The 72089-nt window shown below is 43.2% G+C and overlaps 2 protein-coding genes across 2 annotated transcripts; one reads left to right on the top strand and one right to left on the bottom strand.

Moving 5' to 3' along the window:
- Positions 1-26508: 26508 nt before the first annotated feature.
- On the top strand, positions 26509-49039 carry LOC139299270 (solute carrier family 66 member 2). The gene is made up of 5 exons (XM_070922177.1): positions 26509-26711; positions 27126-27259; positions 29464-29514; positions 38203-38419; positions 48829-49039. Exons 1-5 carry the CDS (start codon positions 26509-26511, stop codon positions 49037-49039), a joined length of 816 nt encoding a protein of 271 aa, XP_070778278.1.
- Positions 49040-55262: 6223 nt separating this feature from the next.
- On the bottom strand, positions 55263-71439 carry kcng2 (potassium voltage-gated channel, subfamily G, member 2). The gene is made up of 2 exons (XM_070922050.1): positions 70651-71439; positions 55263-56090 (listed from the first exon to the last, which is right to left on the bottom strand). Exons 1-2 carry the CDS (start codon positions 71437-71439, stop codon positions 55263-55265), a joined length of 1617 nt encoding a protein of 538 aa, XP_070778151.1.
- Positions 71440-72089: the final 650 nt, after the last annotated feature.

Genomic DNA, 72089 nt, shown 5'->3' with positions numbered 1-72089 from the left:
CCACCAGGGACAACCAGGACATATTAGTAACATCACACACAGGAATTCGTGCCCATATAGACATACACTCATACACTGACATGAAAAATATAATGATGAAGGAAAGGATGCGGCAAGAGAAGAAGCTGTGTGTGTGTGTGTGTGTGGTGTGTGTGAAAAAATAAAATACAAGAGGGAGGATGACTCAATCTGGATTCACACCTCTGAGGGAGAAGACAAACAGGCAGACAGGGAGAGAGACAGGGAGTGAAAAGGCGGTGAAGATGGAAGGACGGAGAGAGATGGGAGGCTGCCGGCCGATAAGCAGAGCTTGCAGAAAATTTGTCCCAACAGGCGTACAGAAGAGAAAGACACGTATCTTATTGAGTCTGAAGGGGCCTTAACGCATGTTCATTCCAGCTGTCAGACTGATAGTAAACACACATTCTAAATGCGTGGAAGACTGTGTGTGTGTGTGTGTGTGTGTTTGCCCGCCCGGCTTGACGGCAGTCTAAGTGATTGGATAAACTAGTTAAACATGTTTGCGTGCCAGAGTCAGTAGTAATAAAGCTTACACTGTGATGGCAGTTTTCATCGCAGCTCTAGAAGGAGGATGAAAGGAGGAATAGTTTGATTACACTCTCATTTTGCTCCCTTGAAATTAGCAGGACGTGTATTATGTAAGATGACAGCGCAGTTATAGCAGGTAGATATGTTAGTTAAACTGCAAGAGAGACCAACAAATTACACATAAACATTGCAGCAAGACAATTCAGTCACACACAGTCACACAAGCAGGCATTCTACTTAAAACAATCACAAACATTATTAGAATATCAGCAGGGGTGACTAACACCCCCTGGAAATCTTATTTTTGCTGAGCTCCAGTGGTTTACCTTCGCACCTGGCTGCGGTGACACACAAGTGTACTCCAGGACCCCGTGACATCACTGTCAGGTCTGGTTGTCAGGTGTCTTCCCCCTAAAACTAACCTATACTGTGATCTGGTGTCATGGTGAAGGTTTGTGCCCTTGAGATGTGAGACACACGAGGAAATTTGGAATGAAATCAGGACACCAGTGTGTCTAATGTGCATCTATGTGGGAGTCATTGATATGAAAACACTTGAGACTCCCTGTTCTACTGCATCACGGATGCCTGGATGGTACGTTACTGTTCACATTACTTATCGCTTCCCAATGCTTTGGAAAGTAACTAGAAAGTTAAAAACAGTAGCAATTGGCCAGAATTTGTATTGACACCTACAACACGAAAATCAACACGAACAAAAGAAAGAATTAAAAAAAGAAAAGAATTCTCTAGCTGTTTTTCTATATAGTAGTTTGTATGATAATTGTGTCCTTTGGATGATTTATGGGATTCGTGCTTTATATTTGATGCATTAGATTTAATATGTCCTTGTGTAATATTTTTCTCATTTTTCTCAGTTTTTATTCAGTGTCCATGTATTGCTTGCTCTGCTCTGCGACGGTCACTTGGCGATGCCTGACGAAGACCCTTGTGAGGTCGAAACGTTGCTCTGTTAAAGTAGATTTGCTGGCAGCTCTCAGAAAAGCGTGTTTTTTGCACTGTTTTTTGAACAAGCGCCTGTATACGTGTATTGAATGTGCGTAGCCCACACGGTTTGTCTTGTGTTTGGCCACATCACAGACATTAAGACACTAGACAGGCAAAGGTATTCTCCTACTTTACTGGTAGCATTAACTCGCTGAGAGCAGTGGATTCAAAGGAAAATACAAATAATGCTGACTTGACCAATGTGATAAAAAAAACTGTAAAACAGTAATCTAGTCTGTCCTTTTTCCACCAAACACAGCAAAAGGCTGCATAAGGAACAACACCTGGCTGAAAAAGCAGTGGGCTTTCACTGTCATTATTATGCGGCTCAGGCACTCTGGCTTTAACTGAACGCAGCCCGGAGGGGAAAATGTGTTGGTGTCCCTGTGACTGAAAGTGATTAGCTGGCAAAAGCTGTAATTGACTTGGAAACAGAGCAAAATGGGAAGCTGGGCCTCCCATACAGTAGTCATTTCCTGTGTGTGTGTGTGTGTGTGTGTGTGTGTGTGTGTGTGTGTGTGTGTGTTGTATGTTCGCAATGGCAATAACCTTTGTGAGAGTGGAAAAAGTACAATGCACTGGAGCAGTAGCAGGGGAGCAATCAATAGGATATCAGTCCAATACCAGCCCTGACCATGAACTACACTGTGAAGTATGTGTGTGTGTGTGTGTGTGTGTGTGTGTGTGTGTGTGTGTGAGAGAAAGAGAGGGGGGGGAGAAAAGGAAATAATAGAGTATAGAAACATGATGAGAGGTGGACGGCCAGCGTATTGATATGTGAATGATAAACCCTGAATGGTCTTCATGGCAGCTCACCAAACCATCAGAAGTCAAATAAAACAATATGTTGTCTTGACAACAGTTGCCTGGCTCACAGCCAAACCATCGTCCGGCAGCCGATGATGCTTTCGGCCAATCAAAGCAGTCCCTCTGCCAACTGGACGGGACCAGTGACTGACTGATATATGGGCTTGATGTGCAGTGTTTTTTTTATTGAAAATCTAAACACTGGCCACATCCCACATGACGTCCTGTGTTTGATTGTATTTCAGTATTTCACTTGTCAGAAGCAACATGATTACATTATCATGCTGTCTCCTTATGCATACATACTGCTCTACAAATTTGAATAGTTTTGTATTACGACAATGACAAAAACATTTAACTGTACATCAATTTAATTATTTTACAATCGCTATGACAATACACAACTGGAGACAATGGAAATGTTTCAAACGTCAGATTCTTCATCACCTTTTGTAGTTGCCACTTTTTAGCAATTAGCGGGAAAATGGCTACTTCAGTTACCTTTCTCTTTATTTCAAGAGATTCTCTTTGAAGACGTTTCAGGCATTAGGCGAGCAGATTGACAGCAAGTGCAAAGACGCCACGAGCAGGAAACAAGAAACTGTCAAGCTATGTGCTGAGTTTGTGCCTTGTTGTTTGTGATTAAAGCATTCAAAGGTTTATTTGTGAACTGCTGAAACATACAGTGGGACATAAAGTCAGCGCACTGACTCAGTGATATCAGTAATATGTCTACAGAGGCTGCACAGCAAAAGCAGCACATTAGCAGAGCAGCAGCAGCAGCTTCAGTCCATCTGTGTCAACAGGGGATGCATTCAGGCACAGTGCCGAGTGTAGGTCACCCGCATTTTGGCAGAAAAAGGAAGGATCAGAATCATCAGAATCAGAAATGCTTTATTGATCCCCGGGGGGGGAAATTTGACACATTACCGGTGCTCCCATTCAAGAATAGAAGAAGTAGCATAGAGCTAGAAAAAATGAGTGCTTCTCAAAAGTTATATGCTCTTGCTTTAATCTCTTGACTTGAGACTTGAAAGTAAAATGTTCAAATCACAAGTTTCTGATTTAGTCAAATCCTAGAACAATAAAAATAAATAAAACAGTGTCACACAGGTTTGGCACAGCCACACAGCTTGAGTCTAGGATTTGGTTTCACTTAGGTAAAAAGGTGAGAGGACAATTTTGAAATGTTTAGCTACTGTACCTGAAAGACTCGCAGTTTACTTGGAGAGTTGACTTGGCCTTACCCCAAAAGGCAAAACAGCTTTGTCTAGTTGTATTAAATCTTTATCATCAGTGGGCAGCACTGCAGCACAGAAATGTTTGGATTTACAGGACTTTTTGTAGTATTTCAGTCACTGGATTAATCGAAAATGATCAATCTCAGCTTCAGTTTCTTTATTGAATTTCCAGGATATTTACTAAATCACAATATATATTAATATCACAATACAAAGTTACATACACATAATAGATGATTTAATCCATATCGCCCACCCCCACTGCTATTTTGTATAAGTATAATAAGAAAATATTCTTAACAACACTATGATATTATTATTAAGTAGTAGTGATAGCAGCAGTTGTAATCTAGTGGTAATAGCGTAGTAGCAGTAGAAGTAGAAGTTATAGTAATTGTGTTGTTTGAAAGTTTGGATTTTTGAATCAGTAATCAGTGCTTAAATCTAAACCATACTGCAGTATATATACGGTATTGTATTGGTCTTCATAAGCAGTGAAAGCCTTGTTAACACAGAGACATGTTGGTGCTGAGGTGTTGCTTCCTGCATATCATTCTAATCTACATATATCTCTCTGGTGACTGGAGAGGGAGGGATGCATCGCTATAGAAACGCAGCTCACCTCTGTGCAGTTCAGACTCTAATTTAAGACCAGGCAGCATGTCGAGCCTGGGGAGAAACACGGGGGACAAAACGGCTGTGTGTGTGAGTCAGGCTCTCAGCTAACCTTTTATCTCCCGTATCTCCAAAACGTCATTTATTCACCTCAGCATTTATTTATTGCCATAATTATTACGCATTTACCGAAGCCCGGGTGACTCATGTCTGAGCGCCGCTCTAATTGTCGGCTATTGTTTCTGTCTGCGCCCTGTCAAACCCGCACAGCCCAGTGAAATGTGGCTAGTCATATTCCAGCGACACCTTTAAACCCGGGCAGACGTGGAAATATGCCAGCCCGCACACACACACACACACACACACACACACACACGCTCAAAAGCATGCAGAAACACACTTACGTTACATAAGCCCTGGTGGAGAGATGTTTGGCTGTAAGGCTCAGGTGTTTCAGCGACACAAACAGGCTCTAGAACAAATATACCCATGTCCCACCAGCACACACGCTCACAGTAGTAGTGTGTTTATTGTGGAGTGTGTTGAAAGAAGTGTAAAAGAACATGGGACAAACGCTGGCAGCACTTGCCCCCGCTCCTGCACTGAAAGCTATCCTCTCGTCGCTGTCCTTTGTTGACATGAACATTTCATGTGTTCGGAAACAAAGACTGGTGGTGGGTGGCAAATCAGTAACATCAGAACATTGTGTTCAAGGCTGCTGTATGTGTCTGTAGTTTAAGTGAATCATTTAAAACACACACATTTCAGACAAGAATTGATTTTTAACATATTATATACATTACGCTGCATATGGAACATGTGTTCAAAGCACTAAAGGATCATAACCTAGTGGAAAGATAGTTTGTTATAGACGCAGTATTGCAGTAGACCTATTTATTGGTCAGATAAACTGAATAAAGTACACTGTGTATGCCAAACATATTTGCCTGAACCGATTGAATGTTAATTGTCGGTAGATTTACAGTTTTTTTCTTTATTTGTTATTTTCATATTTGAAAACTGGTGTATTTATAGTCTTCAACCTTGAGATGAACTCTTGCTCATTTTGGCAGCGTCTCTGCTTGTTTTGGACCGGGTTTTGGCACTGACACGGACTCGACAAACATTGGCCCTGACTTATTTTGACTTCCACTCATCTTCTGATTAGAGTTTAGTAATTCCCAGCAAATGTCTCTACAATAAGACCTGCTGCAGCTGACTACCTCTCATAACTTAGCCAACAGAGAGGCTCATCTTGTGCGTCAGAGGCCAGCCACACAATCATCCGTTGACAAACACAGGTATTCCTGTCAAATGCAATGGGGATAGGCTGGAGGTGCCTTGCCTACAGATGAGCCTGAGCAACAGCATTGAGCTCAAAACATGTCGGCTGGATGTTAAAGTGTCCAGGGAAAGGTTCTTTTTTTGTAGTGTCATCACACTGTCACAATCTGCTGACAAGAAATCGACATAAATTATATGAAAACACCGATTTAGAACAATTCCAAACCTATGTTAAAACCTCAACTAAGTACAGCTATGTCCAATATCAATCGACACTTGTTGCAGCTGTTTCACCAATCGAGTCATCTTTGCTAGAAGGCTTTTACTGTGAAGTAGCTGCAAGAAGTGTTGAGTTTGCATTAAAAACACACAGACATCGCAAACATGCTAGGTGTTGCTTGCTGCCCTCATCATGCTCATATTTATTTACCTTTTATTCCACCACAGTTGTGCCATTCTAAAAACAATTAGACATTGAAATATTGCACATAATCAGCAGAGGCAAGTGTAACAATCCTTGTTCCATTTGTTCCGACTGAGTATCTGTGTAATTGACTATATGAGGGCATTGTATCGTCCATTCTTCTAAACCGCTTATCCGGCCCAAGGGAGACTGGAGTCTATCCCAGCATGCACTGGGCTTGAGGCAGGGTGAACCCTGGCAGATTATCAGTCTATATCACAAGGCTGACACCTACAGTATACACAGACCAACCCGTTCACACTCACATTCATCACCTATGGCTACTCCAGTATCATCAGTTCACCTAACCTGCATGTCTTTGGACTGTGGGTGGAAAACCCACACAGATCTGAACCCATGACCTTCTCCCTGTAAGGCAACACTGCTAACCACTGAGAGGTATTTTACTGTATCAAGAGAAAAGAAAAACTCGGTGCTGCACGATTCAGCTTGATATGTTTCTCCACCCACTCTTTCTTTGAAATGTCACGCCTAGCCAAAATCAGACTTTTTGTCTCAGTTCTGAGGTCAGCTCGTCACCACAGTTTCTGGTGTGTGTTGCCTTTCCATTGTACTACATATTGTATCTGTGGAGCCACTGGAGGACAATCTATCAATGGTGTCCACTGATAACTGTGGGTGTTCATTAGTTATCCACTAGTGATGCCAAACTCCTTCACTCAACATCCCTTTGTTGTTGCTCAGCCACTATCAGCCGGTCCATGGGCTCACAAGAGCTGGTAGTGTGTGTCGTACACACACACACACACACACACACACACACACATACATCTCAAAATTCCAACATCTGTCTCCCCGGGTAATAAAAGCATGTGACAGGTATGGATGAATCAATCAGTCAAGAGACACACACAGGCAGCAACTCATGCGAGCCACCCCCTACAAACACACATATACACACACGTACGCACACCATGAGCCAGTGATGCATGAGACGGATGCATAGTACACCTGGCCACGGGGCTTACAACAAATGGAAGTGATACAAAGAGGGGACGAAAGAGATACAAAAAGTGGGAGGTGGTTGTGGGTGTCACAGCGTCATTCATCTACTGCTGTTGACAGGGAAAAAAAAGAAAGAAGAAGAGGCTGGAAAAAACAAACACACACACACATGCACAGATACAGACAGGAAATTGTAGCGTAGCATGTTGCTCCAAGCCGATATTATTGTACTCCACAGAATATGGATCGATGGGTCTTTCAGAGTAGAGGAAGCAGCTATAATCATGTGTTTTCCCATCCAGTGATCCGTCACTCAGCTGCCATGTGCAACTGTAGCTCCTTTCCACCTGCCGCTGTAAATAACGGGGCGCCACGACTATGTCTAACATCACTGCAAAGACCGAGCAATCAGCTTATTGCATCCATGTGTCGGGGGTGGCTTGCTGTAGAAGCTCTAAAGCTAAACAATATACACCACTGAGTAGCAGTTTTGTAAATCCTGGTGAGATTTATTGAGCATATACAATAGCAGCGTACTGTTTTAAAATGCCATAAAGGAGAAAATAGCTATTTGAGTCTGTGTTTATATAAAGTAAAGGTCAACAAGAAATCATTAAAACATATTCGTGAAAGCTCTGTCTTCTGTATTTGGATTATCACTCAACAGAATGTGCTTAGACTACTGGAGCACTGGAGCCAACAATTAGGCATTGTTTTGCAGAAAATACTTTCTCTATGCTTAGAGGTGCAATCCATGATCCTTTTAGGCCTTTTAGTACATGGACTAAAGAACAAAGTTGTTCATGTAAGAAACACACAGAATGCATACAGCATGTGAGCAATTCTGCAGTCTACATGCAGGAAACAATTATCGACTGGGCGTTTAAAGGTATTAAAATAGAGGATATTAAAAGAGCAGATTATAATGTGATGGTTTTAGGGATATTCTGGTGGTACTGCAAAAGATCGTAATTGTGGCACTGTAATAGCTCCCTCATGGGATGCTCAAGCACCACTTGAGACAGCCTGACTCCTGAGAACTATACACTGTCTGCTGAGAGTGTAAAAGTGGGTTGCAGTGGGAATAAAACAACAGAACCAAGTGTAATTTTTTTGGGCTAAATTGAAAGACTAGAAACAATCATACAGCTACAACGCCTCATTACATCGGTGTCACTAGACTGCGTCACTTAAAGTTAGCGTTGACTTAGTTCCAAAAACAACAGCGCTTAAAATGTGACAGAGTAGCAAATGTGTACCCTTCAGCACTGAGACCCATCATGCACCAAAGACCTGCTCCTGCTCTGTTAAAGGCTGGCAGCCAAAGGGCTGCGGAGCCAAACTGAGCTGTCACCGCCACCAGCTGTCTGTCATGGATGTGCCCATCACGGGTCTGTGTGTGTGTGTGTGTGTGTGTGTGTGTGTGTTTGTGCATTTGTTTGTGCCTTTCCATTTTCATGGAACATTGCTTTGCATTGAGCACAATCAATGAACGCTACATTATGTATAGACCCAGCAAGGCGTACAATTATGTAGACACACTATGATGCAACAACTCAATAACGTGATATGACCCTCTGATGCACAGTCGCATGAATGCCACCGGTAATGTGGACAAGCTCACAAACACAGCAACACACTGGAATCTGGTCCTATTGATTGTGTGGGGACCTGGTGTCACTCACAGAGGACTGGATCATGCAGAGGAAACCAAACCACTTGTTCAGCCTGCTGCATTTCTCTGTCTGTCTTTGCTCACACAGCTCAACTCAAAATGGCTTTGAAGGCGAAACTGTGAGACTTGCAGCTTTAGGCTTCTTTCCCAGGCAGCTACACACACGTGTGGTTACACTGACACGCTTACATCATGCTTATCTATCCTCCACATGTGCAGAACAGAGAGCGACAGCCCCGCTTCAGCGGTGCAACACACAGGTAGCCTTATTCTGCTCACCCATTGATTGCTTCCAGAGCATGAAGGACATTTCTGCGTTTTCAGAGCCGTGCGGAAGCAAACAGTTCATGCAGAGTAGAGCACTCTCTGAAAATGACTCACCTAATGTAACACATGCCAGCACAACACGAGCATGATCATGTCTGCTGCCATCATGACAGATACAGTCAACAAAGTGCCCCTTCTCTTTCACATGGTCCCAGGTTCAATTGACTCTACAGCCATGAGTGTCCTTGAGCAAGACAGCTCAGCATAACTGAAGCCTTGACTCATTTGTAGTGCAAAGTGCAACGCACCAACACTGACAGGGTTAAGGGTTCTGCCCCCCCCCCCCCCCCCCCCCCCTTCCCGGTGAGACACCTTTGGTAACAGACCAGTAAAATAATGTCCATGACTTCCTCTCTCATCACTTATTGCCTCCCTTAGTTAGGAATTAAAGGTAAGTCAAGGAATACCTGCCACATTTTGACCAACCCTTTCACACATTAACATGATGGTGCAAGGAGACCATTCACAAATATTAAAAATAAAAAATAATAATAATAATAAAAGAAAATGTCCTCCACTCACCCTGTAATGTGTGCAAGAAGAATGAGCTCCTTACAGCTGTAAAAACCAAAGCCTGCTTCCGTCGTCACGGCAGTGTTTTGGTCCCGGACACTTCCTCCCTCATGTAGGATAACCTTCGCGCTAACTCGCCTCTCTCTCTGGGAGGAGATGAATGGACCGCTGCGTCTCCCTTGCCAACACATTTGCATGGAGGCCGCCTCCCCCCCCGCGACACGATTAGCCGGGACGCTGTTTGAAGGTGGGTCCTTCTCATCTGATTCGATGGAGCGGCTTGTCAATAACACGTTTTTATTTCTTTCTTTTTTTTTTTTTTTTTTTTTTTAACCGAGCTGTGACCGTGCGTGCGTGCGTGCGCGCGCGCGCGCCTGTGCCCTCGCGTCCTCTCTGTAGCGCAGAGGGAGGGAGCGAGGCGGGGGGGGGGGGCAATAATGTTAAAAGGCTACACCAAACACCAGCAGTCAAAACGGGAACATACACGTGATACTTGCTCAACATATGAGTCATTTCTCTCGTTGCCGGTTACCTCTCCTTCAAATTCACCTAATTCATATAGAAGATTGGTGGGTTTTGTCTTGAGTTATGAGTTCTTAGCTTAGGCTCCTGTGCTTTTCTGTTGTGGCGATACAGGAACGCTATCACTGACAAATAGTTTTCTCTGAACTGCATCGTTTCCTGGCCGGATTGACCTGCTAGGTGCCCCCCTGGGTAAAGAGGAGCTGCTCGGCCCCTGTTCCTTTTTGCATATTCCACATTAATAAAAAAAAAGAATATGAATTAAGGTCCTCATGATTAGGTAATAAAGAAGGACGTCTAATATCTCAAAGTCCCTCCCCATTCAAAAATCGTGTGTTTCTTCACTTGGATGTTCTAAACGTCACCGTGCAGAACGCCGTATGTGCAAAGTTTGACACCATAGTTTGAGTCTTGTGTCAGCCTTTCTCTGCGCTCACTTGAAGTCTGAGTCTAAGACGTGCACGAGCAGGTCAGTCATGGTCTAATGTGCAACTTACACAAGTGTGATGTGGCTTGAGGCCTGCAGTGCACACACACACACACACACACTCACACACACACACACACTGAGAATGGACTTTTCAGTGAAGTAGGAGACATCTTGGAGAAATTAACAATATTTACATATTTCTTTCTACAATATCTGCACATAGAAACTATGGGGTTGATTGTGGTTTTGGCAAATAAGCTATTGTTCATGTAGAGACAGACCCTAACCCTTTCTGCTGTCTTGCAAAGAATAAATAAATAAATAAAGTCAGATGTACCTAATATGGCTGACATTTCCATTATTTCATCTAAAAGAGAGAGAAAAGCTCCGGGTGTTACCGGGAAATGAAGGGCACTCTCTAACCTGACTCAAATGTCATTAGAAGCGAGAAGTTGTAACAGCTGAGAATTATTCTGAAGCTTTTGTCTCGTCATATGAGGGCAGAGCCTCCAATGATGTTCTACATGGATATGTGATGATTTCAGCAGTAGTGCATGTATTGTGCTGACATGGTTTTACACTCTATTGTGGTTATTTGCAAAATGCATTGGCTATACATCCATTATTATTTGAGTTTATAATATATGTAAGATACCTATTATAACAATAAAGCAGATTTGATTTGCTACATTTGACAGAATTCACAAGTACAACTAACCCGGCCCTGCTATTTAACTTGTGCTCACATTTCCGCCAGCTGATTAATGTGTACATGACAGTTGACATAATCTCAGCTGGTTATAATATCACTGTTGCAAATGTATTGAGTGTGCGAGTGGTGGGAAGCACGTACAGTATATTGATTATTTTATTTCCTCTCCATTTATGTGCTGTCGATCTGCCATTTGCGCTCATAAACAACACAGAGATAGGACAGTTTTATTATTGTTCTCATCTAACAATTCATAGTCGAGTTAATGAGCAAAACACGTCTTCACACATCAGACAGAACGACAAGAAATCCTGCCTTGTGACAGTATTTGTCTCTGTGGCAGTCTGACAAGTAAATGTGTTAGTGTGTGTGTGTGTGTGTGTGTGTGTGTGTGTGTGTTGTGTACCTCATCCTGGAGCCTACATAAATAGTGTTAGGGGAGTGAAGAAATAGTAGAAAAAATACAGAAAATAGAGACTGACTTATAACGGGAAGGAGGAAAAATGTGTGACAGTCTGATTAGCCAAGGTCAGCCCGGGCCTCTCGTTGGGAGTGACATAACCTTTAGCACAAGGTAAACGTCCATCACTCTGCAGGACCACTGCAACACACACTTATTGGATACTATGGTGGGTGTGGGCGTGTGTGTGTGTGTGTGTGTCCTTCAATCCAAGGCAAGCATCATTCACCCTGAAAGAGACCTGGATAACCACATAAAACAACCAGTTTCTGCCCAAGTGTATACAACTAGACAATGTGGGAGATAAATGGCTGAATTCATGGAGGACACAATGAGCAGGACTTCATTTTAGAGGAATAGTTTGGCTTTTTTTTTGCTGAGAGTTAGATGAGAAGATTGATAGCACTCTCATGTCTGTAGGATAGATATGAAATTAGCTGGCATTAGCTTAGGGTAGCTCCGAGACTGAAGATTGGGGGGGAAACAGCTGGCGTGGCACCGTCTGAAGGTGAACCTACCTGCACGTCCAAAGCTCACTAATTAACCCGTTTTTTTACTTTTTGTTTGATGCATACAAAAACTGAAGTGTAAAAATGACAGGTTGTGGTTATCTTTGGAAGAGCCGTTTCCGGTCTTTATGCTAAGCTAAGCTAACCAGCTGTGGCTTCATGTTTCCCGCACAGGCACAAGAGTGGTATCAATCCTCTCTCCTCACTCTCGGAAAGACAGCGTGTACGCATTTTTCCCATAATGTTGAACTCTTCCATGAAGTATTACAGGAAAAGGTCCGCTCTCCAATTTGTCTTCCTGCCTGTCCTTCCCTTCTCCTCCCTTCTAATTCAAATATGTATAATTGAAAGCGCATTAATTGATATAAAATGAATCTCCCGCCCTCTAATTGAAATATGCTTTATTGAAAATGGCATGAATATAGCATGATCCTCTCTCCCTTTTACTTCTATGAATATTCATGAGTGTGTGTGTGTGTGTGTGTGTGTGTGTGTGTGTGTGTCTGTGTCCATCGGCAACAGAGAGTTGCCACGGGAGACAACCCATCGAGCCTGTCCTCATCCTCTCATCCCTCTCTTCTCTCTTTCATCTCTCCTGTCCTCTGTCACCATCCCACCATCTCCATTCATCTCCACACTTTGGCACAGCTCGGTGTTGTACTTTCCTCGACTCCTCTTTCAGCCACTTATTCCATTGACACGGCAGGTTTTTCGACGTTTTCACGCTGTTTCATGTCATTAGATTTCAAACGGCTCTTCAAGTTAATTCAACTCCCCCTGGAAACAACAACAATTATCACTTCACAGGCTGATTTCTGCGTCACGGGTGAAGGAAAATGATTTGTTAACATGGATCCTTTTTTTTTTCTCACACTTAAAATAATAAGAGCAGACCTGGAAGATACAGTATGTGTGGATCACAGCACGCAGCTGCGATCTCGGGGCCTATTAGAGAGGCGATACAATCTTATTCATGCTAATTGATGGGCAAGTTGGCAGCCTGATAACGAAATTCAAACCTCCATTCATGTCTCAGCGTGCGTCTAAGGTTCGCGCGTGTGTGGTGTGTAATTCTGTGCGGTGGCGGCCTGTAAACTGTCTAATTGACCTTTCCACACTCCACAAAGGACGGCTCCTCTGCCCACCTCCGCCTGGCTGCTATTCCCTCCCTTCTCCTCTTTCTCCCGTCCTCCTTCTCCATTCTCCCTTAACACGTCCTCCCCTCCTGTCCTCTAGTTCCTCCTCCCCACGTTGACCCTGCTTCACCGGTCATTCATCCCTTGTTGATGCATGCGTTATATTTTTGTTAGTCGGTCCACTAACCCGATTTCTATGAAATTTGGTAATGTAACACATCTCAACACTGAGTTACTGCATTGAAAAAATGAAGCAAGCGAGCTCTTTCAGTCATCTGCATCTTCATCAGTCAGTGGTGAAATGTAACTAAGTACATTTACTCTACATCTCTCCGACAGCTTTAGCTACTAGCTTTTCAGATTTACCTTGCCTACCCAGTGAAAACCATGTGTTTCCAAATTTGGTGATTTTGAATTTGAATGTTTCGGATAAACTTAAGGATTAAGCGTTCCTTTATGGGTTGGGAAAATTCTCTTACTTCTGAAGCTAAATCAAAAAAAAACATTGGATTAGCTGGAGAATGCATTGTCACACAGCTGAAAACAGGGCTGTTCTTCAACATTCAGTGCTGATGCAACGAGTAGAGTTCACTTTACTGTCTGTAGCTCCAGGAAAAGTAAGGGTGTGGAGGTTTGGGTGGATGGATGTGTAGCATGTTGGAATTTCATGCAGGAAATGGTCATTTGTGTCCTGTCATAGACCTGAAATCAAAGTTTGCCTTTGTACTAACTGTAACCACACTCTTTACTAACCTCAACCACATTGTAGTATTTATTTATAGAGCACATTTAAACACAGATGACTATACAGACGGACATTAAATACACACAAAGAGAAACATACCAAGGGCAACAATAAACAACAAAAGGCAAGTACAGAACTGCAGACAAGGCAACCAATGAAAAGATTAGTGGGACAAAAAGGCCAGTGAGTACAAAGAGGTCTTTAGTTTAGATTTGCAGATATCTTTCTAAAAGAAAAGTCAGCACTGACCAATCCAGGGTGTTTCACAATTGTCCAGTGTCAACAGTCTTGTTTCTCTCTCGCCTCTCATTTTTATCAGCTGAGTAAAGGTAAAAAAAACAAACAGTCGACAGTCGATGTCATCCTGCCCACTGAGGCGTTAGATCAGAGTGTCTGGGAGACAGGAATCCTTGCAGCTGATGATTAAACACACTGTGTGTGTGTGTGTTTCAGTTTTGCTGATGGATGTGGCAAAACGTTACAAGGCGTAGTCAGTCTACTTTACACATAGCCTGTGCTACAACTTCCACTGTCGCCTTTTTCGGGTTTCAAACCTGAAAGGTCCAGTGACCTTTCGAAAGAGACCGATGACATTCCTCTCATCTCTCCTTTTAATGACCCTTCTTTTCTTTCCTTCACCCTCGCTTCCTCTTTCCTTCTCCTCCTCTCTCCTGTCTGCATCGATGTAATGAGATTAGGGGAAAATGTCTTGTGATGACCTGTCCGTCCCGGGGTCAACATCTGCCATTTTGTCCGATGGTGTAGACAGAAACTGGGAGTCAGGCTGCTTCAGGCAGCACGAACACTGTAGCATCGGACCAGAGGAAGAGCTATTAGAACCTCTTTCTCAAGCTCTTTGTTTTCACACATCTATTTCTATCACTTATCGTGTGTACAACCAAGTGTAACACTATGAATGCCTTCTAGGAGAGAGAGATAATGCTGCGTCTCTCACCTCTCTGTAACAGTTGGCTTTTCATTTCATTCATTTCATAAGAGCTAGTCCTCAACAAGCATAACCAGGAGTCCATCCATTCTATCCATGGGTTCATTGACACAGACACATGTAAAGAAGTATTCTTTTTGTTTAAATATCATGCATAACCATACCTTTAAAAACAAACTTCAGTTTATTCATCCAATATTTCATTTTTTTAAGGTGGGACCTTGGTTTTTTGTGTGTCACGGACATGTTCTCCCCTACATGAGGATCAAATGTACAAAATGCTGGCTATAAGCACCTTCAGTCCCAAAAGAACTGACATCAGCGCTGGCCTGAAAAATCCAATATTACCTCAGGCCTTCTTCACTGGTAATTCATGTTACATCATGAACTTTTTCTCTCGCCATTTTTTTTTTTACAGACAACTAACGACTCTTACCTCTCTGTAGATGGAGTTTGCTGGTGTTAATGACCCTGTCTTTTATCAGACCAATGGATGTACCGCCTTGGGCGCTGAACCGCTTAATCATAAGGGGACAAAAAAGGGAGCAGACAGGGAGAGATGAAGTGATGGTAAAGCGGGACATGTGGGGGGGGGGGGGGGGGGGGGGGGGGGGGGTGGTAGGCAACCGTGACGATCACCTCCAATCGGACGATTCCACTCCAGTGACTTCACGTGGAAAGAAAAAGCGGGAGATAGAGGAAGAAGAGAAAGAGATAGTCTGACAGATCCTTAATTAGCTGGGGTAATGAGGAAGAAGAGGAGAGGAGGAGGAAGAAAGGAGGGAGAAGGTGAGGAAGAGGAAACAGTAGGATCCTTCTTGATTTCAGACGGATGTAGACAAAAGCATTCCTCTCATTTCTAGTAAACGGCCGCTGATTCAGTCGACTGATATGACACCTGTCACCTGCTTAGCTCTTTAGGCATGTGCGTATTTTCAAGCAGTATGTTTTTCACTTTTTATGTTACAAGAGAAAAGGCTTTCGGGATGTGGACTAACCAATGTGTGAAGTGTAAAAATTCCACAAATGGGCACTCATTGTTCAGAGGAGTCTGATGTCAATATTGTTATAAAGAAATTACTAATATAATGTCATAGTTATATGTTATGTTGTAGTTAGAATGTGATTGCCTTGTGAGGTCAGTATCCTCAGAAATGACTACATAAGGAACCTCTTTACACATGAACACAAACAAGCACACATACACACACCTTTTCACTCACTTGCTTTTCATCTCCCTGGCCTGTCTATTTCCAGGATGCCCCCAACCTGCACACACATGTCACTGACTCACGCACACACACTCACACACACACACACCTATCTCTGATTCAAACATACGTGAGCATACACAGACATAAGCACAGACACACACACACACACACACCTGTCACAGGAGAACACACGCATTTCACTGCCATGGCTACCCGTAAAGCTGACCCAGTTTCCATAGCGACAGAGACCGGGTCGGTAGCTGGCTGCCGATCCGCAGGACACACCCATTATTCACTAATAAAGAGAGGGGGGTGATGGGAAGATTGGAAGTGAGACAGAAAGATGCAGACAGAGGAATGACGCGATGAAAGAGTTGAAGAGATGCAAATGGAGAGACGATGAGGGATGAAGAGAGGGGGATAGAGAGGGGGGTGGGACATAAAAGTATAACAGAACAGGGAAGACAAATTATGTCAGAAAAATGGAATAAAATATTATGGCGTGGTAATATATAGAGGATTGCATTTGTCATGAAAGTGTGTGTAACTAAAAGTAATCTGGCCTCTCAAGAACTCAAATCATCACAGTAAAATCATGTAATAATACTCCACTATGAGTTGAGTATTAACGTCAATATAATTGCATGAAAACTCCATGTCACCAGATGTATGGAGTATCTATCTATGAAGTGTGTTTCCAAATGAATGGTCATGTTTACTGTGAAAATGAAATGTTGCAAATGTTCACCAAACATCACCAAACATTGGCTTCAAAAATCACCATATATATGTGCATTAGAACTCCACTATGCATCTGTTATCTGGATAAACATCCTGCTCCGGCACATCTGCGTCTAATCCGCCTGTACATGCTTAAGCATGGATACATTCACTCTTGTGTCTGCGCGCTCAATATGAAGCTACCGCCAGCAGATGGCTAACTTAGCTTAGCACAAAGACTGGAAACAGGGAAGAGAGCAAGCCTGGCTCTCTCCAAAGGTGACGAAATCTGCCTACCAGCACCTCTGAAGCGCACTAATTCAATCGTTACATTTAATTTGCACAAAAACTGTAAAAATGACAAGTCGCCGTTTTATGTGCTGAACTATTTCTTTCTTCTCATCAAACTCTTGGCAAGAAAGCAAATACGTGTATTTCTAAGTGTAACTTTTCCTGTAGGTTTCTTTTTCCTACATTTTGTGACAAATTAAATAATATTTCCACCCTGCAGGTAATTTATGAGAGGTAATAAGTGTTGAAAAAATGAAACCTTACCATATATACCATATATGCAATTGCTATAACCGTATAACAATCGCTTCTAATTTCTCCCCTCCTCTCCTGTAGACCTTTTCTCTACTGCTCTTTCGTCCAGCCGTGACAAGACTTCTGTGGCAGGACAAAGTTGGAAACCAGTTTCTATTCCTGTGGATATAAATGTATTACAGCAGACAAGAAGATGATGAATGTTACGAAGGCCCTAAAATAACTGCCGGGGTAAATTTAGGCGCAGCAGCTTGCCTCCGGCACAGTAGAATAGAATAGAATAGAATATGTGAATGAGGGCCAGGCTCTTGGATGAGCTGCGAGTCTGCATTTACTATGACAAAGGCAACAGGTGGTGGTCATTTGTGGCTTTGTGTGTGTGTGTGTGTGTGTGTGTGTGTGTGTGTGTGTGTGTGTGTGTGTGTGGAGCGAGAGTGAATGAGAGAGAGAGAGCGAGAGGCTAAGGTGACAGAGATTTTCACTTCAAAGGCAGGAGGGAGCACAGCGTAGATTAAAGCGCACCAGGAATCAAAGAGCCTCAGGTGGTAGGCAACACACAGGTGTCCCCCTGTTTGTCTGTGTGCGTGCGTGTGTGTGTGTGTGTGTGTGTGTTGTAGAGGAGAGAGCCCATCTATTTTTTACCTCGTATCTCGCCCAACACCTTCCTTGGCTCTCGCTCTCTTTGGTTCAATTCAGGACTTTCAACATGGAAGTGCTGCTGTCAGAGATGAAGGGAGCGCTCCGGCAGACGAGAGCCGCTCCCTCTGTGTTCGACCCTGCAGACGTCCACAGAAGTGTGCGGCATCCTGTGAAAGTCCTGTCAGCAAAATATACATATTACAAGTTTTAAACCTAGTACTCATTATGAAGATGGGCCTCTTTCAGAGTGTCATATCATTATGTCGTTTATATCATTATTACTGTCACAGTCTCTTATTGACTTCGAATATGAATTTATTACACATGTTCACATTTAAGTGTGCAAATATGGGTTTACAACAGCCTCATGAACAATAAATAACAAGTGCAACAACACACCTTCACTCAAAGTAACTTTTACTCAAGCCAAACCATTTCGCCAGCCAACCTTTCCGACTGTATAGGGGTCAAAGGTCACCTATGAATGGGAAATATATACAAGTTACAGTCAAGCACTGCAGTTGATTTAACACATAAGGAACAGCATCTTGTGTCTTTACAGCCGGAATTTTTTGTACTTGCTACATAGAGAAAAAGTCCATAAGTCCATAAATTACAGTATTTTTCACCAGTATAATTTGACCTGTTTTGGTCAGCTTTGGGCACCATCTGGACATCTTATTCATCCATTTGTTTGATAATCGTTCCGTATCGTATTTAAGCTTGTAACGTATCTTTAACGTGAGTGGCAAAATGACACGTAGTGAATTCATTCAATTTTCATTTTGTGATCCATTTAGATTTTGGCGAAAACACATCCTGCTATGCCTGAAGGTGCTCCAGACTTTGCAAAATGTTGCAAAACTTAATTTAATTGCACACAGAAGCCCCTCCACACAGTGCACTTTTCCCCCATCAGGCCGGGCCAGTAGAATGCCCAGCAGATTATTCAATGGCAAGAGGAAAATGGAGGCAAAGAGAGTGCGAATACTGGGAGAAAAGAGTGTAAAGAGAGAGAGAGAGAGAGAGAGAGAGAGAGAGAGAGAGAGAGAAAATATGACAGGGGGTGTGAGCTCAGAGGAGGATTAATCCAGGAGGGAAAAGTAAGAAGTGGACGGATAAAGGAGGGGCGGAGATTGTACATGTCCTTAAACAACACACATTTCAAATATAGATAGATAGATAGATAGACAGACAGACAGACAGACAGACAGACAGACAGACAGACAGACAGACAGATAGATAGATAGATAGATAGATAGATAGATAGATAGATAGATAGATAGACAGACGGACGGACGGACGGACAGACAGACAGACAGACAGACAGACAGATAGATAGATAGATAGATAGATAGATAGATAGATAGATAGATAAATGCAAGGATCCGTGGTTAATGAGAAAAGAGAGGAAGCCACTTTAGACTATTGACATTTACTTTGTGTTTCACCTCTCCTAAGTGAAGTGTGCAAAAGCAGCATCAGGGAGGGGGAGAAATAGGGCGGACAAGTGTACACACCCGTATACACTCACACACACAGACACTCTCTGAAGTGCTTCCCCCTATCCTGTGCAGAGTGCTAAGCATGCAGACGGCCATTAGAGCCCGTCCCTCCCAGTGGAGAGCGCCCGGCGTGGGCCACAGGGCTGAACCTCTCAGCCTCCCCACTCCACACACACCCACTCACCACTCCACCGCAGGGGGGAGAGTGGAGTGTGTGAACTCCATTTACCGGCCCAACTGCTAAAGTACTGTCGTGCAATGCTAAGAGTGTCTCTGCCGCTCACACTCACACCGTGCAGGGAACAGAATGTATCAGCTTAACACACTTTTTTTTTTTGTTGTTGTTGATTCTCCTCTCTCCCCGTCTTGGTTGTCTTCCAAGCGCACATTGCCACACACATGGGTAAACGCACAAATACACACACACACACACACACACACACATACATAAATTCACTTACACAAGATGAGAAATGTTTGCTTCAGCACAGGTTGCCATAGCAACACGGTCAGCAGCGTTCCTGCTCTTTGCCTTCGCCGAGCATGACGGCTAGTCAGTATTTGAAGTACACGCACACACGTGTACCCACCTCTTTATGCACACACACACACACACACACACGTGCGTGCTCACTTCACACAAGTCCTGTACAGAGAGACTGTATTCTCTTTCACATCGTTATACTCACTTATCATATTTCTGCTGGTCTTTCAGGTGATTTGGTGGCTGTAAAGTGTCTTAACATGAGAAGGGAGCAGCAGTGCCAGTATTAATAAATACTGCCACCTACAGCACAAACACTGCAAATGCATCAACAGTTACCCAAAATGTATGTGGACACCTGAACTTAGCATCTATAACTTGTGACTGTTGATATATTATAGTTTGGAACCTGGCTGCAGGGATTTGCTCCCATTCAGACACACGAACATTAGTGAGGTCACATAGCATAGTAAGGCCCGGCTCACAGTCTGGTGTTCCAGTGCATCACAAAGGTGCTGGACGGGGTTGAGGTCAGGGCTCTGTGCAGGTCGGTCGAGTTCTTCCACCCCAGTCTGTTGCCACAAAGTACTCTGTTTACTAAAATATCACTGTGTGCTGCAGCTTTAACATTTCCATTTTTCATTGGAACTAAGGTGCCTACACTTAAACCATGAAAAACAGCTCCAGACCAAAAGCACACGAAGTATGAAGGTTGTCCAGATACGTTTGGCCATATGCTATTTTTGTTGTTATGTATATTACATTCAATTGAATGAAATGACTTTTTAATGAATCCTCCTTCACACATTTACAGACGTAAGCAGGGCAGAGAATATTCAGGACCACGGTCAGCGTCACTCAAACTCACTGTAATGAGCACATGTGACCACTAGAGGGAGATACAGCTTCATATCAGCAGCACTGAGACCACCAAGAGGCCCCGTCAGTTTTTTTGTCACCCCTAACTTTGTTTGGCTGTAACTACTCCTGAATCTTTAGAGACGTGTCAGCATAAATGTCTTGAATCTTAAAATCAAACCATTTTTTTCACAAACAACCAAGAAGACAACATTCAGTGCGTTAAGGTGATCATTTACTTGACAACTTTACTTTCCCCTTATCTCTAACTTATGCTAGAAGACTAAGGTAAGTAAGTGAAATGGCAAAACTTGCATTGTGGGAAACAAAGATAAACTTTCGTCACCATGTGACGGAAAAAATAACAATAAAGGTGCTCTTTGGAAAACACAGCAACTCTGAGGCAAAACTTATTTTCAGTTGTTTACAATTCTTTATTTGGCTTTTGCATGTTAACTTTTGCACAGTGATTAACAGTCGCATTACTACAGAATCTACAAACCATTCATTTGATCTGAATCACGTGCAACACCGTGTGCATTAAACAGTGGTCGCACAGGGGGGAGGAAAATGGAAGACACGTGATGTGACATACAGTTACATACGTTACACGATATAGTATTATGCTCAGAAATAAATTGCATATATGTGATTAACAGTATAAACTCCCAGAAACCAAGATAACTTACAGTCATCAATAAAACAATAGAATACAATGCTTCAGTTTGCAGATCCTATTGTCTCTGTTGGCAGTATGTCACCCTACAGTCCACCACACACACACACACACACAGTTGTAAGGCCACTGGATAGCTCACTTTGTATTGCAACTGTTTTCTGGGGACACAATAAAGGTGTAACCACTTAGGAGAACACTACTATTTAGATTAGAGTAGTGCGAATGATAGAAAACCAGATATGATGAACGACATTTAGGCAGCACTTTAAACCATTCAAAGGGGCTTTAACAAGTGGAACAGTTTGTCACGCAGAGTGTGGGCTAATCTGTAAATTTGTAAAACTAGATTTTCTTCCAATAGTGTTGTGACTAATTTAAGTTTGCCACTGTGTGTTTTCAAGTGACACAAAGTGCCTTTCAATATACACAACCAAACAAAGAAGCCGAGATATAAATGATCCACTGTGTATACGAGGACTATAAATTCATGCTGTGCACACTTGTTTTGATTTAAAAAATGAAGATACCCTTAAATGACGTGTGTTTTGGCAGCAGAACGAGTGACAAGTGTAGCTCAACTGTCTTCTTAGCTCTGCTGTGAACAGCTTGACTGCCACATGATAACGCTGTACTTTTTCTTTGGTGGTAACTTCTGAAAATCTCCTTCTTCCTCCACGTTTAAGGGTAGCCTGTTCAGTGTTTGACCCGTAGAGGCACTGTAGAGCAACAATGTTCTGACAGGCAGGTCCCTGCACTGTTTGCATGAGGGCACCTGTATGCACATACAGTTGGTGGCAGTAAAAGAGGGGGAGACCACAACATGTACACAATGCAGGTTTCAAGACATTAAAAAAAAAAAAGGCTTTAAAAATACTTCATGAGGTAGTAAATGCCTTCAATGTGTTGGTTACACCTTGAGGCTTTTCACACTGCATATTCCCAGCCCTGGGCTATCCTTGGCCCCGTTTCACACTGGCACCTTTTAGTCCCATGTTTTCAGGGGTTAACCCCGCAAAAACTCGGGGCTAACCCTGCTCCGGAGCAGGGACAGCAAGCCCTTGGCTAAAGTTGGAGTTAGCCCACTTGGAATGTTCCAGGACTGTGCCAGTGTGAAAAGCCTGAGGGCACAATGTAAAGAAACTCATGTTTGTTTACAATAAATCTTAAGCTCCTTGGTCAGCTGTAATCTGATTGGACATACTTTGAAAACAAGTTAAGATTTTCTTTTTTTTTTTTTGTAGTAACAATTAAAAACGTTACTACAAAAAGTAATGTGTTGGCATGTTGTTCCAAGGCTTGTTAACCTGTGATTACTGTTAGTGCTGAGAGATACACAGGGATCTATTAGCAGTATAGTTGAACCTTGGAAAACACACACATTTGGCCAAACTTTAAAGTAATATCAACTGATGTCAACTCAGAAGTCCCATTTCAAGATTCTGGATGAATGCCGGGAACTTTGTAGTCACCGCTGAAGTGAACTCACTGTTGGCAAAAGCAACAGGAACCCCCGTTCTTTTTGGAGGTTACACGGCGAGAGTCCATCCGACGGATCGACGGCAGGCCTGCTGTCACTTTGGAGCGGCCTGCTCCTCCATGCCAGCCTGTGTCATGAGCTCAGCCACGTTCTTCTCAAGGTCATCGATGCGGGTTCCCATCGCATCCAGTGTGAGAGTGAAGGGAAAAGCCGCCAGGAACAAGTACACGTTGTCCAGTCAGAGCCGGACGGCAACGACACGTTACTGCACAACACAACAACATTACAGCAAACCGAACATTTATATTAGGGACGTGCAGCAATGTGTATTATATAAGAACTGTGCCTGTTTCAAGGGTCCCATCAGCAAGTGTACAGTAAACAACATCTAAATGAAAGGGGGATGAGACTGGGCACTGGTTTTTTCCACTGATCCTTTTTTTACTTTATACTGTCACATAAGCTGCATTTGACAAATGTTTATCTAATGTACAAAATATACATATAAAAACGGACTGTTCCCTACATTTGATACAGCCTTAGATGTTCTGGCGTTACACTAAGTTTGAACGCCCCCCAGTGGCCGTGCATGTTACTACAGGCGTGTCTTTGACTGGGAGGACACGTCTTTTGATCAGAAAGGTGTGTTTCAGCTGCCTGGACACCACACACACACACACACACACACACACACACACACTGTAAGAATATGTAGAAAGAACTGAATGCTGCGTCACTTCTGAGCTGAGCCTGAAAGTGACGATTAGCGGCTGTAGTCTGGGTGTACTTAGTTACAACAGGGAACAGGTTACCGAGAAAGAGAAGAAAAAAAGGATATTTTTGGACTCCAGCTGTTCAGAGACTGTCTGGAATCTTCCTTGAAGTCTCTGCATGGTTTTCTCCATCTGAAAGGGGAGAAAAACGTCAGGGGGGAAAAAAGTATTTGACAAGACGCTGTGTTGGCTGACATGAGCAGAACTTACCGCCTCTGTCATGTCTTTGGCCGCTTTGCAGTCTGTGTTTGACATCGTTTCTTCAACAACACGCGAATGTCGGCTTCACAACCTGACTGCGACTGTTTGTTTGGTTAAACTGGGCTGTGACAGCGACGGTAAAGAAAAATAAATAAAAAAAACACACCCCAACTCTGTCTCCCCTCGAAAACCTTCACTGTGACTCCCATAACTTTGCGGTAAATTTGGTCTACAGAGTGAAAACAATACCATTTCCGCCTGTAGTGGTACGTTCTTTCAAAATAAAGGCCACTCATGGAAGCATCGCTACATTTGTTTTTTTTTTCTTCTGTAAAGCCTCACAGGGAGAATACAGAAACATATGTCCATCATAGACAAAAGTCAAAATTGTACCTTTGTATCAAAATTACACAAAGGACAAAGTCCACCTCATAACATTACGTTCAAGCTGATAAGCGTCAGCCAGGGAGGTGATGAGTTGTATATCTAGTTTCTACAGTAGATATGCCACTTTTATCTTGGGACTCAAAACAAGCTCAGACAAAAGCCGTTACCAAACATAACTTAGAGGCACGTCATGTTACAAGGGAAATTAATAGGATCTCGATCCAAAACGTGCAGTTTTGGTATAAAGATGTAACATTTCAAACTGGTTTGGTGATATTTGAATTGAATCTTGTCTGGAAGGCTGGATGTCTACTTTGCCTTGACTAGACATGGCGATAAGTATATACGTTTTTACATATTTGATTCGTCCTGTGCGAGACACATCTTCCTGCAACCGACACGTTTTAGGCTTTTATTATGAAGGTAATTTTTACTTAATTTCCGGTCTCATCCTGCCTTACTTTCACTCACTTGACTTCGGCATCCGTAGTGATTTGTATGCATGGTCGGATTGTAGGACGAGCATTTTTATTAACTCTTTGTAAACTGGATTGTCCTGTCAGACAGGTCACTGTGTGTTTAGCGTGATGCAGATGGGCAGGAACAATTCCCTCTCCCCAAACTGAAGCTTTGGTTTTTATATAAGAGATTATCCTGGATCATAGTGACAGATGAGAGATGAGGGGCTGCCAGGAGGGTTACATAACTTTCACTAAGCCCTTATAAATCTTTATAATCTCCATTTTGTGTCAGTGTTCACTCCGGCTGAATATGTTAAATTTATAGCGTGTAACATAATTAGAAAGGCCTGTTAATCTGGCACTCATATGGCACTGGTGTGATGTGCAAGGCAATATGTCAACTAAAATAAACCAGGGTACCTGAAATATTTAAGAGGATGTAGCTCTGCCGTCAGGGCAATAAGCAGGCAGAGTGAGATTCTTCACTTACTGTTTGGCCCCGTCTGTGATGGATAAGGCAACATTTATCGCATGCAGCGGGACCGGATTAACTCAGAAGGGGGCCCCCAGGGAAATGAGCTATAGGCCCCAATTAAGCCCCTTGAAGGTGCACTTCACCTGTTTGGTAATCCAGTTTTGGTGTGTTGGAGGGCTGTTTGAAAGTATTACCTTTAATTTTAGTAAAGCAAAATCATTGTGAAATCTATTAATATGTGAGATAGTCCGTCTTCAGTGCAGACATTTTGACTTGCAAAGCACTGTCGTGTAAGTAATGACATTAACAATGGTCCAGCTCTATTTAGGTGTCCCTAAAAGCCAGTTGGTGCACTCAAGAGACGCTGACAGATTAGCCAGATAGCAAGATGACGATGTTTATTAAGCACATGTTCAATAATGTGTAACACCGGTGATATGGCTCTGTGTCAAAGACAAAGCTAAAGACAATAACCGCGCACACCCATACTCTGCAAGCTGCAAGTTTGACCACCAACACGGCAGTACGAGGCGGCGTGTGAACTATCTTGATTGAGTCGAACATCTTTGTCTCGACGCGCAACGTGTGACGTTTAAGGAAGTGGGGGCTAGACCGTGGAATACAAATAGTCAAAGAGTATGGGCCAGTCAGTGAAGAAACAACTGTAATATAGGAAGCCTGTACGAAGAAAAAAATAATTACTGTTTGGTTTCAAGTTTCCTGCAAATTTCAAGGGCTTTTTCTTATTTCCGGGAAGCTTGGGAGTTTCCTCCTCTGAGTGCAGCCGTTCAAACAACGGCAGCTAGCATCAACAGAAGCGTTGAATCACAGAAATGGGACGTCTCCTCCACTGCCGTTAGTGAGCGTCGATGTCCTGTCGGTACAGTAGCTGACACACTCCATCGTTTTCAGCTGTTACTGTAACTAACTGTAGCGTTAGCCCCCCCCCCCCCCCCCCGGCTCGTCGTTTGTGTTTCACTGCTCGGCTTGTGATGGCGTGGCAGTAGCTGCTTCTTTGTCTGTGTAATCTGTGGACTATGCATGGGAAACGCGGATGTTACTCTGTTTACACAGTCGTTACAAGAACCCAGATGAGGATAAACCCCCGATAAAATTCCCCACTCAGCCGGTGACAGCCAGCTGACATCACTTCACAACTTCTTGCCCAGGAGCAGGCGAACATGGAGGATGAGGTGTTCGACCAGATTGTGACCGTGTTTAACGCGCTGGTGTCGTGGGTCGCCGCTGGTGCCATGGTGTTCGGTGGGGTGGTGCCCTACATCCCCCAGTACCGAGACATCCGCCGGACCCAGAATGCAGAGGGGTTCTCCACCTATGTGTGCCTGGTCCTCCTGGTGGCAAATATCCTACGGATACTCTTCAGGTAACAAACTATTCCCTGTCTGTTTTTCCGTTGTATGGTGACAAACCTCCATTCAAAATTCGGTCAATTTAATACTCTTTTGCTTATAAGCCAAAGTATGTAACTTATGGAACCACACTTAAGATGTTTCAAGAATCAATGGGGGTATTATCTACAATTCGGCTTAAAAGAGATCATCATCGGAGATTCCATTGCATTGTAACTTCCAATTTGGTTCTCATTTGTTGCTGCCACCTACTGAAGTACTAATTCAATTTTGGAAGCTGCTGCAGCTAAGTATCATCATTTTACTGAGAGTGTCTTTGAACTAGAAAAGCGAGTATGTGCAGTATTCCTGGTGGCTTTGACTGTACTTCACGCATGCTACCCTTTTACACAGCAAGTTCACACAGTCTTTTGTTTTTTCTCCAACAGATTTGGCCGCTACTTCGAGTCACTGCTGCTGTGGCAGAGCATCATCATGATCGCCACCATGCTCATCATGCTGAACCTGTGCACCAATGTCCGCATGGCCACTGAACTCAACACCAAAAGGCGCTCCTTCATAGGTCAGACACCCCTCTGCAGGGGCCTCTTTGCAGTGCCGATAAAGCTCAATTGCATCAACACTGTGTGAGGAAGTGTTTGTGTGTGCATGAGAGTGTAAAAGATAAGAGTGAGAGCAAGCAGGAGTGGATGTGTGTAGGCAGGTGCATGTGTGAGTGACTGAGAGCGAAATGTCAGATTGTGTGAATGACTGTGCATGGGAGTGTGATGATCATAGTGTTAACACGTCTCCTTACCTCCCAGCGTCACTGACCACAGGGCCACTCCTTACGTCGCTGATGTTCGAACAATCCAGTTAAACCTACTTCAACACTGTGACAAGTGTTACAATCTATAGTTAGAAGGGAACTTTGCCACATAACTACGCTGATGATTGTTGCGATTATGTGCAGGATGTGTTTGTTAATAGATGATTCAAGACTAACTTTCTCAAAAAATCAGCCTTCTGGAGGAAGGAACTTGCTTCCACCCGCACCTCAATACTTGTAAATGAACTGTCATGTAGCTGTTTAAAATGATCACATCCATCTGAAGTTACCATTTCCAATGTTCAATTGGTAGACAGGTACCTGGTTGATAGATATCAAGCATCAAAATCCTTCTAATTGTTGAGGTAGTAAGTTTAGAGATTTAGGAGGGCTCATGTTTTACTATTCTGTTAATACTGTCAATATTGATGATTTATCCATTAGCAATTTGGATGGAGAGAAATGATCCAAAGTGCCCACAAAGCCTACTGCACTGTGCAATATAGTTAGCTGAAACTTTAAACAGAAGTTAAACCTACAGCGTGTCTTCTCTTAACAGCCCTGTAAAGTTATTCAGTACCCTACATGCTCACACACTGCATCCTGTTTTTCTATATACATCACACACAAATGGACAAGAAAGAGGTCTCTGTTTCATAAGGAAGTCATGTGTTATAAGCCTGTATCACATGTTGTATGCAGTGCGGGGGTTTCCCATCTAGGCAGACTGTCCTGCTCCAGGATTGGGTGCTCGGCTATGCCTCCTGTCCGTGTGGCAGTCTGAAGACAAGGACAGGGGAGGACCCTTGTGTAATGTGTGATAATGGCTGTTTGGCTCAGAGTCGGATGACAAAATACGGAGTAACTGAATGAAAACTCTGGAACTCTGGAGAGGAAAACCTGGAGCCAGTCGGCCACCAGTTTGAGTCAGGAGAAATGCATTCAAATATTTTTCAGCTGAGTTTCTGTCTTTCTTATTGTCGTTATATGCATTTTGTACAATGCAATAGGATTTTGTCAGCGGCAAAATGGCACAGCAGTGGTCAAGTATCTCAAAACTTGCAGAAAAGCTGCGCTGTGAAAGCTCAACTTGAAGGAATAGTTTGACATGTTGTTCCAAGAGTCAGATGAGAAGATTGTTGCCACTCTTATACATGTCTGGAAGAGTACAGCTACCGCTAGCTGCAGGTTAGCTTAGTGTAGCATAGAGACTGAAAGCATGGGTAAAGAGCTAGCCGAACAAAACCTGTCCACCAGCACCTCCAAAGCTCACTAATGATCACGTTATATGTTGTTTGTTTAATCCAGACAAAATCGAAGTTTAAAAAAGGCAGGTTGTAGTTTTTAAAGGGGACCAATCTATTGCTATTGCCTTGAAACATCAAGTCTTTTCTTGATAACATTAAATAGTTAAAGTTTTATGTTTTAAGAAATTAACACTCATAAAACTGAAGCTGATCTGCTTCATCAGGACTGTGTGGGTGTGCTTTGATGAATTGACAGCGACCAGGCCAAGCAGCCTTAGTTTTGATTGGTGAACGGAAGCACGTGACACCTTTTCCCGACTGAGCCCCGCCCACTTCAAACAATTCAGAAAAGCGCAGACAAACCCACAAATGCAGAAGTCTCTCATCTGAAATAACCAAAACCCGTCCCACTTTGGCAGTGACTTGTGTCTTCATGTAGGACCACGTCACTCGTAGTAAGAAGCTGATTGAGAACGTATGTTTATAGGGCCTCTGAGGTGCTGATATACCGAGGACATTTGAAAAAACTCCGCCGTGTGACCAACTGTCCTCGATATATCACAAAGTCACACTGATGTGCGGTAACCTGACAGGTCACGGGTCACCTCTGGCTTTGCTGAAAAAATGAAGAAAACCAGCTCTTTTTTTTTTTTTTCTTTCCCTTCCTTTTCCCTGTTGTTTTTCCCCCCTTTTTTTATTTTTTGTCTGTAGCAACAGACCGTAAGGACGAGGAGATCAGAATCCCTAAGAGGCTCTTTCTGGGTATGTACAGAACTTCCTGTGTCTGCCATGAACCATCAGTTGTAGTTCATCTGCCTCCCTCCATCTCTTGTGTCTCGTGCATGACGACCCAGTGTGGCCTCTCCCCCCCCCCAACACTAATCGATGACTAACACCTCTCACCACGTGTTTGGATGAAGCATGAGCTCATTTCACTTGCATGTCGTCCCGCTGTTGCATTCACGTTTCACAATTCATGGGACGTGCTGTACTGTCCGCACGTTGTAGCCACCGCTGTGACGCTTTCAGCGCATGTTGCACTTCACACCCTCGGTACAAATGAAGGCATCAGCTTTCATTGGAAAAAAAAAACAACTGTGTGAATGTGACTTTTCATGTATTATTTGTGCTTTCGTTTATATTAACTGACAGTTTAGGAAGAAATCAAAAGCTCATGTATTGTGAACTCACATAGCTGTTAGTTATCAGTGATTTACAGTAGTTAGCCACTTATTTTTCACTTTCTGCTTTTGTTTTTGCACTTTGACTTGATTGTTTGATATTAGCTCTCAAACCAAATGTGTTTGTGTGTGTGTGTGTGTGTGTGTGTGTGTGTGTGTGTGTTTGTTTGTGTTTTAATGATCCTTAAACTGGTGCATGTTGATTTTATCCTGCCCTGAAATGTGAACGTAAAGCATGTTTTTAATGGCTGATTCATGCAAAGTCAAATGCTAACGACTTTTAATCGATGTTGTCTTCTAACTTGCTTTTTAAAACAGTTCTTTGAACTACACTTGGTTTCAGCACAATGGCCATTTTTTTTTAAAAATCTGTGGGGTGGGACGTACCAAGCTGACACAGTTGCAGTTTCAACAGGAGAAAAGCTGCTAGTGTCTGCTTAACACACATGTTGTCCGTCTTTCTGTGTGTGTGTGTGTGTGTGTGTGTGTGTGTGTGTGTGTGTGTGTAGCTGTGTGTTAAGACAGGTTTTGGCTTTTTTCCATCAATAGTTTGAGCTTGTTGAAAGGGCTAGTCACTATGATTTTTAACTCCAGACATCTTGCGTCATTTCCAAGCTTTCCGTGAAGATAACGACATTGAAGCGTAAAATTTGCTGGTGCCTAATTTAAGGATAAGGCTGGTGATGGTCTATATTTGTCTTATCGTTCAACAAATCCAATGAAAAGCACAAAACCACCAAGTCATGTGGGTGTATCCAAAGCCTGCTATATCTCATTCCTCTGTGCCGTAGAGCTCCATCGTCGTCCAAAACACATCAATGAGCCACACTGTTGCGATGGGGGACATTTTCCTTCTTCACCAAGAACACACACTGTAGATTATACAGACTTAATCCCACACACAGCGACTTGCTGCTCCAAATACTCATTAGAGCACAAATCATGTATTAATCCACAACTGAAAATAGTCCCCACCAAATGTACTTTTTCCTCCTGTTGGAGTAACACTGGCTGAAAACTACAGTGTCACAGCAGACAGGGTCCCTGAGACGGACTCACACATTGTTGGTTTTAATGGATTTGCTGACGGTAAGAAAAATCTTAGCCACACCAGTCTTAACCTTCGAAGCAGCGGCAACTTCACACTTAGTTGCCCAGGTAAGAAACAAAAGAAAACGTACATAGGGCAGAAATCTGCTGCTGTGGGTTCAGACTGTCAAAATGTCGCGTTTTGGTGGGGCACACCCGATCAGTGATGTCATGTGAGCGCCATCAGCTTCTCACAGGCCTTAATGCACAATACCAGGATCCTGAAACTGAAGCAGCTGAATGGGATTTCAGCCATCATTATTTTTACGATTTACACTTGTGCTCGTCCTACTGTGACTCGTCAAAATGTCCGCTTTTAGAAAAGTGTATTGAGTCGCGGCATGAGGGGCAGCTCACGGGTCTGATCCTGTAGAAAGACCTGCTGGGTAATCTTGAAATGTCATTTAAGAGGCTTTGTCAGTTGCACTCAAAGGAAACCACTGCAGGGCTGCATACCAAACTTAACTACTCATGACCACATTACCTGGATGACCGGAAAAAAAAGAACGTCACAGTAATTGAAAGAATACTTAATGCGCTGGTCCTGCCTAACCTGAACCTCCCTGTTCCTCACCACATGTTTACTGCATTCAAAGCAGCTTTTGGTTACGTTGTGAGTTCACACTAGAAAAGTGACAGTATGGGTGTGCTGTTGAAAGCAGAATGTAGTCTATGACTCACTGGGTTCGTCCGGTGTAAGAAACACACACAAAACTACACCTATGGTCTCACAATGCAGTGGACATGGGACAAGTAGGCACTACTCACAGCTGCAAAAATAATAAAACATTACGCTTTTTTTTGATCAGGGGCATTCTGAAGGCAAACGTTGCAGTTTATATGATGTCTGGTGATTCACGTGTCGTATTATTTACTATTTGTATAAAACTGTAAAGTATATTGATTTCTTACATTCGAAAAAACACTTCAAAGTTCAGTACACACTGTATACAACAAGTATACTAAAAATTAAGACACAGCACTGGTGAAGAAAGGGCTGTTGTTCCTGGTGTGGACACTAGATGGCAGCTGGAAACAATATTTGTGTGATGTGAAAAGGCAGAAAATACACTTGGCCCAGTGTGTTTATAATATACTACAAATTCTCCTCTCGGGACTGACTGATGCACACTAGGTGCTTGGTGTTGAAGTGCTAGTTTATAGCCTTTTGTCGGATGTTTTCAGTCATTTAAAGACAAGCAGAAACATCGTGGCTTCCTGTGGTATAGCTTGTCGGTCTGTTTGTGGCGTCAGTGGAGGTGCGGGACTTTTCTGACATTGCCTTCAGTGCCACGTGTGGTGCTGCTGGCTCTGCTTTTGCCCACATGTTGAAGCCGGCTTTTTGCAGCGCCAGAGGCCCGACCCTTTATGAATGGACATCGATCAGTGAGCTCTGCCAAGCATCATTACGGGCTGACGGAGAGCCGTGTTCTTTGATCGCAGCTTTGCTGGTCTGCTTCTGCTCATTGATCTGCTAGTGGAAATATCAAGGGTAAGCACGTTGTAGTCTACTGTTGATAGAAGCGCGAGAACACCCAGGTAGAGGGAGGAATGAAAAAGTGGATTGGTTAGACTCGCAGCACTTAGAGGCCCGGAGCAGCTGTGGCCAGTGTCAGGGCTGTGAGATGGATATAGGCTCAGAGAGGCAGCAATGGAAAAGCAAATTATAGAGAGCTAACAGTATAACAGGTAGCGCCAAACTGGTGTCAGCGTGCAGCCGCCAGGTGCAGCAGCCTCACAGTGCAGCTTTGCAGTGACTCACCAGGGTGTTGTTCAGTCAGCAGGACATGTTCTCAACCTGTACATTTCTCTGATTGTTCATTGTGTTCCCTTTATGTTCTCTAAGCCTTCCTCATAGCGCATATTCATTCTCATAGCAGCACAGCGTCATTATCACTCCAGGCCCTTCCATCAAACAGCTGGACGTTTGCACTCAGAGAAAACTACAGTGTGGCTGACTTTTATAGATAGAACCTCCTAGAATGCCCAAAATAAGGCTGTATTATAATAGATATGAGTGGCTGTAAACATTTTATGGAGAGACGTTCATAATGTATAATTTAATGTAACTGAGAGCATGCATAGGTTCAAAGTACGCCTGTAGTGCCTCAATCACACAACTGGCCACATCTGTGCTGTACTGTCCTTTGTTGTAGGCTGGCGCAGTTAGACTTTTCAGACGGCAGAAATCCTGGTGCAATAGCAGCTCAGTGTGATTTATATGGAAGACTGCCTGCTGCAATCCTGTAAGGAGATTAAAAGATCAGATCATTTGGCTGTGTCAGAATGAGAGAGGCTGGCCATCCCTCAGGTGGAGGTAAAAGGGTTTGGAAGGAAAAAGTGAGATGAAATATTTGTAGAAAAAGGTCTGACGGTGACAGCTGGGAAAAGTTTCACTTTGTTTAATGTGTGCCTTAGTCAAACTTTACCATTGGTTGCTGTGAAGACCTGAAAGAGGAGACGCAGATTGGATTTTCCAAAATCTCCGGCAGCATGTAAAAGAATTTGTGTGTAACAGGGTTGTGCTCCATGATTGAAAACCCTGTCTGCAAACTGGTCTCAGCGACCAATACCACGTTCTCATTCACTTTCAGCACACTTGAATTAGTTTTTGATATTGCAGCTAGAAATAGCGTGTGAATGGAAATCCCTGAAATCTTTGCATTTATCAGTCCGCACGTCACCGTGGCCTTGGAGGAAAACATTTTTGATCGGTGGAAAAATAAAGACGCACTTCTGCGTTCTCTTGTGAAATCTTGAAAAATGTTTTTCCGTTACTGTGAAGTTTTGCGCGTGAATGCAAAGGTCTTGCATGATTTCCCAAAAGTTGTTCGAGGGAACACATAACATTCTGATACCTAGCTCACTGTACTTTAGGGTCGCTTGGTCACCAGGGAAATAACCACCATGGAGCATCCATAGAAATCTACTGTTATCTTGATTATGTCACAGTGATGGAGTGATGCCGTACCACAGAGACGTTGGCCTAACGATGTTACAGAGGTACATGGCAACGCAAGAGATTTCCATTTCTCTCTATTGTTTGGTTATGGCTCATTACTCATTCTGGTCCTATGGGGGTCCGTACCTGTAGCTTCACTGGGTTTGTCAGCTGCGAATAAATGACCATATCCTGTAGGTGGAGTTATCCGCTCCCAAAGGGCAGGTAGGGGCCTATCTTTTAGCCTCAGTCCTTTTTTTTTTATAGAAGGCACACAGCGTGTCGTCTAGGTGGCTGTGCAGAAAAGTTGCTGTGCTGTGACGTGCCAGTGAAAGCCTATCAGTCATTATTAAATAGCCCCCTGTCCAGATTTCAGAAAACAAAGCTTGTTGAAATCTGAGGTTCCATTTCCCGCGCTGTTACAACTGTCTCTCAGAATAACGTCCCTGCTTCTCCCACGGTTGCTTTTTGAGTGGCAGGAAGCTATTGTTTCAACTCCCCCCGTTGACTTTTCCAGGGCCGAACTGAAAGCTAGCAGGGAACAGTTGCTAAACAAGCGGTTGAAATCTTGAACTCTTGGCCCCTCTCTTCCTACACATGTACCACAACGCTGTGGGACTTCAAACCGAGCCGTGCACAAGACGTTCGGCCACCGCAGGGAGTCTATTGTACGCAGCTCCAGCCTGTTCCCACACAGCGCTACCGAGACACCCAGCACAGGGGACTGAAGAGGAGGAGGAGGAGAATGCCCCAGGGTACAGAAGTGGCACAGCAAGAGAGGGTGTGTGGCAGGGTATGGCTGAGGTACAGCACTCTGATAAACATCCCTTAGTGGTCAGTGTGAAGCGGTGTGTCACACTGATCTGCCTCCAAGATGTTGGGGTTTTTCTTTTTTACATTTGCTGCTGCTCAGATTTGGAGGCAGGTTTGTGTGCATCTTCAAAGTCTGCACACACAGGATTAAGAGAGGATGACAGTACAGCACTGGCATGAAGGAGCGTAATGACTAAAGCACGAGGCTGAGACGAGGACTGCACAAATAATTAAAAAGCATGTCATAATCACAACCTTTTCTTGTTCGAGCCAAAGGTGTTCATGAGAAAGGCGTTTTAAGTTTTAAGTTGCCAGATGGAAAAATAAATACATTTTAATTTCACCACGGAGGAAATTTCATGCATAATCTATCCTCCTCAGAGACCTGGGGGGGGGGGGGGGGGTTAAGAAAAAGTTCTCAATCTTTTTATTTTAAGAACTTTTGAGGCGAAGCATTGTAAAAATGAATTGGAAGACGGCAAGAAATTACCTGTATTTACTAAATTACTGTAGTACAATTTTGCAGAACTGGCTGTTTGTTAAGACTTAATCACTTCTACTGCATCCCAAAGGGAAAACTAAAGCTGCCTTTCACAAATGTTGGACATTGCAGGAAGGAGATAAGTGTCACTTCCTGTGTCCACCATGTGACGCAAGAGAACACGCGCTAAACATGTGCTATGTTGCTGGAAGTCTCCTGAGGTGAACCTCGCTGTTCGCCAGCTAGCTAACAAAACTAAACACTGGTTTTACACTGTATGCGTATGGGGGCCCAGTCATATCACCACTTGGAGCCATACATTATAACATGTTCAGTATAGTGTGAAGCTATGCCTTTAGCAGCCAGGTTGGTGTTGAACGCTGCTCTGTCGCCCCTGATTGCTTCCCTCTGTGTTTGCCTGTTATCAGGCAGCGCCAGCCTGGTGCTAGTTGGCCCAGATTCACAGTCCTCTGGCCCTCCTGCCAGCAGGGCTCCACTGCCACACCAGGCATCTGCAGCCACAACACCTACAGAGTAAACACTGCTATACTGTTCACGTAACAGCTCTCAAAGGATATTCTCAGCGTTGATTATACTTAGAACAGAAATACATGCCCTGTTATACCTTTTTTAAGAGCTGTTTGCTTGTCTTTTGTCTAACACTGCATTGTATCGCTGTCCTACATGGTTGTAAGGTTTTGCCACGGCAAATCTTGGTGTGTGGAGTGTGTGGCAGCTTGACAAAAGGCCTGGATTGAATTGATCTTTGAGATTTATTCAATTCATGGGATTTGTGTAACTTGTCTGTCAGAAAGGAACAATTGGATTTTGTAAGTATTTCAAAGCCAGGCTTCCTTGCGCGCATACGTGCCTGCCCTGGGTATTCATGTAGAAATGCCACCTAAATGTCACCGTTAATCCTCTAATGAAACAATATCTCATTAAATCATAAACGCAAATGTCATAAACGCTTGTATTCTTTCACTTCTGATTTCATCAAGCCTTGAGAAATAGCAGGTTTGTTCAATGTAGCGTGGTATTTAGTGGTGAACGTATTCCAAACAATGCTTTGATCTTCTTTTTTTTGGTATTGCTTTATCTACTGTACAGGCCCTTCTCTGGAGGCCTATGCAGGCCTTTGCAGAGGGCCTCCTTAGAGTGCTTCGATGTGCCTCTTTGATAAAGAGAGCCTAATTTAAACGTGATTAAACGAATCGGCTCTATTGCATTTGAGGCTTGCAGAAATCCCATTTAAGATACAGCCGTGCAGAAACATCTTTCGCTCTCTGCCATGATTCGATTATCTTGATAAACTCTTTCAATGTCCTCTGCTCACACATTAAACCAGCAGCTACATGTGCGCTTTCTTTCACAGCCCTCATGCCATGAGGATATGTTGAATGTGTTTTAGCATAGAAGAAGTTAGAGGTAAAGATGTCTTGCATTGCTTATTGTACCTGCTCCCTCCTCAGCTATAATTAAAGCCGTACCTGAGGCGATCGACGCTTTGCAGCCTTGAGAATATCATCACAGTATGATTAGTATTGGCTCTGTTGCTTATTACAGAAAGCCGGTGGTGTTGTGCTCAGAATCCTTATCTAATAATTTCCCTCCTTAGAGAAAGAATGCACAGGGGGGGTGTTAGGGCAGAAAACACGGTTTAAATCATTCATCAGTGTCCAGATTGCCACCCAGCCCATTACTACTGTGTGGAAAACACTATAACCTGGGCTGGCTGCTGGCCTCCCTCTGGGCTTTTCACCACCTTCACTCTTTCTCACAGCCTCCTCCCGCAAGACCCTGAAGTTTAAAAGCTTCTGTTTTGCAAGAATCTGAATGAGAACGAGTCCAAATCCGCGCGCAGTTCAGACGGCCTATTTGTGGCAGTGACATATAGTTTTTTTTTTTTTTTTTTCTAAAAAGGGGATTGTGGGAGTCGTGTGAAACTTCGCAGCTCATGTGTGAAGTTAGTTAAAAAAATGTCACAATAATAGAGTTTTTGCTTCCTTTTCATTAACTAGATACAGCTCAAAAAGAACAGACGGGATTAGTAGATAATGATTCCCTCCAGTGCTGGAAAACGAGGAGTGAGGAGAGTGGAGGGGGGTATCAAAGTGCCTCATAGCTGACTAATTAATCTGAATTTGTAACCGCGATTTCATCTTAAAGAGTTTTGCAATATTGATTTATAATGTAAAGCTTAAATCAAATGTTGCCTTGCTTACTAGCAGAAATTGTTATTGCTCCACAGAGGATGAACCTTTTTCATTTTCTTAGTCACCACCTTCCAGAGAAACTACTGGCAAGGCGAGATAATCAGACTTTTAGTCCTCAAACACTGGATCCTACATTTCCCATGATGCAACCAAACGCATCATTTTGATCCTCCTCGCCTTTCAAACTCCGTGCCACTAGTTTGTAATGCAGGCTTTCTGGTATCGTCGTTAAGTTTCCAAACCTAAGCTGAGATAACCCGGGTGACATCATCAGGGTGAATTTGTCACACTTCAAAGAGCTCATTACGTTATACAACTGACCGTCATGTGCAAAATGAGTGGACTGGCCCTTTTTAAGAACAGCAAAATCATTGCCATGTTGTTTGTCTATTTGGGACAACAACAACACTTTTGTATTTTTGGCTAGACTTTTTACTTTTAGTTTGTTTTCCCCCCAAAAAAAACACATTGGAAGGAAACTCTTCCGCTGTGATGTGTCTGAAAAAGTAAGTTTTGTTTTTACTGTTGCGTGTGTCTTTTTTGGAACTGCTTTGCTTTGCTTTACCGTGTTTATTTTTACAGGAACAGTACACATCAAGTAATGTTTCTGTTACCGTGCCAGTGTTGGCCAGCTGGTTGAGAACTGTGCTCCTTTGAGCGGCTAGTTGTTAAAAAACAGTCACTTCTGTGGACTCATTTGTGGTTTCCTTATGTTGTGCACCTCTTTAGACTTTGACTGGAGCTACTTCTGGTCATGGAGTCAGTTCGTGGACTACTTGCAGTGCGTGCTGGCCTTCACGCTGGTGGCGGCCTACATCACCTACCTCCTTCTGGACTCTGCGCTGTTCGTGGAGAGCCTGGGCTTCCTGGCCGTCTTCACTGAAGCAATGCTGGGCACACCGCAGCTCCACTGCAACTATCAGAACAAGTCCACAGAGGGCATGAGGTACGGATTCAATACTGAACATCCTAGCTCGAACGTTCACGTACACAGAGAATTCAGGTTTTTTGGCATTTTGTAATAGTGACATTGATTTTGCACATGGTACACAGAGCAGTACAGTAGGGAAGGGAAGTCTGCTGAACTACACTGGAACAACCCCCTCTACAGCCGCACAGTGTGACTGACTTTTCGGCCGACAGCGCTGTCAGCAGCCCGGCGGGATACAAGTGTAGCTAAACTGCGACCAGGGGCCCACTTTTACTTTCTCTGACTGTGTGTAAATCTGATGTTTTCTCATCACAGATGGTGAACAAAGACTTTGAAACGTGGGTGTTACAGGTAGACTCACGTAGGCTGTTATAAGACTTTAGTGTGGGGGGGCGGCTGTTCTGCAAGTGTGCTGAAGTGACCCTAACTGAGCAGGAGAGTGAATCATGTGTTTCTCATATTTATAGGTAAGGGGTACTGACGAAAACACAGTAACAATGTTGAGTGTGAAATTAAAAACATTATTAATTCAGACTAATGTGCATTAAGGTACCGAAGACGAGCCTGTGACTGCATGTGTGTTTTTTTTCCTGAAGCTTTATTCAAAAATGCCGCTGACAAAATCTTGCACAGGCCAGTGTCGTATTCTGATCGGCTGGTTTTGCTGATGTGGGTCCGAGCAGCAGTCACATTATGAGCTGTCTGACACTGTCAGAATTTAGCCGCAGGCTGTCTTTTGCCCTTTTCCTCTGCTGTTTGGCCCTTCAGTGTATAATTTACCACGAGCCAGTCAGATGGCAATCAAAACAGGGCTTGTTGTGTCCTTGATTAATGATAATGTCTTTATCCTGATGAGTACTGTTTTATTTATGAGTGCCACTTCCATCACAGGCAGCTCTGAGGGCGTGTTGCACTGTAGCACACACTTGTGAGTAATGGCTCCAGATTATATTGTCTCACATATGATCATTAACACTGACACGTGCTTATTAAGTAATTCTGGCACCTGTCGAGCAGGAAGTAAGAAAGGGACTCCTGACAACCATTTATTAGACTTACATCGGCCCTCTGAAGTTTCTCTGAAGATCAATATGGTAATGAGGTATTCTGTCTGGCTGTATCTATTCCTAATGTATCATTTTGGCTCATTAATGTTGATTTGCATCAAGTCTCAGGCTGTAATTAGAGGCTTTCAAAATCAACTCTACCAGCTTTCTGAGCTGTAGCCAAGCCCTGGAAACTGCTTTTCAGAATAGTATACGCAACTTTAATTGTATAGCACTTTTAAACAGTCAATGAAAAGCAATGACACATAAATGGATTGATCACGAAGCCAATAGCAACACGTGATTAAAAGCAGATATAGGGCAAAAGCAATATGATAAAGAGAAATGTTGACGTTGAAATAAAGATGAAACTGATAATATACGTATTAAAAGACATGCGAGTTTGAGATTGTGCACAGAACACACAGGCCTGATAAAAAGCTTTCTCGCAGTGTGTGTCCTGCCTCAGAGCAGTGTGTGCCCCCCCTCCCCTCCTTCTGTCTGTGCTGGTTGGCTTTCTGCAGTAGACAGATAACAGAGCTCCAGCAGGGCTGCCTGTCCACTTAACCAGCCATGACAGCTCCCACGCTGGGCTTTTCCGTCCCCTCTCTGTCCCATGCCTTCTTTATTTTTGATAACCCCCCCCCCACAACACACACACACACACACACACACACACACACACACACACACACACACACACACACATACACATACACATACACACACACACACCTTACACTGTCTACCACCCTCAGTGTCCACCACCCTGTCTGTATATATGCTTACAGTAGGATTCCACCCTCGGTTACTCTTAGTCTGGTCGATTTTCATGATTTCATTTATAATTAGTGTATCTGACTTTTTGGTGGTCCCCGCTTTCCATGACGTCTTCAGTCAGTTGTTTTCTATGGTTTTCCAGAATGCACTTCAACAAAGCCCTAGACAATGGTTGTAAACATGCTTTCAGTCAGGGCGACCATATGGGTATCTATAAATATAGACCACAGCATGGGAGAATCTCGATCGTCACGGCAGTACCATTTCTTGTGGTTGCAGTGCTTTTCTGGTACAGAACATTGGTGTGTATGCCACGTACATGACAGACTTCCTGATTGTCTTTTATTCTGAAGTCCTGACCAACAGCACCTAAGGATTGCCATTGATGTTTTAGAAAGAGCTGCTGGCGTTCTGCTGTCAAACCCAGCAACAGGAAGTATCATGTCGTCTACATTTGACCAATTATCCATGGAGATAAATGGCACCACCAAACAGTACATGCACAGTCTTTCTAATGTTTTACAGTTGCTTTGGCTCCGTTTTCACTGTGCAGGAGTCTTGATTCAAGGAGCCCAACTGACTTGCTAAATTCTTACCCTTAAACTTTGCTGGTTGATTTGGCGACACTCGGTTTCCATGGTAACAGCAAGTGTGGTTTGATACTACAGTGAACACTCTTTAAGCAGCCCCTTTGTCAGAAATACAACAGAAGAGCAACTGGTGTGTCTGTTTACAGAGCGGCCCAACAAACTCGCATTGTTTCAATAAAGACGTCCGTCAATAATGATTACAACAGCAGTCTGATGTCATGCTGCGCCCGGCACAAGTGATCCTCCGCACAGCAGCAGGACACAGCTGAGTCTGCCCTTTTAAAAATGATCTGCTGTCAAAAAATGCCAAAAATGACCATTTTCTTGCATTTCCTATGGCTGCTTCATAATAAAAGCCGCCCTGTATTTCACCAATTGAATGCTTTAATATGAAGCAGGATGTTCAGTTTGCATTTGCAGCAACTTAATTCAGCTCTGATAAGTTGTGAACAGTAAACAGTGAGGCAGATACCAGTTCGATAAAATTGGCATTGATTACATGCATGCACCGTTTCCTGTGAACCCCTCGTGCTTAGGTAGGCATCCAATCTAGCATGGGAATGGCGGGCTCCGCTACTACCAATAAAAACTACTATGTATGCTATTACAGTAAAAATGTGAGTAGTATCATAACTTGGATTTCATAATACAGCACGAAGTTTGAATGTTGACTAAACATACATATCTCATTTTATGAATGTCTCTGATCGCTATTTTGTATAATCTTGTCGTAGTGATTTATGCATCATTTGTTTTGGTGAGAATGATATGCTGTTAGGCAGCATGTACATTTTATTTTAAAATGCAACCATGATTAAAAGTCAGTGATAAACATACATACAATGTTGTGATGCTCTGATGGAAACACTGCAGAATGTATTACCTAATGATACAGACATCTTCATTCTGTTTGCTATTTGAGATTTGGAGGCCAAAAATAAGGAATGAAGCATTTTGAGTTTAGAGTTTTGCCAAATGAAATAGAGCCAAAATAATTCAAAATACTGTAATATCCAGGCAGCATGGAACATGAAGTTTCATGTCAGTTCTGCAGTTCAGTTCTTTTGTCTCACCCTGCAACATATTCTGCCAGACTTCAACACGTGCAGCTGAAGCGGCCACAGAAGGCAGAGGACATTGTCATTTCCAGTTCTGTTTATTGTTTGTGTCCTCTCCTTCCTCTGTGCAAAACCTGTTGAGTCTGGCAGGCTGTTGCTAGGTTACTTTACCTCACAGCACTCTGTTCAAGGTTTCTCTGTGTGTGTGTGTGTGTGTGTGTGTGTGTGTGTGTGTGTGTGTGTGTGTGTGTGTGTGTGCGTGTGCGTGCAGGGATAGGAAGCAAAATCCTATAAAGTGGGGATGTTTTGCTTTCAAAGTGCAATTTTTAAAAGGAAAGAATGTTGCTTTTATAAGATTGTACCCCCCCCCCCCACCCCACACACACACACACCCTTAGGTGCGGTGTTAAGATCTGGTTTGTTTTTGTGCTGAGGGTATGTTTGGGCATGCACAAGTAAGGGATAGGGAATGAATGAATGTGTGTTTGTGTGAATGAATAGGAGCACACTTTCATTTTGCAGAGACAAAAACAAACAGACAGGAGAAGTAAAGCAGAGTGCCCTTTCCTGTAAGTGCATGGAACAAAAAAACAAAAAAACAATCAGATCCCATGCAGCATGTACATGTGGACAAACATCACGCTGACTTCCTCCCAGTTAATGGCCCAGCCAGTGTGCCCCCGCTCCGACTGGAGCAACATTTCTAACATTTCTCTAAGTGTCAGGCTACTTCTAGTACTTGCACACTCAGGCACGCAGTAGGAAGCTTCACCACCTTATACACCCTCCAAAGTAGGCAGGGGATGAAGTCAGGACAGAGAAGAATGAATCATATTGGATGTTCTCAGTGTGTATACACACCGACACTGCACCAAGACACAATGTCAGACAGGCAGTAAAGCAGTTTTTTAGAGTTAGGGGGGAGGGTGATGAGTCCTGCGTTGGTGGTTTTTGTCCCATGAGGACATAGCTGAAGGCATTTAGTATTTGTCTGAAGTTGATTCACCCCCAGGTTCTCTGTTAACCTCGCTGATGCTGTTTGACACCAGTAACTGCTCTGTTACCATAATGAGTCCTTAGAGGTTTGCATTAATGCCACCCATACATTGTGTATGTGGTGATATTATATGGGGCTATTCTCTCTCCCATCCAACGCTCTATTTTTCGACCCCCAGTGATATTTTACTGCTCTTCTTCTCCTCTTCTCCTCCATTTAACTTATGCAGTTTACAGTGACAATGGTGGCAGATTTACCACTCGAATGTTTTGACAATGGGTCCTTGATTTCACACAGAGGTAGCCTTATTATTTCTATGGCTAACTATGGCTGGCAGATTTTATCAGCTGCAGCTAGCTAGCTGACTAGCTTTTCAAACACAAAGTACAGTAATAAGTCTCAGACATTAATTTTATACAATTTTATAATACGTTTCCTAGCATTTAATTTAAAAACCTATGTCCCTAATTCTGGCTGATTTGATGTTTATGTTTTTCTTTTCAGCGTGAAACGACATCATTTTAGAAATGTTCTTGAACCTTTTGAACGAGTTGAAACTGGATTTGGAACCAAGTGAAACTTTCTCAGCCAGTGCTACTGTAAATACTTGAAGACAGACATTAGGCCAGATGAAAGGGGCGGTGTGTATGTGTGCAGTGTGTGGGGGATGAGAGGGTTTTGAAGGTTTTGTGTTAATAGTTTTCAGGCTGCTGCTATTATTAGATGGTCTTGAGCTTGGAGAGCCAGAGGTACATGCTGATACTGACCAGCCTGCCATAAAACAAATAGAATACAGCACACACAGACAAAACTCAAAACAGGGAGATGGGACATCCAGACCGCCAACTGCAGCCTTATAAGGCTGACGGTGTTGAGCTGCATCCCAGTATGCTAGATAAGAGTGCCAGAGCCTTATTTAGCCTGCAGGCTGCTGTCCACACAAACACACACACACACACACACACACACACACACACACACACACACACACACACACACACACACACAGCCACGTGCTGGGATAGATCTCTATTGACTACTGATGTGACCCCTGTGGCCGGGTGCATGGTGCTGCTGTGTGTAGCATGGCTGTAGAACAGAGCAGCTCGGGCTCCCTGCAGCTGGAGAACCTTCAGATCATCTGTCCAGCCCGTCCTCGCTCCATCTGCTCACATCACTCAGGGGGCTACTCTCTCACTATTAGGGTAGATGAAAATGAATCCATTGGTTTCTGTTCCTTCAGGGGGGGGAAGTCCTGTTTAGATTTTTTCCTCACAAAACAAATAACACACCCTTTAGTAAAGGCAACAGTCAATACTGATGATATAGGCAATGTACAAAGTGCAAGTGCAACTAAGGTCCACAAAATGACAGTGCTCTTACAGCCCAGGCCCTCTATATTTGAAGAAAATTGAATGATGAGTTTGAGGGAAGGCACAGCGAGAGTTTCAAACCTCAGATCCCAGGACTGTGTGAACTGATACTGTATGAGACGCACCAGGGTAACCCTTCACAATCCAGTTTTCCACTTTTAAAGTGTCAAACAACACACACATGCCCATATGTACATTGAAAGTTGTTTCTTGTGTCCGTAGTGGACACAAAGTGCGACTCCTGTTTTTATTTGCATCTTCAATTTGCATTTAAAAAAAAAAACTGGAGTGGAAATGCCAAAAAACGTTTGAAAAGTCGAAAGATTTTTTAGTCGTTTAAAAATGTGCCCTACATTAGGATGGGAACTTGGCTGCAGAGAGAACACCTCTTAAAGGGGGGTTTACTCCACGCTGTCTGACAGTGTTATTTATATTCTGTCTCTAAGACTCCCGTTTTTCATGAAATGGATGTGCGTCATTTTATACACATTACACAGTGAGTCTGACATATTTGGTACATATCTTTGGAAACTTTGGGATCTCCACTAGAATTTACAATAAATAGTTCTGTGGGTTTGAAAGAAAGCTTTATTCTTCCATAGTGATTCCCCCTGTTATACCTCCCAGTTTCAAAGTATTTTGGGAAGTGCATGGTGATTCAGCGCTGGACTCTCCTTTACCCCCACCATGTGCTCACTGCTGTGGCTCAGGAGTTTAGAAGTGAGCCGAATCACAGCTGAAGCCTAAGAGATGCACTAAAAAAGCATAAAAGCTGGAGAGAGACTGCAGACCGCACCAAGTCTGCTTAGTAAGATATGACTACATCTGAAAAAGTAACTCTTTATTGAATGATATATTAATACACCACATATGTTTAGCCTCTATAGCTGTTGATCCAAAGCGGCTGAGTTGCTACTCTGTCACTTTGTCTCAAACCTAACCTAGTTACAGCTGTATAACCCATGTGGAGTGGGGAGTTAACACATTATATAATGCTGTTTTCATTAAAAATAATAAACATACTTCAAATAATAAACTATTATGCCAATAACATTAGACTAAATGAGGAATAATGGAGAAGAAAAAAGCCTCAGATATTCACTGTTACTGCTTTATTTGGTTTGCTGTAGCTTGTTCAAACTAGCTAGTAGCTACTAAGAACTTAACGTACAACCATAGCAATGGATTTACAAATCTGACCCAATCCTGTACAGCAAGTCGTGTCGCCCGCTACAGCTCTACTTCTCCTCCCTCGTCAATATTACTCTTGTCAAAGTAATTGTTTACCCTGAAACAGTTCCAGAATGCCTGCAGTTCTTTGCCATTTCATCCATCTTGCCTTAAAAGCAGCCTATAAGTAAATCAGTCTTTGCTTAAAACCTTCTGCGTGTCTTTTTTGTAGCCAGTGCTGCTGTACAGTGCATCTGGTCCGGTCCACTGCAGCTCTACTTCATTTCTGCCCGGAGCTCAGCGTGCCGTGTCTCTCTTCTTCTTCTGTCTATACGTGTCTCGGAGAAGGTGACACATAAGTAGCCAGACATGTTTGCACCCTGTTTCCCCCGGCCCACCCCGTGTTACCTCTTATTAGGGAAGCAGCGGAGGGATTGATCAAACAACCCTCGCCTCTGTCATCATTACCTGCAGGTACACATCGTCATAACTCAAGACAGCAGCCGCTGAGGAACAGGGGGGGGAGGAAAGGGAGAGAGAGGAGTGTGGAGGGAGGGTCTCTTTCCACACAGCTAACAAGCTCCTTACTGAGAAAGAAGAGTGTGAGGGCGGCAGGAAGAGGGGGGGGGGTGAGGTGAGGCGAATGCAAACAGGTATAGAGAGGCGAAGGCGATGGTAGAAGGAGGTGGTGGGAAGATGAATGGACAGGGAGGAAGAGAGAAGTGCTGTAGAGAGTGGGCTTATGAAAAAAAAAATGTGAAAATGGAAGCCAGAAAAAAGACGTTCGGAGATGCTGCAGGGAAGGAGCCGGGAACAAGTGAGAAGGGAGCGAGAGGAAGATAGCAAAGTTTAGGAATTGGTCTCACAAATGAAAAGGGCTAAGGTGAAACTGGAGACATGAATAATGCACGAGGAGATTTGGCTGCAAAGCTTTGCCCCGACGAGGCTGACAGACAGACAGACAGACAGACAGACAGGCAGGCAGACAGTTGGGGTTACACTCTGCTGGGGGGGGGGGGTGCACTAGATTACCTCTCATCCTTTTACATCTGTTCAGAGGCTTCCACAAAGGCAGGGAATCTGCTAACACAAAGACTCATCCTGTTTGCTGCCTCGTCGCACCACCACGTTTCACCTGCTGCAGGACTCGAAGCTTTGTTTCAGCAGGGTCCTCAGGGGCCAGGACACAATGACGTTATTCGGTTATGAATTTACGGACAACACTTGACCCTGCCGTGGATTAATGGTTATGACCCTATTATGAGATTACAGCTGTGATTGATCTCTCCTACATCAGTGGAATATTAAATTGAATACATATCAGACGCTGTGATTTATGTCCCGAACATCAGCCTCCGGTCAGCTGTTGAGCGCACAGCTGCTGAATGAAAAGGGGGACATGAAACAGACTCGACGGGTCTTTCCATTACCTGTTCATTCATCTGTAAAGTCTCGTGCTTAAGGGGTTAGTTCACTCAAATGACAAAACAAACAATTACACCCATCTCATACCCAAACCATGAGCAGTAATCTGCTGCTGTAACAGCCTCCACTCTTCTAGAAAGTCTGTCTATTTTGGATCCCGGTTTCTCGCATTCAGTCCAGCCCGGTGATCCATATTGGGCGATTGTACATCCAATGCCAGCGTCCAGTGCCAGTGCAGGAAGTAGTGTGGCCTAAACTGTATGTACTGGAGAGAAAAGGGCGTGTGGGTCGGTGTAGCACGTAGCGTGTCAGACTTTCAGCAAAACCGGAGCTTGCCACCCATCACAGACTGGCAATTACTATTTGTTAACCGTGACCACAATGTATCCCAAACCATAACCAAGTGTTTTCGTTGTCCAGCCCTGACGATATGGCTGATTCAGCTATAAGAGTATTAGCGAGGTTAGGAAACTGATATTGGGTAATAAGGCCCGGCTCAAAGTCTGCCTATCCCAAAGGTGTTGGATGGGGTTGAGGTCAAACCAACCCTTTAAATTCGGTGGCACTTTGCTAGGTGACAAAAAAAATCTGCTGCAAAGCTTATTCAAATAGTGCTGACCAACCAAACCGACACGCCTGAGTGAAAGGATTTCAAATGTCTCAGCATGTGTTTGGTATTGTTGTAGGCAGGTTGCTTTGGGAAGCACAACATCTGAAGGGTCCTGTGAGTGTGTGTGCGCGCATTGTAGACGCAGTGCTGGCTCAGTCCTTTCTTTGCCAGCATTGCCTACACGTATCCCTGCCTCAAGCAAAAAAAAAGAAAAAAGAAAAAAATCTGAGTTAAACACAAGTGAGCTCTGAAGAAGTCGATAGGTGTGTTGATGCTGTCACAAACTGGTGTGGAAAACACCCATAACCAGAAGCACTTTTAATGGGGCCTTACAGGACTGTCAGAGGCGATGTCCCCTCACTCCCTCAGTGCAGTTGTATATTGTGTCTACGTCTATTTTTGGAGTTGATGACGTGTCTATAAAGTTGTGTGTTCGGACCCTGGGGGCCATGTTCTTTTCCTATGTTTCCTCCACTCTTGTTAGACTTCCTTTTCCATCTCATTAGCTGAGTTCACAGTGCTTCACAGTGCCAGCGAGAGGACAAAGCCTATGCTTAAAGGAACTGTGCCCTCTCGAATCACATGAGCCCCTGTCGCTTCTAAAACAATGACCCTTTTTATTTTACTGTAACTCACCCCCTGGATGGCCTCATGAGCACCCTGCGAACAGCCAGCTCGGCGTGTACCGGAAACACTCTTACGAGTTTCACAGTTAGAAACGTGCCACAGGATGTGGAGTTGATGAGAAGCCCGTGCCCTAAGAAGATTCATTATTTCAGTTTCCTCATGGTTGTTATTGTGGCTAATTTGCTTTTCCCTTCTGGCCCGATGACTGATATTGCATGACCAAATTGAATTTCGACAGAGCAAAAATATATCAAAACCAGGCGGAAATGTATTTACGATGTATTAAAGGAGGAGAGAAGATGCTAATGCCGACTGGAAACGACTGGAAAGTGTTCGATATGAAGTGCATCCTTTGTTGAGCTAAATAATAGAAAGGTGCAGAATAACTTTGGCATTGTTAGCTGGCTAAATTTGGGAGCAGTTGTTGGGCTTGCTAGCTTAATGAGAGGTACGAGGGGCATATAACTGACTGAATGGTGAGGGGGCAGTGACTGTTGAGAACACCACTGTCAAGAAAAGTGATGGGGGGGGGGATGCCATAATAAAATAAAGACAGACGTTTGAAAAGGTGCATTTAGATAAAAATAAGTGTGCAATGACTTAACTCCAGTAAAACCGTTATCATGAAAATAAGAATGGTGAAAAAACATTTCATGATAATGAGCTGAGCTTCAATAATTAGTTCAAATAAAATTGTATCAGTCTCTCTTGTCTTCCCTTCACCCCTTCTCTTACTCTTTCCTCGCAGTATCAAGATGGTGCTGATGTGGACCAGCGGTGACACCTTTAAAACGGGCTACTTCCTGCTCACCCAGGCTCCCGTGCAGTTCTGGACATGTGGCCTGCTGCAGGTCTTTGTGGACTTCGCCATCCTGTTCCAGGTTTACTACTACAGCCGCTATCCACAGAAGCCGGTGTCCCACACCGTCTCCCACACCACCAGTGCCAAAGCCCTCTGAAAGCCTCCGCAAGCTCTCCGAGGACATGTCAACACTCACAGACACCAGTGAGGAAGAGCTGTTAGAGGCACTGTGGACATGTATAAACATACACGAGTACCAAAGCACCTTGAGATGATGCAGGCTGCTCACCCTCACCTCCAAGTATACAGGAAGCCACATACACACCCATAAATAAGGCATGAACATACACAGACGCTTTGTGGTGCTGGTGTCTACGCCGATACCTGAAGGACACTTGTTACAAACAAACTTTTTGTTTTATTTATCCTACTGACTTCTCAATGCGACAGTATGCTCATGTCTTGAATGCAGACTTGTGAAGAATATATATCCTTGAATCAACCTGTGCATGTGGAGAATAGTGTGCACACACATGAATATATATACGGTATATAAACTGCAGATGTATGCACTGAAACCTGCGCTCAAGGAAACGTGGACCAGCTTCTGTCGTCCACATTAGCTGATGATTGTTGCATGGACCCTCTGCCTTAAAACACACACATTCAAACATGGCTCTCTGCATTTCCAGCAATATAAATGTATGAATCAATCAAAAGAAAAAAATCTTAATATACAACATTACTGAATGTACAAAACGGCATTTGTTATTTTGTAGTTTTTCTCAGCACAGTGGAGAGACGCTGGTCAGTCTACCACTTGTCGGACGGATGGTTGCCATGTGCGGTGACACACAGCCTCAGTGTTGTGGGATAGCTGGAAGCAATCAAACTTAAACCAAAAGAAGAAAAATCCTAAAGGCTTGGAGATGCATTGTACTGGCTTCTACAAAACAAATGGTCAGAAACATAAGTGGCCTTGAAGCTAACGGAGTGGCGCGAAAAGCGAGCTTTTGCATAATAAGGGCGGCCTTCTGTCTGAAGCCAGTATTGCTGGGAGCAGCGGTGTTCAGCTGTCGGAAACATCGTCAACATCATGGCCTGCTGTTGATGACATTTTGAATATAATTTTGATCATTTTCATTCCACAAATTCCGAAAAAAAAAAAAACCACAGGAGTCAGTTGATCCCCCGGATCTCAGTATTTAGACTGAACGCAAAGCACATTTTAGACAAGGCTCAATTGCATACAAAGTCATCAACACAAGTGAGTGAGAGTATACTCTGGGCCTGGCAACGAGTCATTTTTAGTTGAAAATGTGTGAATTTGAGTAAGATGGGGCTTATCCTGTGGGTTTATAGGTGCAGGGACAAGAGGAAAAAGGAGAAAGACGGGAGTAAATAACAAAGAACTGGAGCTTAATACGAGGTGGACGCGACACTTTTTTGCAATTTTGGCCGTCATTCCTATCTGTAATAATAACATTACATGCACCAGGTTAATTGCTGAGATCTGGGAACGCAGCAACATTGCTAGAAAGATCAGACAGTCTCAGAAACAGTACAGTGCTTATTATTACCAATAGAGATAACAGCCAAAGCTACGAAATGAGAAGTTGTAATGAACCACAATTATCCTTTAAGAGAGGTTCACTTTCGGTTTTACAGACTGAATATGTGCCACAAAATCAAATCTTCACTTACCATCATATTGGCTGTGGGTAACACTGACTGGCCAGTTTCTTATTTATTCAGCAAATCCAATAACATCCCCTGCCGCTGTCCCCACTCATGACACAGGCTGTACCATTTCATCATCACCACTTCGTCATAAGAAATTCATTTCCTGTTGAGAAGGAGGCGCAGCCACGGAACACAGCGAAGGTGTCCTTTGTTGTTGTTGTTGTTGTTTTGTAATTTTCCTCTGGGGAGGGGAGAAATGCCAAACCAGGAGGTGTACGACTGTCAGCCCTTCAGTGAACTGTGCACCAGAGCAGACCTGATCCTGTCCTCCTCTTTTAAGCCTCAAGAAAACATCCCTTTTATTCCAGCGGGACGTGGCTGAAGTTTTCTTTGAACATTTCTTTCCTGGCTCTTAAATATACAAAAGATAAAGATATGGTGGATATGATTCCTTGCTCTCTTAGTAGTGGATGTGCACTTTTTGTGTTCACACTTGTTTAGTCACCCTATTTAATTTCGTTATCCCTACTTTATAATCGCCAAATGCCATTATCAGATCGTGTATGCTCGTTTTATTCAGACAGCGGTGATGGTGACTGTGTTGTATAGATAATGTGAGACACCCGACAGGTTCTTGTTGTGCAGAATAACCTCAAGAGTTTCACTTCATTTACTGTTTCATTTTCATTGTATCTTTTTTTACTTTCTTTCTTCTTTTTTTGTACTTTGGGTTTTGTATCATTTGATTAATTCATTTTATCATGTGAAGGTGTTTTCCCATAGAAACTGCCACGTTTTGCATTGTCTTATCTGTGAAACCCACTCCTAGTTTTTGTTAATGTACCAAAACATATTATTTCCAGTATGTTTCTTCTGTCATTTTTACTATGTTACATCTGTTGGTTTGTATTTCATTTTCCTATTAAACTACCCATTTTCCACCTCAATATCTAATGACATCCATCAAAACTTGAGGCTGTTTAAACACCAAGTATTGTTGAGAATCTAATGTGGCATTGTCTCCCAATAAACACGGAGGACACGGAGAGACTCGTGCGTCATGTTTTTGTTTGATGGAGATGTTTGTGTCAGTGCTGACATCCAGCGTCGCTCCCGTCAGCTCTGGCAGACGTCAATTGTCAAAGAAGAATAAGCCCACCGGCCGGGGTCCTTCTTTGGGCTTTGAGCATATCTAAATAATAAGCACATGAATCGTAATGTCCTGGGCTTTCACATCAAGCTCTCCACTGGAACAGAGAGGAGACGGTACACAGATAATAGATGTTCCAGTCGAGAAGGGGTAAAAAGATGGACTTGAAAAGGCACTTTCTAAAGGCAGAGCCACATTATTAATGTAACCACTGTGCTATTAACCATGAGGTGTCTGTCTCTTATAGATTAGGCTTGAATAACATTGTTATATATATATAACACATGGGCCCTCACTGACATGAGAAATGTATTTCAACTTTATCTGTAATTTAAACTCAAGACCAGGAATTCATAAACCCCTCAAAATAAAACTTTGAATTGTGCTCAGGGCCTCGGGAATGTGAGTGGGTGTGAAAGAGCTTCCCTGCGTGATAAATACTGTAAATGGCTGGTACCGACTTGTACAAGCCCCTCAGTGCCTTGTGCTGTGTGCGCGTATTAGCATGTGCATCGCTGCATCAAATTAGAAGTGATGGTGAGGATCACACTTGCTTGCAAGACGTTTACATGTTGAACTCAGTGGCTGCATTGCTGCCTGGAGAGGTGCTCCATTGGAATATTCGTTTGAGCTTGTATACTTAAAGCTGCACTAATTCATATTTTTTATATCAACACTAGATTAATGGATATTAACAATTGACTATGGGTAATTAAAAAGGTTAGATTTATGCTTTATTGTTTGTATTTTCAAATGGTTTGTTTCCCTTTTAACATTACAAGTACTTGCATCCAGGACTGGATAGCTAGCTGTGAACGGGGCTTTTTTAACGTAACCAAACCCACAAAGTAATGTAGTGTGAAAGTCTCCCTAGCTTTGGAAGTAAAGCTGGGCTAGGTTACTACTGCGGGTAGTAAGCTAGTTAACATTTGCAGCTTATGTTTGAGTAGATAAACAAACTATTTGCTGGTCCTCACTGTTTGCTCGTGTGTTTTTGGACAGGCACGAAAAAAAAAGAAGGCACCACCCTCCAAACTCTTTCAATACTGTACAGAACAGCTCCTTTGTAGTCCGAGTTGAACACTTCACTTCAGTATTTATCAAATTTACAGTGCATTGAGCCAACACCACTCCTGGAAACAGAATTCATTTATTATTGATAACTGATGTGGGGGGGAAAAAAACACGGACCAAGCCGCAGACAAACCAATTTGGGATGTTCTAAGTGCAGACGTACAGCACGCACTCTCGTGCAAATTTCAGTGCGTCCTTGTGTATAATAAATAGTTAAATCAAAGCCTCTCCACATGGGACTATGTTCATTATAATCTTTATTACATTTTTCAAAAGAGGCCGTTCCTCAGGCTATGGATTTATGACGCAAAGCACAAATCCATTTAAGTTGGGTTTCTATTCAAATGATGTCTCATTGCTCCTCATCAAAACAATATTTTCATTTCTTAAAACCTAAATATTGTAGATATAATAGTTTCAAGTGTTCTCTGTAGTATTTCCATGCTTTTTAATGATTCAGTAAATCCAGTGACTGCGATTCAGAGTTGGCAGACTAAACATTAATTTATGGCATATTAAAAATATCTAAAGCTAATTTGCACTCTCAAGCACTTACGCTGCTTTGATGGGTTCCAACTTGACAACGATTTGGGGAAATGTTTTTTTAATGTGTCTCTTCAAAGTACAAGGCACTCAAGTCAAAGAAAATGTACTGCTGTATATGCAATTATATGAGGAAAGATTGTGAAAATGATTTGAAATATCTGAAAAGGTTTTACACTTTTGCATTTGGGGTCAGTTGTTTTCACTGCCTGAAGGTAGAGAGTCAGTCAGCCTCTTTGGAGAGAATCAAACTGTAATCACACCTCTCTGTAAGTGTTTGCCTTTCATTGACTTTAAAGACTTACTTTACATTTTTGGTCCCACACAGCAGCTCTAACCAGTAACCAGTCAGAGTAATCACAGATAATATCCAATACGTGACAAAATGGGGGTTATTTACTATAGTGACACATATAAACAAAGATATGCCAGAAGATTGGGCAAAAAGAGAAAAAAGCCTAAATAAAGTTGCAGTTTCACACAGAAATTGCACAGCTTAAGATTTGCAATGTTCAATGGTTAGCAGTCAGCAAAGTCTTTCAAATTCATCATCCGATTACTCAAAGCCAATTTTATGGAAATCTGGCCATTATTTTTTACAGTACATGGCAAGTAGAAAGTTTGACCTGATGATGGTGCTACACAGTAGCTCAGGAGGTTTTCAATTCAATCTGCATGGCGTGGAAGCTGCTCTTGACCAAAGTGTTGAACAAACAGAAATATGGCCAGGCAACAACCAAAACCAACTTTGTTGACAAAAAAAATCTTAACTCAAGGTCCAGTTACTAGCTTTTTCCACTACTTTCAACTGCATCCCACGTTTCTCTTTAGTGGATGGCGTTTGCTAAGTTGGTATGGAGATGGTTTCGTTGTCATCACGTGACCTAAATGTGGAAACTCAGTGATGTTATAAGAGGTGGTCGGTTAGCTTAGCATCAAGACTCGAAGCAAGGGGAAGCAGCTCCAAACAAGATCCAACGTGTTAATTAGGGAACTTTAAAGGTGCTGATAAGCTTTCTTTTTTTTTATCTTTTGGAAAGAGCCGGGCAAGTTGTTCACCCCCCTTGTCAGTGTTTATGCTAAGCTAACCGTCTCCTGGCTGTAGCTCATATATAATATACAGATATGAAAGTGGTATCCATGCGAAAAAGCATCAGCGTTTGCACCAGACGGAGCTATCTAATAGAGACACACGAGTGTGGGACCAATCCTCGAGGAAAAACTTCCCAACCGACTGTATAGCCCTTTGACAGATAAATTCGTTTTGTGTTATTATGTCGGAGATTAATTCGCTCTGCTTCATTGCAAATAAATGTGCTGACGTCGTCATGTACATGTGTGTGGACCTTATGTAACTGTGCCCCAGGTACAATAAGTTATTTTTGTTTGGCCAAGTACAATACAGTTAATGGAGATGATATTGCACATCAATAATGAACTATATGTCTGACATCCCAGCATTATTTCAGTCAATCCCCTCAAATACAGCTACATGAGGAACATGAATTATTAGTCTGAGGTCTGATTAACAATGTGTGATGTTTTGCTGTTAGATTTCCTTTTGCACAGATTTCTTTCAAGTCTGAATCGCAGTCAGTGAGAGCACTGTCTCAGTCACGTTTTTTAATCTCATTTGACTTCAGTTGTTTGGTCATGAATATTGTACTGTTACCCATCTTTTAAAGTCAAATTTGTGAGAGAAAAAAAAAGACCCTGGCAGCTCCTCTGTAGAACTTAAGAAACTCAGCTACACTCTGGTGCACAAGCGCTTTACACGATCAAAGCAGAGACCTCAAGCTCCAGAAGGGAAAATCTCCTCCCTGCTCACAATCCTGCAGCTTGTCAACTTTGAAGTCCTAGCGCTGGGTGTCATGGCCTCCTAGGCTGCCACTTGAACACAGACAGACAGACAGACAGACAGACAGAGCAGCTAAGTTTGCGTGGACGCTCTAATCTCAGCAGCCCTATGAAAAGCCATGGACTTCCTGCGCTGCACGGATGAGGCTGCGGCCTCCGCGATGCCGTGGTAGCTGTCCGTCTCCTGAGAGTCTTCACTGTTCTGGGACTTGGTGCTGTCCTGCGAGTCCGGCTTCTGCCTCAGCGCCCGGCTCTGTTCCTCCTTCAGCTCCACGTAGGAGCGAGAGAAGGTGTGAAAGATGGAGGTGACGGGGAAGGCCATGAGGAGGATGCCGCTCAGGATGCTGCTGAGCGCCACCACCTGGCCGGGGATGCTTCTGGGCACCATGTCTCCGTAGCCGACCGTCGTCATGGAGATGACGGCCCACCAGTAGCTACCCGGGATGCTAGTGAACTCCTGCTTGGCGCCCATCTCGCTCTCAGCTAGGAACACCAGTGGGGAGAAAAGAGCCATGGCCACGCAAAGGAACAGCAGCAGCAGGCCGAACTCACGCGTACACCTCCTCACCGTCAGACCAAGCGTCTGCAAGCCTAGGGAGTGGCGGGCCAGCCTCATCACGTAAAAGATCCGTAGAGCTCGCAGGACTCGGAGAACTAACCCCACCTTCTCCAGGTAGTTGTTCCCTGAGCCTGCAGGTTTCCCCCCCACTGACAGAGAGTCCACAATGAGGGTGATGTAGTACGGAAGGATGGCCACCACGTCGATGACGTTCAGAGGCGTGCGCAGGAACATGCACTTGCTCTGCGTCTGAATGAAGCGCAGCATGAACTCCAGGGAGAACCAGGCAACGCACACCGTCTCCAGAACAAAGATGTTATAGCACCTCTGGGAGCACACACCCTGCGGAGAAGGGGGAGGGGGGCACATAAAGACAGACATTAAGGGTCGTGTTACATTACGTACCAGCAATAATACCCTTCAGCGTGCCAGATATGTGAACTCCAAAAGCGCTTCAGATGAAGGTGACGTGAAGATGCAGCATGAAGGCAGTAATTACGAATCTATTTCAAAGCCTGCTATTTGATTTGCGGGCTCGTCATTGACGGAAGGGGTCGATGCGTTTGATCTCACTACAAAAAGGTGATTCTGTTCTTTCCCCCAAACAAAGCACAACAGAGAAGGCGCTGAAAGATTCACGGAGCGTAAACGAAGGCTTTGATTATTTCATCTGGTAAACATCACTGACTTACACATTAAACCTGAGCGATCGGGAGGACAAAGCTGTAAGATGTGCAGTTAATGTTACGCAAGAAATGAACTGTCTCACTGTGGATTCTTAAAGCTACCACAGCTGAAATATTCCCCCCTTTTTAACGATAATCTATTTTTTCAAGACTGCTGAAATAGCGTTCATAAATATTTGAAAATATAATTATAAGAGATTACTTGGTTATTAAGTCAAAGTCACCCCTGGAGGAGACTGAAAAAAAGAAAAAGCTTTTCATTTTTCTGCATTTACTTAAGTGTTATTAATGAGCAAAAAATATTCTTTACTTTATTTGTGTCAGTTAATTATGTGTGGATTAATTAGAAAATGTGGAAACAATCAAGCAATGAAGAAAACTCTCTCCAGACTCCTATAAAACCCCTTTAAATGTCATGTAATACTACTAGAAATAGCCGTTTCTAAAAACATCATCTCGTTTCAGACGCACTCCCCTGTTGTGCTACATGGCTCAGATGTTCACGACAAGACTTTTGGTGGTTGTGCGGAAACATATGACGACATTGACACTGTGAGGTTGTGAAGGTGCACAACAGTAAATATATAAACAAACCGTCCCCTTTATGTATTTGCTCAGTCAACAGCTCTCCTCCATGGAAATGTCATTCCAACTGAGCCTCATGCATTTTCCAACTATACACTTAGTTTGCCCTTGAGACGTCAAACTTAAACCCTTTAAGGACCATGTATATCACCGATGGGCTAAGCTGGAGATCACACAGCAGCAGCAATAAACTGCCGACGTGAAGGCTGGTAAATAAAATGAGACGAAATAAGAGAAAACTGTAATAATATTGAGTATATGGGCATGTAGTCATAATGATCAAAAGTGGTGTGCATCTGCTGGCCGGATGATGGGTTATTTTCTTTAGTAACGCCATTACTGCAACCTCAAACTTTCCACTGGCAGTAAAAGCAGAGATGTTTTGGTTGATCACGGTCGGAAATCACCCTCTCTGACTTTACTGGAAGGCTGTGATTGTTCTGTCACAGGCTTTGGGAAAAGTAACAATAGCCCTTCTGTCCGACCTCCACAGTGTTTATGCGGCACTGCTCGCTAGCTTGTGATTATAATTCATAAATCATCAAACTTGCTGTCCGTGATTTCTTACATTGTGATCCGATAAAACAGATTATCTTTTAGCGCCATCATCTGGTCAAAATTTCATTTTGTCCAATACTTCAGTTTATGACCAAATACTGTACCGCCAGAACGCAAGACGTTCCCATCAGCCTCAGCTGCACTTTGCGTTTAGTCCTAATTAGAACAGGTAAGCATGCAAACACGCAAAACCAATACAGTGCAAAATGGTAAGCAAACATCAGCATGCTAACAAGCTAACAATCCTAATGCTAGCAGCCTCACGGGGCTGCTAGTATAACACTGCTAGATTAAAACCTTTATTCAAATTGCATTGCAATAATGATATAACGGATTCTACAGGAAAAGCACTTAAAAAGTAAAATCCTTTATAAAAGTCACAATGTTATTGTGTGGGTTTACAAGTGAAGTGCCACTGCAGTAATGGAGACTCGTCTGCATCGGCCTGCTACCCAGATAAACTATAGCTACAGTACAGAGACTACAGAATCTTATTTTCTATTAGTCACATCAGAGAGACTCCTTTGGCTGAAGTCATTTAAAAGAGATTAAAATTAAAAATAAGTTCTCTGCCTCAGCACAGCTCCACATGTCCCTGGCCAGCTGCTAACAAGCCTTCATACTCTTATTTTGAAATATGAAATCATAAAACAACCATGAGGTTAAGAGCACAGATTGTCAGCTTCGGTTGGAGGGGATTTTAAGCCAAATTGGACCTGAAATTTAAAACCAAAAACACTTTTTGTTCATATTCTCCCTTTTCAGAATGCCAAAAACATTTGGATAGATTATAGAGGCAACAGCGCTTTGCTGAATATTATTATATTCAGTAAAACAGCCTCCAAGGTAAAATATGTATCTGCTCTTTCGTAAAGTCTAGATCTCATATTGTAACTATCATATTTGCTGTTTCTCTCTCTAACCCAGAGTTATCAATCCACCTTTGCGTCCAGATGCTCCTGTGGCAGACCGTTAACCCTAACCTACAAAGGTGTCTTTCTTTTCACCAGTTTTCCTAAAAATGCAGAAATGAGATTAAAGTGCCGCAGCACATGGCAGTGTTGAAGCTCAGTGATTCAAATTTGAGCTGAAATCCACCCTCTAACCACATGCTGTCATTTCACATCCAAAGTAATGAGAGTCTGAAGCCAAAACAAATAAATGTGCCACTGTCCAAATCCTCCCAGAGCTCACTCATTCTCACATGCTAACCAGTATGCTTCACGCTTCCTCTGTCATTCTGCTCCTCTGCACACACAAGAGAGTCTGTCTGCTTGGGACACGTTTGAAACCGATACCGTCCACTTCCTTGAATTTGACCAGCGCATTTGTATTGTTCTCTGTCGGAGGCTTTCTGGCTGAGTGAGTGCGTTTTTTCCACTCCCTCTCCGCACTGTAAGGCCTCTGATGCACGCAGAAGCACCAAGTATCAAATTAAAAGCACACAATTATCCGTCTCAGCGATCAGGGGACTATGACCCTGTCACAGCTGAAGACAAGCATGTAAACCAAACAGCACAGGAAGCGACGGCTCACCTCTGATCCCCTCAGATAAGCCGGAGTGGGTGTGATTCACAAAGAGGCGGACTTCAAGTACTGGTCGTGTCTTCGGCACACCCATGCTTTTAATGGATTTATTTACCATTATCGTTCGTGCACCTCAATGGGCTCTGCTGTGTGCACTGAGTGTGTTTGTTCCACCGGCCAGATTGAATTTCAACACTTTTTCCATCTCTTCCAGAAACCATCTTAAGATGCTTCTTCACAAATCCAGAATCTCATTACAGATCAATAACGTGTCTGAATCCTCGGGGTTTTAAGGTCAAGCAAGTACTTTTTCCATTTCCGTTTAAATAGAATGTAAATGCAAAACCAAAGAAAAAGGTGCATTTGTCTAAAAGAAGTACGTCTCATTTTGCCGCTGACATAATTGGACGTTCTCAAGTTGTGTTCAGTCATAAATATCTAAATAGATTGAAACCAGTTACATACAGGATGAAGAGGGCTCGATTACCCACAGCTGGTGTCTCCATGTGACGATAATGCATATAGAAATAAAAGGGCTCGCTTTTGCCTGCTTCTTACGCGCTTTGCACAAAGACACCTGACTCATCCATGCGTGGTTCAGTGGCTCTGACACTCCAGCATACGTGACAGCAGGCCACAAGCTTTACTGCCAAAGCGACAAATGACAACTTTGCAGGTCAAAAACCAAATACTAAGCTAAAATAAATACTATGCTGCACTTTAACAGAAGTGGGGATGCTAACCAGATGTGCATTTGCCAAACCATCCAGTTGGTACTCCTCCTGGAAAGCCTTCTTTGTTGTAAGACTGAAACATGCGGCTTGGAAACACCTCAGATGAAGCATACATTTATCTGTGTGTCCAGTTTTTTTAATGCACAGCCTGGTGCTCATTTCTGCCCCCTGAGGCTGGAGGCCGGAAAAAAACCCCACTGGAGCTACGGTCTTACTGAGAGTCTCTCACCATCAGCCACAAGAGGCAACAATGAGCACATACCACACTCAAAAACTGCTGGTGGCGAGCCTCATAAACTCCAGCAGAGAGACAACATTGTACATGAAAAAGAGCTGTATTCATCCTCTATAATAAGTGTGCTATATTCAGAGCACAAACACAGAACAAGACATTTAGGGCTGAACAGTAATGGAAATATGCTAAATACTGACACCCCCACTCCTCTGTTGCATTTTTTTTTTTAAATATCTCGGTTCTAGCAGAATTTGAGGATGTACTTACCCTTTAAGTTGAAGTGCGCTCAAACTGTTTCGGTTTTACACGAGAGAAGGCTTCATGGATGAAGACTGTTTGGTTTGGCAAATGCACGTCTGGCTAACTTCCCCCACTCCAATAAAGAGCAGCGCACATCCACTCCTCTCAGCTTTCCCAGGGAAAGCGTTCAGGACTGTCTCCCACACAGCAGATGAGAGACACATTGGCTGTAGTAGGCACAGCAGAGCTCTGGCCTAAACACCGATGGCAGCTCGGTGCTAACGATGACAGTGTTCAAATGCTGATGTTCAGCAGGTAATGCTTACCACAGTCACCAGTTTCACTTAGAGTGTTGGCATCTGCTAATTAGTACTGAACACAAAGCACAGCGGAGGCGTTTGGGAATGTGGGGGCTGTTTTGCAGGTACTGCATTTGATATTTGACAAAGTGAAATTTTAACCCGATGATGACGCTAGATTTGGGGACGACCAAAGTTATAACACAAACCAATATTTGTCGAGACATTTCACTTTGGACCAAAGTGGTGGACCGGCTGAAAACGAGGGGGCGACATTCCCTGTTGGAAGGTTACTAAGGGTGTGACTTTTTTTTATTTCCATACAACATCATAGGCAATCATTTTCCACAGCTAAAAAGTAAAGTAACATAGCATACTTACACACGGCTGCTTAACGCAAACCCCAGAATTCCAGTAATTTATGGACTAGTTGCAGTTGAAGTCAATTGGAAACTCTACATAGCCCAGAGAAGAAGTGTATTTGTTTGTCTATTTATAGCCCTGTAAAAGACTGTTGACCTGTCCATGATGTACCCTGCCACTCACCCAGTGCATGCTGGGATAGGCTCTTACCCCCCACAGTTTACTGTGTATTCAATAACCATTAGTACTGATGTAACCTGCTCCATTTCACCGTCAGCACAGAGTCTACTGCGCATCTCAGCACAAGTTTTCTATCCTCATCTTAATTATTCTCCCACAACCTAAAAGTGACTTTGATTCCATGTCAAATCTGTGACATTCACTGATTATTGCAAGTAACCAGGGTGCCTGGGAAAATGGAGACGGTAAATCTGTAGGTCAGGATGGTGCAGGGAAGCCCGCCTCGGGGAGAAATGTGAGCAGACAGAAGCTCGCTCAAGTCATTTTACAGAAATTATAACAAATAAGACCAATGTTCCCGCCAAGTTAGTAGCTTAGTGACCTGCTGTGTGCCTAAATTGTTTCTCAAAATTACCAAATAATAACATCTTAGCCGTCATTCCTACATACCAGGCTGTCTTAGCTTACAGTTTGAATTTCCTCCCCACTTCTGTGTGTTTGATTTGATTAGGACGCAGAATCTTAATTAGGAGTCAAAGTATTCTGCTGAAACCCAGATTCAATAATTACATAATCGTGATCACTTTGTCTGGAACTTTTTAAAGACTTTAATAAGCATCGTCTTTGGCAAGAGGAAGAGGAATCAGAAGAGGTCTGATCCACCTCCTTCGTAGAGATTGATCAAATTCTTTAATCATTTCGGAAATTTATTTATTTTTCAATAGCCAGAAAACACTGCTATAACTCACACACACACACACACACACACACACACACACACGGGGCACTGGCCTCGGCCCAAGCAGTTTTGTTGCCTGTCAATATGTATTTATTACAGTTGGCTCTTTGGGGAGGGCGGCAGAACGTTATGGCCGATGCTTTCTGATCTTTGCTGGATGAAAATATTTCATTCCTTTTCAACCTGCAGTCTACAACCTTTAGCAGCCTTCAGAACACATAATACGTGTTCTTCCCTCTGTAAAAGCCACCAACACACATTTGCACACCTTACGTTGCCCGTAACTACTGCTCTGCTAATGGTGTATTTGACACATTAATGCATTGTTCTGTCAGTACGCCTAATGTTAGAGCTGAATATCTGGCCATCCACTTCAGCCTGCGACAATAGGAACACTGTCTTGACACTGTATGTCCATATACTGTTATTTATATCCTGTTCTCTGCTGCTGTGACAAGCCAAATTCCCCATGGGGGTCATTACAGTTTCATCTGATCTAACCTAATCTAAAGTACCATCGATATGGATGTCTGCGTGTGCTCTCGCTCTCCCATGTTAAAATACACCACTATAACTGATGGACAGTGGTCGACAGAGGGGGGAGTAAATTAGTGAGAGTGTTTTCCGGTTTTAACATCTAGTTTTGGTTGTTTGGCTTGTACAGAGTGCTTTTGGTTTATTGTCGTTTCACCAGGAGTCAACTCATTTGTTCCAAAAAGCTCACCACTGTTTCACAAAGCCATAACAGGCACAGCTTATTTGAATTAACATTTATGAGCGAGGCTAATGCAACTCAACTGGGCTGAAAATGGTGTATATATTCTGAGTGATATTCCACTTGAGCAGCAGAACATTTGGACACGGCTTGAAAGCTCCATCTCCTGGGAGTCAAACTCCTCTCCATGTTTTGATTAGATTTTGGCACAACTGTACCCTCATATCCCCGGGAGAATCATCAGTCAATATCCTTCATCTTATCCACACAGCAAAGTGCTTCCTTTGCGGTCACAGTGGTAGAAATATTTTTAAAAATATTGGGTATTGCTGGACATTATTTCAGTCAACTGCAGTCCGACTACTCTAGCTGCAAATGTTTACTAATGCAAATGCTTCTATGGTAACAGGAGAAGGATCTGCCGTTCCCTCTTCGTGTGTTGAGAGGCTGTTCAGTTGGGTGTGCTTGCAGCTCCGCGGGGAGGAGCAATTACAGCGAGGACAACTGAAGCATTTCTCTGTTAGCAGTGAGTAACATAAGGGTTGGAGGAAGACATAATTTAACCTCTTTTACCCTCAGTTTTTGTGGGTTCTCATTTTATCCTGAATCCAAACGGCAATGCACCAGCCTGCTAAAGCACATGGAGGAAAGTTAACGTTTAGCCTTATTTTTTTACAGGCTGAGCGCACCCACACCATAGAAACACCCTCAAACGAGGCTGTCACAACCCATGCTCAAAGTCGAGATGAAATGAAAAATGCTCTTCTAATCCTTTTAGATCCCATCCCCGGTCATATTGTGCACCCATCTAACAATACATGCCAAAAAAAACATTTTTTTTGTATTCTTATATCAAAATCCAATCATGTTTCTTCCGATCATGTTTGCTTCCTGTGTGCTTACAAGTTTGAACCAACCACTTTCAACCAATAACATCATGACATTCACCCATCAATCAATCTTCAACTTTTAGCGACACAGAGCTAACATTCATTGGTTACAAGTGGTTTACAAGTTGTGTCCCGCCTGCCTGTCCTGCTTCATTTGCAAATACAACCCGATACAGAAGTTAGATACTCTCGAAATGCTGTTTCATCTCGACTTTAAGTCCACAAACTTTTGGTGTCTCCAAATTTTTAAACTTTCTTAAACCTGGTCTTTGTTGCAACTTTTCCTCGCTCTAGTTGTCAGACGCTGCAATCCCTTGTCAATTTTGTACGGTGGCCGACAAGGGTAAGCGCACCACAACAGTCCAAAACATTGCAATTAGGAGAAACATGCGGCAGCTTCAGAAACTATGCAAATTCTAAAACACATACGCAAAACTCAAAACAAATACAACTGCGGAAACGTGCTACGAATGAAAAAACGTGCCGCAGAAAGCCAAAACAAATACATTAACAGCAAACACGCTGGAACAGCTTGATTTTATGCCCAACAGAGGCCAGACGAGAGCACGCAAACACTAGCTACATAAACCTGTTGCTCTAAGGCCAAAGGTAAAAAAAGAATACCTTTATATGTCGCTGCTTTACTCCACTTTTCTTTCCGCTTCAGAAACACGCACTCCCCCCTCGAAAATCAAGCTGTTCCACTCAGTGCTCCCTCTAGAAGCCAGAGCACTTACATTGTGTTGACTTTATATGCAGCGCTTTGCAGTGCATTTGCTGTTAATGTTTGTGTTTTTGGGTTTTCGTATGTGTTGTTGAATTTGCATCATTTCTGAAGCTGCAGCACGATTCCCTAATGGAAATGTTTTGGGCCGTTGTAGCGCATTTGCCCTTTTCGGCCACCATAGTTTTGGCTACCATAGTCCTGTATTAATAATGCTTTATCAAACATTTTTTGACCAGTAGTTTTTGGTGGATTTCATGGTTTTGTTTTTGTTACAGAACAAATGGCACACATTTTAGAATCAACATTATGAAACTTAAATTGATAAATACAGAAAAAAAATATGATAGACTGATGTCAAGCAAGTTAATTATAATTATAAAGCCCAACATCACAAAGCACAATTTGCCTCAGGTCTCTTGGTACTGATGGTACTGCGCAGTTGCACAGCAAGTTTGACTGAGCCTACTTTAAAGTAGTGTACTAACATTTACAGCAACAGCTTAAAGAACCTTTTTATATGGTATTACATTTCCATACAAGTCACCTATCACTTTGCGAGTATAGAGGCTTACTAAAGTTCTAGCAATACAATATTCCTATGAGAGATTTACAGTTTGTAAATCGAAAGAAATCACTCCTCAACTCACCAGAAATCATTCATCGAACGCTGGATGAGGAACACAAATCATCACCACCATGATGGATTGCACATTTCTATGGGCATGAACAGCAGTATGCCTAACTCACAGTCAGGAGGAATGAGTGATGTGCACCTCCTATTTTCAGCGTTGGCCACGGCAAAATTCTCTCTATTTTCCTACAGCGTTTGCACACATTTCTATTCCACCCCGTCCGCACCCTCTGAGCTCTGGCTCCCCTGTGATGATATATGGCTGTGGAAGGGGTGTAGTTTAAAATGGCTGGGATTTACATCAGAATGAGTGTATAGGACTCTGAGGTATGAGCAGAGTCACTGAAAGGTTAGATCCACAGCCGGGGCTCTCGCAGGAGATAAATGGAGAACACAGTTTTCAAAGATGCTTATGTGAACAATTCTGAGGGAAGAAATCGACAAAACACTTGAGATGTTTAATCCCCTATTCATCCAGAGAGTGTGGAAGAGGGACCATGAAATGTGAAATGCAATATAGCTTCTTTTTGTGTGTGTGTGTGTGTTTGTGTGTACGAGAGAGAAAGGGGTGGAGAAAGGTCTCCCAGCCCCTGAATGCTTCTCTAAGAGCCACATTAGATTAGACAGCCAGGCTAAGTGCTTTCCATTGCAGGCGGCTCCTTAAAAACTTCTGGTTTCTGCCAGGACTCTCTCCTCTGGCTCAAGTGACAGAGTGCATGGCCGCTTCCTGGGTTTAGGTTGCACTGGCCTCCTGGCTTCACAGCGCAATTTAATTTAGGCCGGAATCCACATGGCCGACAGCTTCATAACATGACTTCATTTACTGGCAAGTAAAAATGTTGTGATGCTTTGAGCGTCTTACGTGGCTACATGTATGTGAAAGGGGTCACTGGTAGTGATGGACCCACAGAGAATTGTCACCTCAGCTCGATATATTTTTAGCTTTTAGCTTTTTAGAAAGCCATATAAACATTTATGGTGGTAATATGTCAGTGTTGTGTTCAAATTTTCTTTCAGCTGCCCCAAAACTGGTAAAAGAAAATCAAGTTAATACAATGAATTTCATTAACATGCTCGAAGTAACAGTATAAGTCAAATCAAAGAATGGCAAATGTCGTGGTATCATTTAAAGGTTTTTGTTTAACTAGATAAGCCCTAGTAGCCGTCCTATGTTGGTTTCTCGCGTCATTTATTTGTGAATACAGTCAACTTGGTTGTTTACTATAACAGAAAGAAACTCATTAGATTGCATGCCAACCTCTCCTCTGAGCCATGAGAGATTCCCTCTGTATTCTGCCTCACACCTAACAGACAGGACAGTGCGGGCCTTGCAGCTTTATTCCGAGCTATTTGGAGCGCAGACAGATGTTTTTTGGCTGCACCCCGACCAGACTGCTGAGCAGTAATCAAGGTGTGGTAAGACTAGTGCCTGTGTCGCTGGAACTCTTGAGTCTTTTCTCACATATCCAGTTACGTAGTACTTGCAGTTCAGATTGAAGAGCGTTCCTTAATTCAGTTATATTAGTTGATGCCAAGTGTATAGTTGTATCATCCGCAAATAGAGTAGCACTGCACTTATCCAAAACATGGGGTATGTCATGGGTAAATATTGAAAAGAGTAGCGGCCCAGGGCAACTCCCCTGCACGCCGCACTGTAAGCATTTAGTGGAGAAAATCTCCCATTAAAAACACAGACTGCATCCTATTGGATAAAAAGGCATTCATACAGTTGATTGCTGTTAGAATAAACCCATATGCAGCTATGTAATAATAAACTATGGTCTACAATATGAAAAGCTGAGCGCTGAAGTCAAGTAGCACAGTTCAAACCATCATTTTCTTATCAATATAAGATTTGTCAGTCATCTGTCAGGGCTGATCTGCCTTATTGTCATGCTGAAAATCAGAGTTGAATTCATTCAGAGAAAACTAGTGCAGTACCTGTTCAAGAACTTTTTCCCATTAGCTTGCTCAATGCTGGATTTGACACAGGTGTAGGCAGGTTTACCACTGTAAAGGCAGTGTGTTGTGTTTCTGTGATCATACAGTATGTTGACTGTCTGCTGTTGTCCATTTATGTACATACAGATCAAACAATCTATCTATCTAAATTAACAATATATTACAATATCGAAATGGGAAATGGTCATTTCATTAGTTTGGTTAGCATAGGGAGGCTCTGTGCAGATGTAAATGGCTGGCTATCAAAGCTAATGGATATTAGGAAGCTGTGTAATGGAGGAGGATGAGTGGGCGGACTTGACTGAAAGAGATGTGATAATTAGCAAAGGCAATTCACCAAGTTGAGCTGGATTCATGAAAGTGTTCGGCTACTTCAATGCTTTCCTTGACGTCGGCGTGAACGGGGACAATGCAGGAAGCACGGCCCACTCGCAGAGCGCATGCACAGGTTTTCAGAGGCCAGGCTCTTCTCCTAACATGGTAATGAGGAGAGCAGCCGCAGCCGGCTCTGTCTGACACCTCTGTACACACCACGACTGCAGGGAACAGTAAGGAATCGCAGGGCGCCATCACACCTTTGTTTTTCTTCTTGAACCACTGTGAGAAAGTTTACTTTTTCTTGCGTTCAACTCATTTATGTGCTCACAGACCAATGACCAGCTAGCCAGTGGTTGTAAACAAAAGTGCCCCCCCCCAATACTTTGAGGACACAGTGATGTGTCTTTTAGTAATGTGTCACCTCATATTAGTAGACTTTGGCATTTTGGGACGGCACTGTGTTTTAATTTACCGTCCTGTGTGTGGCGGTTAAGAACACGTGAAGACGTGTTAGATTTCGCCAGGTTTGCCTCCCTTCATTGTGTAATGCTAGGTTTTCCCAGAATAACACAGCCGCCTCATTATACCCACAAACCCTTGCGTTTTTGGGGTTGCCTCCCATGGCTGGTTCAGGTTAGGATTTCACTCCTAATGAACCACACCGCAGTTCCCACGGAGGAGGAGCGACACTTACTTTTTCCGCCATCTCCGGGTGGTTAATTGGTGCCATAATGACACTGTTTTCAGCTGTCCAGAGTTTGAAACACAGTGTGTCCCTAATCACACCTGTTTCTCCTCTGATTCAAATAATTAAAGCCGCAGATTCGTACAGGCGTGTAATGACAGAGGACACTTAATTGGAGATAAAATGAGACTATGTTTGAGCTGGTCTTCGTTCAGCTTTCACCCGCTTTGTTTTCCTGATTGATTTTCCCTTTGAAGCGCACGCACTTCATGCTACCAGCCCCCTCCCCAGCCAGCTGATGAAGACATATCTTTGACAGTGGGAGAAGCCGCGGGGCTCTTCTTTAATCATACTCTGGTCCGTTGATGTCGTACAATAGGTGAATTAGTGCGATACGAAGACGCTCTGGAGCCAGATCTCCAAGGATTTCTGAAGTCTCCGGGGCAAAGGCGGACATGAAAAGACTAGGAATAAGACATTGTCAGCTTTGATATGCTTTTTTTGCTCCACTTGTCACGGACAACATGTGTAGTTAGGGGGAACAAAAGACTGAAGGGGCAATATTCCTCTTCCTACGAGATGAAAGCTAAATGCAGCAACAAGTGGATGTTCGCTGCTCTCAATTTCAGACTTAATTAGAGACCAGAGACTTAAAGTTATGAGTATCGTCATTTTATTTAGACATTTCTACCGAACAGCTTCCAGCTTTGGCATATTATCAGGCGCAGTTTTGTTTTTAAATTTCCAATACACTACTTGCTTTAAGCCCATTCCTTTTCTTTGGGGTACACTGTAATTAAATGACTAGCTCAACATTCTAGGAAATACATTTACTTTCTTTTCGAGAGCGAAATGAAAAGAGTGTATTTCCCCCATCCTAGAAGGATAATGAGTTGAGCCAGACCTTCCTCTGAAGTGTGGACATAGGTCTGGCTACGCGTGACTACCTCAAACCAAACCTCACTTTGATGACAAGACTACAGGAGTTCTGCCAGCTGTTGCCAACTTGCCTCTTTCTTGCTAGATTTCGTGACTTTTTCTTCGAGAAAGAGCCGAGCAACAAATCCAGCCAATCAATTTCAAGTCTGACCAAATTTCCGGCCAGACGTTAGCCACTCTTAAAGAAGCCAACCAGTAACGTGAATGTGCATATCAGGGCTCCAGACAACCAATCATTGATCCCCATTGTTTGCCTGTGCAACTCTTCATCCTTTGTTCTAAGTCTTATTGTCTCACTTGATTTAGTATTTCAATTACAAGAATATATACGTGAGTTGGTTATTCCAGTGTTCTGTAGCCTGCTTAAAATATTTGTGAGATTACAGGATTTACATTTATATATATATGAGATTATAGCAGCTAATGACAAAACTGGTTAGAGTTAGTTAAGCTGCTTTCACTTAATTTCCCTGCATAATGATGTCATGTGTATGTCAAGTAGCATATGCCATTTTCTAGCAGCTTTTTGAGCAGGCTATAGCTACTTTGCATTGGAAATACTTGACTGGCTGTGCACAGTCACTGTTTTCCAAGAAAACCCACTCTAAAACCACGCTGTGGTGTTTTTACATTTCTGCGTATCTCGTTTCATTTTCTGTGTGGATTAAACAAATGAGATTCAATGTGTTAATTAGAGCGTTCGAGAGCCAGCCTTTATACTAAGCTAAGCTAATCACGCCCCAGCTACAGCTTCTCATCTCTCTCTCTCTCAGAAACAAAGCAAATATGTGTATTTTCCAAAATGAGTTGAGTTTTTCGTGTTTGTGGATGCACAGAATCGACTGTAACGTCAAAGATGCGTTCTAAAATGCGATGTGCAGTTAAAATTAATCTGCTTAAATGAAGCATCAAAGTGAACATAAACGTGTTTTCCATTTACAGCTCCCACTTTGTTTACTGGTCAGCTGGTCTCGATAAGGTTTGGGTACACAAGCCTTTAACTGTACGGATTAAGGCTTCCTGGCTACAATTTGCATATTCATCATGTTATATAACAATAATGAGTTTATTTCATATTCATTTGAGCTTATTTCATATTCGTTTTTGGAAGTCGGTCAAATAAAATCGACTGCATGGGGAGCATATATGTGGGATTTTGCAAATACAGAATTGAAGCCCAAAACCATAAAAGGCAATTCATCTGAAGATATGTGAGTATATAGCCTTTTTCCTCATCTTCGTGTTGTCTATGCACTGTCAATTACCGCATACATTTAGGAGAGCATGGATCACATTTCGCTATGAAGGAAAGTATGCTGTCCCTGATCCTTTGCCTCTGTCTCTGTCGTAATGATTTACAATAAAGCCAAGGAAGACTCTGTATGTGGGCTGATGCATCAAGCTAATCTGAATTCTACTGTAGCAGCTGTAAAGCGTTCACATCCCTAAGGCTGTTGCAGAAATAAAAAAAAAAAAAACGGAATCCTGAGACCGGGGTTCCTCCAGTTTCTAGTGTATAATGCCAGAACTACAGTGCTCATCATGACAATCTGTGCTGCGTGTGATGGTTTTAAAAAATTTTCTGCAGTTAGACGCCACGGAGAGCATGCTGTCTTACTCATCTTTTTTACTTTTCTGGAATTGGTAATTTGATCCTGTCTTACCCTTTAAAGTCAGAGATGCCTTGCTTTCTAACATTGATGCCAAGTGCTGCTGAATAAAATAATTCCAATCCAATAATTGTCAGGATTTCATCCCGGACACTAAATGTGGGGAACCAGATATGACTTTGGATTGTTTGGATAGTTGGAAATTGAATCTGTTAATAGGAATGACAAAGAAAAAGGTTATTACTGAAAGTGATTAGTGAAGACAAAGAGTGAACTCACCCTCTCCTCCTCCTCTCTGAGGTCTGGCATGGTGCTGACACACAGCGTCACAGCGGTGATGGCTACAAATATCACTGACAGACAGGCGAAGATCTTCCCCGGCAGGCCGGAGTGGGGGTTCTCCACCATGTCCCTAAGTCTTCGCATGCAGCCCCCCGCGCGGGTCTCTTCTGGCGCCACCTCTATGGGACTCTGCTGGCTCTCTTCGCAGGACTGCGGCGAGGTGAGCTCGGCCTCCTCCTCCTCCAGCCGTTGCTGCTCCTTGTACTCCTCCTGCCTGAGCCGCAGCTTCCTGAGGCAGCACCAGTCCAGGTTGTTCTCCTCCACCCCCCAGTACAGGAGCTCCTCCTGGAAGGACAGGGCGCACATCTCCCTCAGCAGCCGCAGCTTCCCGGCCGCTAAGAAAGAGACGATTGTGCGGAAAGCCGACGGGCTTCGGTCGAAGAAATACTCGTTGCGGCTGCCGTCGTAGTCGTCGCACACGTCCATGATCTCGGCCTCGTTGCTGCAGCTGCGCAGCTTGCCCAGCCGTGTCAGGGGGAACTCCTCCAGCGTGGACCAGGGGATACGGTACTTGATCCCCCCCACGTTGATAATGGCCGCCCCATCGGCCAGGCCGATCTCATCTCCGTCCTGTTGGCGGGGCTGAGGATGGAGCAGGAGCTGGGCTCGCTTGTAGAACAAACCCTTCTTGGAGGAGACCTCCTGCGGGTTCTCCACACGGTTGAAGCGGAACGTGGTGAACTGGTGCTCAGTGCTGCCTGCCAGGAAGGCCACCTCCTGGTACATTACTGCCACTCTGCTGGGGGACCCTGTCCTGCACAATGCGATGGGAGGAGGGCTTCACAGGGTTTGAGAGGTGACTGGGAGCTTGTCACCCATTCAGCAACACAGCACGTCTCTGTAGGACAAAAAAGACAAGCAAACAACTACATTTATTCAGTGTCTTTACACACTTTTTAGGATAGCAGGGTTTGATTATATGAAGCATCTACATCTATCAAACTTTCCAGACAAGCCAGTCCATGAAAGGTCTAAAGGTCTAAAGAGCTGACTTTTGTGCCCAAAGTGGAAGAAGGTATCGTAGCTTATTAGCTGTGTTCCAACATTCACTTTTATTTAACCAGAGTATGAACTACTCCACAAATGAGGAGGCTCGATGGTACAAATACATCTTTTGAATACACTGTGTGAACGTCTTGTCCTTTTGGCAACCAAGCCGAAGAACAAAAAGAATTTTTTAGAGAGAAACGTCAAACACAACTTCTCTCGAGTCCAATTGCAATGGAAGCTCAAAGAAAAGCAACTCGATGTCAAGTTGTGGCCTGAACCCAACGCAGAGAAATTAATAATGTTGTTTTGCTATTTACTGCATCACCAGGCTCTGGAATCAGACAGTTTAAAGCATTGCGTAACAAACTGTAGTAAATCAACACCGC

Source organism: Enoplosus armatus, chromosome 16 (genome assembly GCF_043641665.1).
Source record: "Enoplosus armatus isolate fEnoArm2 chromosome 16, fEnoArm2.hap1, whole genome shotgun sequence".
NCBI classification, from domain to species: domain Eukaryota; kingdom Metazoa; phylum Chordata; class Actinopteri; order Centrarchiformes; family Enoplosidae; genus Enoplosus; species Enoplosus armatus.
The sequence above is the reverse complement of the archived record's forward strand: the minus strand, read 5'-3'. Positions and strand labels throughout refer to the sequence as shown.

Excerpts from the sequence above, each read along its gene's own strand:
- LOC139299270 (XM_070922177.1), top strand. The coding sequence starts at position 26,509 with ATGGAGGATGAGGTGTTCGACCAGATTGTGACCGTGTTTAACGCGCTG. Across the intron at positions 29,515-38,202 it reads CCCTAAGAGGCTCTTTCTGG|ACTTTGACTGGAGCTACTTC; the intron begins GTATGTACAGAA and ends GCACCTCTTTAG. Across the intron at positions 38,420-48,828 it reads AAGTCCACAGAGGGCATGAG|TATCAAGATGGTGCTGATGT; the intron begins GTACGGATTCAA and ends CTTTCCTCGCAG.
- kcng2 (XM_070922050.1), bottom strand. The coding sequence starts at position 71,439 with ATGTACCAGGAGGTGGCCTTCCTGGCAGGCAGCACTGAGCACCAGTTC. Across the intron at positions 56,091-70,650 it reads TCAGAGAGGAGGAGGAGAGG|GGTGTGTGCTCCCAGAGGTG; the intron begins GTGAGTTCACTC and ends CCTTCTCCGCAG.